The sequence below is a fragment of the Cygnus atratus genome, chromosome 13, assembly GCF_013377495.2.
Source record: "Cygnus atratus isolate AKBS03 ecotype Queensland, Australia chromosome 13, CAtr_DNAZoo_HiC_assembly, whole genome shotgun sequence".
NCBI classification, from domain to species: Eukaryota; Metazoa; Chordata; class Aves; order Anseriformes; family Anatidae; genus Cygnus; species Cygnus atratus.
The window spans coordinates 19,669,350-19,731,741 of NC_066374.1; the positions used below are offsets into that span (position 1 = coordinate 19,669,350).

At 41.9% G+C, this 62,392-nt stretch overlaps 1 protein-coding gene across 2 annotated transcripts; it reads left to right on the forward strand.

Moving 5' to 3' along the window:
* The first annotated feature begins 12,808 nt into the window (after positions 1–12,808).
* Positions 12,809–58,701, forward strand: LOC118245319 (fibronectin type-III domain-containing protein 3a-like). Of its 2 annotated transcripts, none has more exons than XM_035541375.1 (27): positions 12,809–13,029; positions 17,603–17,706; positions 30,792–30,927; positions 34,931–35,006; positions 36,232–36,308; positions 40,250–40,481; positions 41,781–42,053; positions 43,367–43,422; positions 44,572–44,726; positions 44,990–45,049; positions 46,435–46,573; positions 47,614–47,667; positions 48,348–48,469; positions 48,553–48,727; positions 48,961–49,047; positions 49,270–49,408; positions 49,937–50,005; positions 50,251–50,369; positions 50,469–50,574; positions 51,207–51,382; positions 51,967–52,080; positions 52,657–52,806; positions 53,160–53,440; positions 54,133–54,345; positions 54,686–54,852; positions 55,055–55,176; positions 56,097–58,701. In XM_035541375.1, exons 3-27 carry the CDS (start codon positions 30,832–30,834, stop codon positions 56,412–56,414), a joined length of 3,576 nt encoding a protein of 1,191 aa, XP_035397268.1. In that variant the 5' UTR covers positions 12,809–13,029; positions 17,603–17,706; positions 30,792–30,831; the 3' UTR covers positions 56,415–58,701. The 2 variants fall into 2 exon arrangements, with proteins under 2 accessions (XP_035397268.1, XP_035397267.1); XM_035541374.1 differs by having other exon boundaries at positions 12,815–13,029; positions 30,789–30,927.
* The last annotated feature ends 3,691 nt before the right edge of the window (positions 58,702–62,392 follow it).

Here is a 62,392-nt window from a genome sequence, read left to right on the forward strand (position 1 = left end):
ATTTGGGGGGGGAGGAGGGAAGGAGGTAGCAAAAATACCCTCTTTTGATCATTAATGAAAACTCTCCTTCCAGGAATGCTGTTGCGTGTCCCTGCGAGGGATGCTGAAGACTAAACAGAGCTTGTTTTCGGTTTAGCCCACTGGAATCTCTTTCATTTGTGCGGAGCACATCTCTGTGATGCTCCGCATGGGTTTTTGGCCTAAACACCTTTAACCTCAAGACGGCTCCACACAGCCGTCCAGATAAAGCCTTGTGAGATCAAGAGCAAAGGGCACAGAGTTTCGGGATGGCTCTTGGTGCAAGGCAGCATATTTTGTCTAGCAGTGCTGTGCATGCCGCAAGCAGCTCATTCTGCTTGTACTAACCAGCACTCAGTACAAAATGTGAGCTCAGGGCCTGGGTCTGCTTGCCTGGCTCTGCCTGCACGGGGGAGGAAAACCCCGCAGAGCCTCTTGGCATCTCCTGGCCAGGGCCAGATCCTGCCACCATGCATGGAAGCCCACTGAGAGCCATCTTACGCCCTTGTCACTGGGTTCAGAATGGGGAGGATGTGTGGTACGGCACGCAGACGTGCTTAGGTTTCAGCAGACCAGACCAGATGTGGCAGCAGCCCCTTGGAAATGCCAAAAAGTGGTTCCTTGGTCAGCAGAGGTCTCCTGAGGGGGTGGGCTGGGCCTGGCACCATGCCTGAAAAGGGACCAGGATCGATTCGTGCTCCCTGCTCTTGCATTTAAGTCTCAACCAGTTTAATAGTATGCCTCATGCACGAATTGCACATATCCCAGGAGTCAGCCTGGGTTCTATTTCCTTTCTGAGTAACTCTCTGAAATGAGGCAGTCCCCGTTTTCTGACCTTTTCTCTCTCCATGTTACTCACAACAGGAAGCCTCTGGAATGGTGAGCACATACTGCTTACGTGAGTGAGGGCTGAGAAATGTTACAGCCCTTTTACCATCATTTTTCAAGAAAAATGGAATGGAAAGCTCCCCATAATTGGCCTTGTGCCTCTGCCTGCTGTCAGCAGCACCTCCCGCCGCCTCCATGTCCTTCACCACCCTGACTTACTATGTCAGGGGTTCCCAGGCCTCCTGAGCAGGTTCACATTCCTCCTCTCCCTTTTCTGGGTGCTCAGGTGGGACAGGCATCCCTGCAGCTCCTGACTGTGTCAGCAGCATCCTTGCCTGTGCGGGAGAGCTCATGGTCCCCAGCTGCCCTGCGCCAAGGAGAGCCACGAGCCTCTGAGCATCCCAGAGGGGTTGGCAGGGCAGAGCTCGTGCTGACGGGAGGACGGTGGGTCCCGTTTTTTAGACCTGGCCCCGACCTGCCATGAAGAAGTGCTGCAATCCATGCATGGAGTCTGCCTGCGCTCACCTGCGCTGTGCAGGATTGGAGGGGGCAGCAGCCTTGCACTGAATTCAGGTGGTTTTCTGCTTTGGGTGCAGCACGATGACTCCTCTTAGGGTTAATCATATCCTGTGGTAGGAAAAACAGACCTCGGGGACGTGAACTAATAAAGCAGAGGCACTGCAGGATGGCTGCCAAGGCCCTGGGGGACTTCTGCACGTCCTGACGTCCTGGGGACTTTCATCTCCTAGCCTACCTGGAACCTCTTCAGATCTGAATTGCACTGCTAATACCAAGCTGATCTAGCTGAGCGAGGGTTTGATGTCATTGCAATTAAAACTAAAATGAAACTCTATGAGCTGGGGGTTTTCCAAGGTCCAGCAAATGCCCCAGGGTTTTTGGGGCATCTCTGTCCGTAGCAGAGGAGATTGTAGTGGGTCAGCGTTGTGCAGGGGAAGGAGCAGCAACAGAAAGTGGCACTGATGGCTCAGCGATAGCACCCTTCCAAATCAAATTTCGAAGTACAGTAACTCTCCTGTGGTGGGAAGTCCTTCTGATGAAATAACCCCTGCTCCTTGCACATTTTCAGTGTTACACTGAGCTGACATAAATATAAAGGCACTGATCTCACCGCCTTCTGCAGCTTCTAGCAAGAGGTGCCTGGTCTTGTGGCCCCTGCCACAGCGGCCGGACCTGCAGTATGTTATGTATTTTGGTTTTGTGCTGTGTGTTGCTACTGGATATTCTTCTAAAACAATGAGCAGTGCTGTAGAGACACATGCCGGTTACACTTCATGGTCGTGCAGGGCACGTTTTTTGGTGAAGTGACTCTTAGAGTGAGTTTTGAGAGTTAACATCGTTGCAAGGGAAAAATCATAGAAATATAAGATATTAGGCATCAAGGCTGGGACAAGTTTCTCTGTAAGATTGCTCCTGCACCAAGGCAGACGTCAAGGAGCAAAACATCATAGCTGTTGCCACTCTGTGTGCAAGGAGCCTCCTGGGTCTGGCGCACGTATCTCTCTTGCTTTGTCTAACTGCAGTACTCCTTGGGCAGCAAGTAGGGGAAGCTGCTCAGCCCCTCCTCCATGCCACCCTCCCCAAAAAACAAGAACTGTGATAATAAAATGTTAAAGTTGAGAATTAATCAAGCACTCAGACCAGAGAAGCCCAACGGCTGAAGTTTCAATCCCAAATTTAATTTGATTATGCAAGAGGCATGGAAATGCTTCAACCCCTGGTTTCCCTGGAAAGTTGAGATCTGTGCAGGTTACCTGGTCTCTAATCCCAATTGCAAAGCTCGTGTCAATACAATCCTTCTGGGCCACAGCCCCTGGGCTTGCTAGGAGAGGGAGGAAATTTGGGGCTGTTTGAGAAAGTTGTAAATTGGGGGATTCGCTTGTTTCTTTTTAGTTTATGATAAACTTTGGGAGCTCTTCTTTATTTCTGTGTGAAAACTCTGCAGAACAGCGCTGCCTTTACAGTCCCGGCTGGCATAAACACAGCTTAGGTTCTGCCTAGATGAAGGGATCTATATTTAAATAATCGTGGCTTTTATGATTGTTTTTGCTACAGAACTCTCTCTATAAATACAAGCCTGCTTATCCGAGGAGGGTGCTGAAAAGGCAGCTACACAGCACGTGAACAGCGGGCAGCAATGCCGAAAAGCTGCTTTCTCCTCCTAAAGACACGTAAGGTTGGCGTGCATTGTCACAGCAGAGGGGCTGGCTCCTGCCCACAGACCCCGTGCAGAATGAGAGCCCCTTATTTGTCCTAAATTCACGCTCCGTGGTTTTGTTGTTAGCCAGGTGGCCGGAATAGGTGCTGAGGACATGTTCAGGCTGGGTCAGGATTCGGGATTCTGATACAGGTGGCCTTCCTTGGATGCCTGCCATACCAGGTTAGCCACAGGTACATATATTTAATTTTCGGAGGCTTCCCCTCAGCTGCATTTGAAATTATTAGGATAAACATGAGCAAAGATTGAACCGTCTTAGCATGGGTCCAGAGGAGGGTGATCCAAGGGCTGGAGCAGCTCTGATATGAGGAAATGCTGGGAGAGCAGGGGATGTTCAGCCTGGAGAAGAAAAGGCTCCGGGGAGAGCTCACCGTGCCCTCTCAGCATTTGAAAGAGGCTTATAGGAAAGATGGAGGGAGACTTTTTACAAGGGCATGTAGTGATAGGACAGGAGGCAATGGTTTTAAACTAAAAGAGGGTAGGTTTAAATTGCGTATAAGGAGGAAATTCTTCATTCTGAGGGCAGTGAGGCACTGGACTGGGCTGCCCAGAGGAGCTGTGGGTGCCCCATCCCTGGCAGCGCCCTAGGCCAAGGATGGGATTTGGACAGCTGGGGCTGGCGGGAGGTGCTGTGCTGGCAGGGGGTGGCTCTGGGTGGGCTCTGAGCTCCCTTCCAGCCCAAGCCATGCTGTGATCCTACACAAAAAGGCCACTGAGAACTTGCTGCTGGTAGCTCAGGCGGTGCCATGGTGCTGCCCCGGGCCCTGGCTGCGCTGCTCACCCGCGGCCCTTCAGCAGGCCCGTACCTCTGCCGCAGCAGGTCTGGCACAGCTCCTGGCAGCTTATCAGCCCCTCTCTTACCGCGCTAACAGAAAACCGTCCTCTGCTGCCGCTGGGGCTTATCTCACCCCCAATATCGCAAGAAAAGAGTAACCTCTAACGGGCCCAGGCCGCTCACTTCCCTGTCAGCAGGGAGCGACTGCTGTTCCCAGCGTGTGAACGAGGACGTGAAGCGGTGACACCCCAGGGCACCAGGCTGCTCCCAGCCGTGTCCATCCCCGCTGGCACCCTCACACTGCTCCTTAATAATCCCTTTATTTTGCCAAAGCATTGTTCAGGTGGCTTGTTTCTCAGGCAGGACACAAAGGTTGAAATGTTTCTCCAGAATCTGCGGGAGTGGACCTGCGGGCCGAGCACGCTGAGCACCACAGCGACTCCGTGCACGGCTGCAGCTTCGAGCTTTGCCTTCTCCCTTCTGCTTTTCCCACAGATGATGGGAAAACTCTTGGCTGGCATCTCAGTGGCAAACCCACACTGGGCTGCAGGAGATAACCTCAGTTCTCAGCTGCTCGGGGCCTTGCTTACAGCCTGCAGAGCCATGTGGGCAGCCCTTGCCAGAGCACCAAATGTACAGGGAACTAAGCAAAGCCAGCACTTCACATTTGTGCAGAGAAGCTTTCATAAGGGCTATAACAGTCCGCACCTCCAGCAGGCTCCATTACAAGGCACTCACAATAGCTGCAGTGAGAAAGGCAGCTCAGATTTTTTTCATAGCAAGAGGAGATGGGAAAGGTGGGAACAAGCCAATTTTTTTTTCTTCTTTCTCATGCACAAAAGGGTCCTTATTCATTTTAATAGCAGGTTCTCTCACACAGCAATCAGCTCTTCCAGCCAGACAAGGGGAGAAGGGCTCCTTCTGCAGCCACCTCCTGCAGATGACTGCCACATAGACCTTCCCTGAGGATGGGAAAGCAGATCCATGACAATCTTAAAATGGAGAGCATTAGCCCTGAACAAATAAGTAGATTGTAATAATGGATACAATATGGAGGGTTCCTAGAGGAGCCAATATTTGTATTCTTCACAGCTGCATCTTTTTCTTTTTCTGTTTTTTCTTTTTTTTTTTTTTTTTCCTTTTTAGCCTGAAGTGCTCCCAAATGCTTCGTGCCATGTGGCTGCTTCTTATTTGCATCAAAGACCTGATTCATTGCTGCTCTGCACTTTGATAGATTACGTCTGCTCCTGCAAAGCAGATATACAATGCTCGTCGGAGAGCATGGCGAGCCTCTCCTGCGATGGCACACAGCACGAGCCGATGCACGGGGGACAGCGCTCCAGCTCCGAGGTGTTGGCTGAGTGCTGAGGCTGAACGTGGAGCACCCAGCACCGAGCTGGGGCCCCCAGGCCTCGATCAAGCGAAAGAACAAAAAAAGGGAATGGAAACAATAATGAGGAATGGGGTTATTGTAGGAGAGAGCAAGTAAAAGAGGTTGCTTGGGGACAGTGAGGAAAGTGCCAGATAGGAAAGCAATAGTGCTCTGAAGAAAGACAATGGAGAAAGGAGAACTAGAGTGAAACAATTGAAAGCCCATGTTAAAACGGAGCAGAAGGAGCTCTGATCACAGGCAAGCTGTTTTCACAAAGGTGCTGCAGCTTTGTTCATTTCCAGCTTCATGCACATTTACGGGATGCAAATAAAACTCTTTTCCCCTGCACACGGAATTCTCTTTTCCCCTGCACACGCAATTAAGCTGAAACTTTGGTGCTAACATTATGCCACAAGGGAGACAGGCTTTTGCTCCCTAAAAGTGAAGGGAGGGGGAGATAGAAATGGGAGGCAGCCAGAAAATTAAGGGAACCTGAGCCACCTGATGGAACGAAGGAAACCTGCACCAAATACACAGCAGGAAACAAGAAAACAAAGCAAGCAAAGCAAGAGCGTCACATTATACTTGACAGTAAAATATTTTCGGATTGCATCAGTTCTTTCTTCCTGGTGTTTCACCTGCAGCTTGTCTAGATATGAGATTTAGCACAAGTTTAAAAAGAGGCCAATATTGCAACAATGAAACTCTCGGCCTTTTGTCTGATGGAAAAAATCAATTCCAAATGTTGAATTTTCAATACAGACTATAATTTTGTTACATTCGGATTTATTCTGCTTGCTTGCTTTCCTTTTAGTCTTCTCCCTCCTCTCTGTTCTTCCGAAATTGGCTCTGATGCAACCTTCTCGCTCTCCAAAGCCCCTTTGCAGCTGTGGTTCATGCAGCAGGAAATGAGCCTCTGCCCTGCCTGGCCCACGGAGCAAACCTGCCCTTTCAAAATCCCACAAAACGGGACAAAAATGCAGGACCCTTACTGTATTCAGCATCTTGCAAATTTTATCTTAATGCAAAGCAGCAATAACGCATGTTTCTGAGTTGTCTTAAAACATTTTCCAGTCTAGTTTATAAAAATTGGTGCTGAATTCATTTTGGCTTGCTCTTTTTCTCGCTAGCGCATGGACAAGCATCCTCCAGCTCTAACATGTTTAAATTATGGGTGTTTTGAGCATTTCTGAGGATCCAGCTACTCGGATTTCTTAGAAATATGACCACATTCATGTCGGGCCAGGCAAGCAGACCTGATTTAGCTTCACTGGCGCTGCTACCAGGTCAGCTGCAGAACTGCCTGCGTATTTACCCCGGGAGCAATGACTCCGGTCCAGCTCCTCGGGCCTGACTCTTCCCATCCCCGCAGCGCCCGGTGCGTCCCCTGCGTGCCCGCTGCCACTGGGCTGCAAGGCTGGCACCGGCTCCCTCCCACATGGAGAAGCTGGATTTGTTCAGCTGTGTGCTTTTGCACCGAAGCACAAGGTAAAAGTGCCACGTTAGGTGCACTTACCCCTGTATTTGCTTGGGCCTGCCTGTTGCCAGTGCTTTGTTGCAGCACGGCGCTCTTCAGCCTCCCTGTTTTGTTTTTTTTTTTCGGTTTGGCTCTTGACTTGGGGGAAGATTTATAAAATTAGGGGTAAACACAACTAGTGTTTGGAATTAGACTGAATCAGGATATTTGATTCCTATCTGGGCCCTGGCTGAACAATCAGAGGAGGAACTAAGCAGAGAGAGCCTACAGAAGGTGGGGAAGGTGCGGGTGAGGCCGGGCAGGTGTCCGCGTCCAGCTCCTCGCCTAGCAGTGCTGTGAAGCAGCAGCATCCCCACCGGGGACAAAGAAGCAAGCGAGAGCCACCCGCTGCAGGCTTCCCGTGAGGACAGCATCCGTGCCATGGCAGTGCTCGGGGCTGGCACCCCAAAGCCCAAGGTTCCCTCGGCCAGGCAGCTCCTGTGCTTGCAAGCGCTGCTCCGAGGCTCTGCAGGGCCAGCGGGACCGGCTGCTCTGAGCCTGCTCACAAATGGTGTTTTTCCCCTGGGTCCTCCTGGCTCCCTGCAGCAAAGAGCAGGAGCGAATGCGTTAATTACAGGGGCTGAGTTCAGCGAGGAGTCAGAGCTGCTGCTAAATATACGCAGCCAGCCATTTGGCTGAACACGGCCGGGCAGCCAGACGCGCCCGACTTTCACAAACAAACACCGTGCTGCACCTTCAGCCTCCGGGGACTCGGTCGGCTTTGAAGAGGCCCTTTCAGCTGCTTTCCCCCATCATTTCAAAAGCTGCTGGGGCACAATTAGTTGGCCACGGCTGACCGGCAGCCTGTGTCGAGCTTCAGAGGAGTCGTGCTGCCTTTCTGCACTCCCAGGCATCGCTGGCATTATTCACAGCCATCCCCGCTCCCCAAGTCCCAGCAGATTGCGAGGGTGGCGAGGGTGAGCGTGGCTTCTCCTCCCCGCATGCGGAGAGGTCAGCAGCAGGGCTGCAGCAAGGAGCCAGGGTTTAACTCACTTCTCCTAGCAGGCCCTGCTTGGTTTCCAAGGAACTCGGTCAAATCTGAAGACTGGGACGAATGAAGATGCAGGGTGTAGCCTGGGGCCAGGACACACAGTGTTTACACACAGTCTGCTCCATATAATAAGTGAGAGAAAGAATCATAAAACAGATGTTCTGTGCAAAGTGCAAATTACCCAGGCGCTGAACTTCATTCCTTTCCACTTAAAACACCCATAAATGCATGGTATGTTTATTGTGGGTTGCAAAGGGGTTTGCTTTTTGTTTTGCACCTTTATCTTTGACTTTGTAACAATAGCAATGTTGATATAAAAATAATATTCTAGGACTTCATGTGTGAGTTTTCTGGAGAACTTCTCTGCAAGATGTTTCTGGTCTGCAGTGGTGGGGAAGGGACCATGAGGGAGTTTCTATGTTCTGCTTGGAGAAAGAAGCACAAACAGCAAAATACAGAGTCCATCTGCATCACCTGCCAGACTTTTCTGCCAATTGATCCTGGCCAGTCCGTACTGATAACAAGAACCTGTCTTTTCCTTTCTTCACATGCCTTCTTTTTTTTTTTTTTTTCTATAAGGAGACCACTGGTTCCAGCTCTACCAGGCATGCACATCACTGTGCCCGCTGAAATGGCAGGAAGTACAGCAAACAGTACTGGACTGAAAAAATAAATAAATAAATATATAAAACCTCCAAGCTCAGCTTGATTTCTTCACTCAAAATGGCATTATTTGGTAATGATAGAGTGGACGTACGTACAGAGCATGGAGTGGAGTGCTGGAATAATTCAGAGCCTCTGATGGTATCTCCTATTTGTTTAGATCACGTCAGTTAATGTTAAATCACCTCTGCTGGTGATGACTTGCTTCTGGGGTTCTATGGCAAAGAAATGGCAAATTCTCTGGAAGAGAGATGCCTGCACCTGTGCATGCAGAACAGGAGGCATGTTTCATCTACCTGTAAGGGAAACTCCTGCTCCCAGTGCCCTACAGGCTTTTCCCATTGTGCTTTTTTCCACATATACAGCACAGAGTGCTGTTTTGCTCTTGATGGACCAGATCCTCAGCTGGAGAAAACACTCCTAATTGCATTGGGGTGGATGGAGCCATGCCAACACACACTGGCTGGAAACCTGCTCCATTATACACTGTTTACTTTTGAGGATCTAAGCACACACGCTTCCAACAAAGTTCTGTTTGATAAAAGTTTGTTTGCCAGGTTGCCTTGCCTTGGTCCCTCCTGAAAGTGTACACAACAGTATTTTGTATATAATAAGAGAAAATGAAGTGAATGTGTTCCAAGACCTTGTTTGCAGGTCCTAACGAACTCAAGAGATGGGCGGCTTTGCTAGACACTAGCTAAAATAACCGCAGTCATAATTATTATTACCATGCAAGTATGGAAAAAAGAAGTTTTTATTATGGGCTGGAACTAGAAACCCAGAGCAGCTGCTAATCATCATGATAAGTGAGTTGTTGGCTTGGAGTTGTTTTTTTTTGTGTTTGTGTGTGTGTGTGTGTGTGTGTGTGTATCCGGGTATTTACTGTACCCGACTGCAAGCAGAGTTTTTTGTTACCCAGGCCTCTTGGTAACCTCTCAACAGGCCCCCCAAACCTTCCTGATGTGCAGTACGGAATACATTGTAATTGTAAGATTCCTCTTACCTACCTTTTCTCCCCTTTCTTGTTGAAGGCTTCCCTTTTCCATTTCTTTACTTTCTTCCCCCACTTTTTTTGTTTGTTTGTTTCTTAGCTCACCTACAGCAACCGAATTAGCAAAGAAAAAATAAATTACAATTCCAAATTTTCTAATGGAAGAATGGGCATGTTCTTGGCACTGCTTCTCACCATTGTTTTGTTAAGACCGACTCTAACTCTCCTTTTCCATTCCAGAGACTGCCCTTCCTTTATAAGCCCAGATTTCTTCCCATTTGTGCTCTCTTCCCTCCCTCCTGACTCATTTCCACTTCTCATTCTGGCTGTTTCTTTTCTCTTTCCTTTTTCTTCCTCCGAATGTTTTCTGATCTTCTGATATTCTGATGATTCTGCTATTTTTAATTCCTTCTTCCCAGGCCCGGATCTACCCCAGACCCAGCAGCATTAGTGTCTGTGCCTCTCTACCTTCTTCTCTAGACAGAAAGGACTGCCTGGGCAATCATTTCCTCAAATTCCAGCTTTTTCTAATCCCCTAGTGACTCGAGATGAGCACTGGTTGCCTTTGTGTGTGAAAGGTGGCATCGCCACTGTCCTTGCACAGTTCTTATGGCTCTCCAGGAATTTCAAAATATAGTTCAATCTCCCTCCCCTTGACTCGATCCATTCTGTCCTGTAATTTTTGACCCATCTAACCATGGCCTTCTTTCCAGGCAGTTTGGTCACTCTCCTACCCATGCCAAATATTTCTTCTGTACAGCTTTGCCATCTGGAACAGCCTGCATGCCTTCAGCCTCGCCGACTGGCCATATAGTTTCTAGTTTCAGCTGAAAAGAATTTTCCTTTACTGTCATCCCATAGCAATCTGAATGTCGGATGTAGGCAGCAAACATTCAGTCATTTATTTTCTGCGGTGTGGGAATAGTTCTCGTACTTGAAGCAATTTCAGTTTTAAAGGAGCCCTGGAGCTTGTGGAATGTGGGCAGTTTTTAGATCTTTCATCCTAAGTCTCACTAGCAACTGGCTACGGTTTCTGTATGCTTTTCCACCAGACATCCTATTTGCTGGAATTGCCAGTGAATACCTTGCTATTACAAAAAATATATTTAGAAGGGAAAATTAAGGGAGAAAAATGATTTTAATGAAAGGCAGGAAGGAAGGGAAAAGGATTTTTCTGAGTGCTTAAATACTGCATTATTACCTACAAAGGAATTCTTGTAATAATCAAAGCTGGGAGGTCCAATAGCCTTCAGTGCAAAGAATGCTCAGCATTCACCCCCAAAAACCTTCTTTATTCTGGATATCAGACATAGTATGCTCGTGATGGGGAATCAGACCTCCGTATATCACACAACACCAGTAGTCATAACTTCTAAGGTTTAGCTGGCAACGAATAAATACTGAGCCTGCAAATTCAAAATAGTCCTTGAATTACTGCCTCGAATTCGAACTTCCAAATCACATCCTGATGGGTCTCTTTCAGAGATCTCCCCAAAGTACAAATATTTCACTTCAGAAATGAAATCCCCGGGGCACTAGATACGCTTCACTGCAGATTAGCTAGAGCCTGTGGAGTTATAAGATTCCTGAGATGGAGTGCTGAAGATTCCAGGAATTCTCTCAAAGGTGAAATGATTAACCAACCTTTCTTTTGTTCCCAGAGCACAACAATGCAGAAAGCAGGTCTGTATTCACTGACTCCTGTGCTAGACTTATCTTCTACCATATCTGAAGTGTTCACAAGCCTTAAAACTGAGTTGGAATTAAAGAATCTCATTTCAGAATTATTTGTGAAATCAAGCTGAATATTAGTGATGAAAGTAAGACATGACTTAGAGCAGCAGCTTATTTTTCCGCTGAATCTTTTTCTGGAGATTTCAATCTATTTAATGGGCATAAATAATTATAAATGTATCTTTGACCACAATAAATCTTGCGATGTGCTGATCCACACTATTCCACAGGGCAAAAGCACTGCTCCTTTTCTGTACCAGAATCAGGCCAGTGGTCACATGTGAGCATTAAAACTTTTGGAAGCAGTAGAAAGAAGAAGAAAATTCAGGGCATAGACCATGACAGAGCTTTTGCCAATTATCTTGTCAGGAGGAAAAGGTTGCCCCTCTTCTCCACCTGGAATTGGCCATTGACCCAGCTACCAAATTTTGCTTTTCAGACCAAAAAGGATAGTGCAATGAGCTGCTCAGATAAAGAAGCTCTCATATATCTTCTGAGCTCAAATAAACAGGGGTGAGGGCACAGACCGCAATGAAAAGGTAACGGGCTCCTTGCAAGAGGCATCTTTTAATGTGCCCACAGAGTTACTCTGCAAGATACCTGCTTTCAGTGCTGCTTACAGCACAATTGACCCCTCTTCTCCCCCAAATGAATGTAAAGGAGCTTCATTCAAAACCTTTAGTGAAGTTTTACTGAAGATCAAATGCAACAGAAGAGAAGGGATAACACTGCAGCAAGTGTCCACCACACGACACAACCTGATGATGATTTGATCTGTACTTTGCTTGCTTTATTTGCAGAGAACATACTCACTATTTTCAGTAGAATTAATTGTGAAGTTATGTTGTTTTGTGGCATTTATTTAACAATACAAGTTATTAGTTATCTGGAAAATGAGCAGAAGCCACCACCTCCGGCCTCCCTTAACACTGCTTGCTTATTTACAAGATGGATAGGAGTTTATTTTGGTCCTGTTCAGCACGGGCTGTCCAGTATGTCACATTAACCACTTCCACTAGTCTCAAGAGAGAAATTCTCTGGCATAAAGGAACAATTTCTTCGATTCATTACAAAACTTCCTATACTCATTAAAAACGTATCTAAGATCCACCCAGGGGTAAGTACGTGGCAGCTCATTTTGAAAGGCGTTTTTTTGTCTGTTATATAATTTGCATCTAAGCCTTGAGCTTAACTTTTCTTCAAAGCTGGCATGACTGGTGGTTTACTTGGGGCTCTTGTAAGAACCTGGCCAACAAATTTATTTAGCACCCGCGCAGACACCGAGCCCAGGCTGCGCCCAAGTGTTCCTTGACCTTTGGTTCGGCTTTAAAACGCCAAAGGGGATTAAAACGCTGCAGGTCGAGGCTTCGGTGCTGCATGTGGCCCGTCCGCTTTGCAGCACGGGGGGTGTGAGGTGTGAAGCCCCATCCCCAACCCCATCCCCATCCCCAACCCTATCGAATCCCCAACCCCATCCCCATCCCATCTCCATTCCCCAACCCCTTCCCCACCCCCAACCCCTTCCCCATCCCTAACCCCATCCCGATCCCTGTCCCAACCCCATCCCCACCCAGGCTCCCCTCCCGGGGGCAGCCCGCTCCCCTCCTGTCCCCCCGCAGGCCTCGCCCTCCCCCCCCCCCCCCCTCGCTGAGGGCCGCGGCCACCTGCGCGCAGCCGCCGCCGCCCCCCCGCGCCGCTTTTGGGAGGCAGCGGGCGGCCGCGGACCTCCGCTCGGCCGGGCCGTGGGTTGCCGCGCCCGCCCGCCCCGCTCCGCTGCCGCTCCCGCCCCTGCCCTGTCCGGCCGGCCGGCGGCGCAGGCGCAGCGGCCGCATTCCATCATGGCGGAGCGCTCCGTTGGCGGGCGGCAGCGGCGCGCCTGAGGCGGGGGCAGCGGCGCCGCGCACGGTCAGTGCTGCCGCGGGGCCCGCGGCTCCGGGGCTCCTGGCTGGGCTCCGGGCCGGCGGCTGCCTGGGCGGGGGCGGCGGGGCTGGGACGGGACGGGACGGAACGGGATGGGATGGGGGAGAGTGGCGGCGGCGGCGGCGGCTCCCCGCCCGGGGCGGCTGCGGTGCGGGGCAGCGGGAGCCTGGGGGCCGGGATGGGGCCGGGGCTGGGCTGCGGGGGGCTCCGGAGTGGCGGTGGCGCTGTTCCCTGGCAGCCCCGGTGCCCCCCGGGTGGGGCGCGGTGTGTTGGGGTGGGCTCCCGGCTCCCCGCGCTCTCCCTTCCCTCCTCGCTCAGCGCCCCCGGCCCGCAGCCCCCCCCCCCCCCTCCCGCCCCGCCCCATCGCGCCCCCTCCCCGTGTGCCCCGGGTCCTTCCCGGGGGCTGAGGGGGCCGCGAGCCGAGGCCGTTTCCCCCCCCCCCCCCCCCCCCGCCGCCCCCCCGCCGTTCTCCCCGCTCGGCCGCCGGAGCCGCTGCCTGCGAATGCCACGTCGCCTTCTGCCTGCGCTGCCTGTTCCCCTTGAGCGAGCCGGCTCCAGACGCCTCCCCCCAGCTCCTGCCGGGCTCGGGCAGGGGGAGGTCAGCGCGGCCTGGGGGGGCCCGGCTGCCCCCCGACCCTCCTTGGGGCACGGTGGAGCTGGGGGACCCCGCTGCGGCTGCTTCTCAGCTCGCCCCATTTACTGCCTCCTGCACGGGGCTCCTGGCTGCGGCCCTACACGGTCGCCTTCTGACTGGGGGAGTCTCTAGGGGTTTGCAGCCCCCAGCCCTAGCAGCCCCTCTCCATGAGCAGCACGCCGTGAAATCTCATTTTGCCGAGCCCTAACGCCTCGCTGGCAGGTGGATTTGCTTCCTTCCCCAGCTGATCCCTCGCTTTTGTGCCTTGTGTTTAAAACTTGCTGCTCAGACCTCTTGTTGGAGCGATGGAAGTTTTCTGCAGGGCTAACGTACGTACGTACTTTGGTAGCTGGGGCTATATTAAGTTTCAGTTTCTATCTATTTTTGGAATAATTTGTCTCTGCTCTGTCCCGTGGCGGTGAGGTTTTCAGCGTTGTCAGTCATCCCGTGCTTCACCTGGTGCCTAGTTGTGAGCATGGACGCAGTGCCACTGCAGCCAAGTTCTTGGATGGTCCGCTGTGCCTGCTGGCGTGCCGATAGCTACGCGCCTATCACCTGTGATTCCTACTGCATCTTTAATTTATTTATCACTACAAAACCTGGTCTGATAGGGAAATACTATCTCAGTCACAGATGGAAAGACTGAGGCACAGAAATATTTATGGCCCAAGGTCACACAGGAAGTATGTGGTGAGGCAGGGAATTGAATCTAGATTTCCTGAGACTCAGATTAGTATTTTAACCAAGGAAGCATCCTCTCTGTATTTTAAGCCAGTAAATTGTCCTTGGAGTTAATAGCCAGCATGAAAGGGAGTACTCTGTGTCTTGTGCGGTATCTTTGTGAGCAAAAAGCAAAATCCGGGTGGCTTCCCACGCTTGCATTCCTTTTTCCTGTTTTATGTAATTTGTACGTGAAAAAGGATAAGGTGGTAGAATAGGAAAGATGTTGACTTCTCAAGACTGTGTGTAATCATGCGTGCTGAAAACCAGCCAGCTATTACGCCGTCCTCTCGTTTAGGTCTTGGTACCTTACCGTGTTCCAAATCCCTGAAAGTTTTGGAATGCTGTTGTTGTCTGGGAATAATTTATTGTTAGCTAGAATCAAATCTCATATTCCGTACAGCTGAGTTGAAAGCAATCTACCGTTCATTGGATCGGAGCTTGTGATTTTTAACGCAGCAGCCCCTGAATAAACAGAAATTGTGTTGACTGTCTTAGACGTCTCCTGGAGCAAGCTATTACAAGTCGTTCGTTCACTTGTAGGCTCGGTGCTGCTGCACCGGGTTGTTGAAAAACTTGGCCTTAACTGTAATTATTCCATTTCGTTGTCAGAGCGCTGCTTAATTTCAACTTCTCGGGTTCTTTATCTGCACAGATACATACTACGAGCTGTTTTCATTCCCGTTATGTAAGGATCGCTTATTTGTGTTTGTGAAGTTCCCTAGTTAATTTCACTGGAGTGTTTTAGATGCCAACAGTTTTGAAGAATCGAATGGTTTAAACCCGTAATTCCTGGCGTGTTCACCTTTAGAGAGAATAAAGATAACTTTGCCTACACAAATCTGTTTCCTGCCACAGCCCTTGATCACAAACTGCATCTTTCTTTGATGTTGTACAGAAACCAAATTTGCAACAAAGTTGAATATAAATGCTCTATATAACACTTTTAACGGTCTTTTGTTTGGGTGTTTTTCGGAGGCTAGCATTTGCATCGAGTTGACAGTGTGGGCTGTCACACCCATACCAGCGCTCTTTCATCTTTTATATTTATTTTTAGAAAAGGTTTGGTGGGTCCTTAAAAAGAGGATTTCATGTGTACTGTGCAGACAGTAAAAATTCTAGTGCTGTGCTCGCGAGAGCGCCTGACCTTGGCACCCCCCGGAGTCTGGTACGCTGGGGCTGTGTAGGTATTTGAAGACCCATTTGTACACCCACTATTAAAAATGGTTTGGAATCCCTTCGGATGAACTTCACGCAAATTTAAATGCGCATTCAAGGTTGGAAGACTGAAGCCAGGGCTTTTATTTGATGACCTGCCATTTCTCCCGCTTTGAAGACTTCTCGTCAAACCGTAGAAGTGCACTTGTGGCTTTTAAGAAAATACACAGCTGGGAAGGCATTCCTACAATATTTCACGACTTTGATGCAGAGTACTGTAAGAATGCTTTCCTTAGTTATATATTGTCTTGTTTGCCTGTCATCATTTTATGTGGACAGAGAAGAATTTTAAATTTACCTCTGAAAGCAGATGAGAAAACCCCACCGTTAGCTGTACTGCAACGGTCAAGAGAGTAGAGGTAAAAAATAGTATTTCTCGCTTCTAACTTTGGTACGTCTCAAAATGATCCAGCCTGAACTATTGGTATTCAAAATTGTGGTTGCTCGCTGCTCCAGTTTCAAGGCTGGTGAATACCGGAGAAGTAACCTTTTCATTTTTTCACCTGTTTTTAGCAAGTTGTCATGAAGCTTACCAAGGTCAAGATGGTTAGTTTTCAGCTGTTATCTTTGCTGCAAGCCAGACCTTAACTGAAAAGTTTTGGATTCCTGAGTGAGGAGCGCACACTGAACCCTTTATTGCATTCTTGAAGAGCTTATTGTAAAAGCAGCGATAATTTATTCTTTCAGTGGTGCTAACACAATCCTTTCTGTGTATTGACCAGCAAAGACAGACCACTGGCTCAGCGCCCTTAGTCCGTTTCAATCTTAATGTAAATCTGCTATTGTTCCGAATATCTTGATTGATGTGCAAAAATGCCTCCGTTTGCGCAGGATTCACTTTCCAGCACCGGGGCCCGATGCTTTATATCTTTTCGTCCATGTCTCGTTAAAAGTAGTTCAGGAGGACACGATGAGGCTGCGACTTGGGCAACATCTGCGGCTTCGCGACAGTATCACCTTTCTGGTGGGAGCGACAATGGATCTGCTGTGTTTGCAGGAGGAAGCTGCGGGAGCCGTGGCTGGCTCGGTGCAAAGTTAGCCAGCGTAGTCTGAACTACTTCAATGAGCTCCGGGGGCACTGATTTCTTACTGAAGTCTGGTAAAGCTGCAGGACACACAGGCCTGTGCCACAGCTTTAGAAAAAACATACCGTGAACTGACAAATATTTGTCAGACTCACTAAATTTGGAGACCCAAAACGGTGCAATTCACGTTCCTCAGTGGGCAAACGGTTTAGGAACTGGAGTTTGGTACTCAACCCAGTGCCACGAGAGAGCTGATGATTTTTACACCATTAAGTGTAAAATCTTGAATGGCGTTGGTGACTGCTGAAGCCATCCAGTCATTACCTGCTCCTGGTGGCGCAACTTTAGTGGAACGGTTTCTAGAATAAAGCCGTGCTGCACCGTAACAGTAAACTGTGACCGTATTTTCCGGATTGTACAATTAATCAGTTTTCAGTGTACCCTATCAGAGGGTAAATATGTTCCTGGTAATTTCAATTTGGACAAATCTGCATACTGTTTGGAAATTGACTCTCTCCCCCGCCCCCATTATTGTCATATAGAGGAACAGAGCATTGAGCAAACACCTAAGTAAATACACTCACTGGCCACAGAACGCGCTTCATACGGGAAGCATCATCGTTGCATTCAAGTTCCTTCTCACGGATTAGATCATAGTGTAAGCAGTGGAGTGTCTTTGGCTAATATGGCATTAAATGTATGTGCAATATGTTTACACAGTTGTCAGGTTTTGCATTCTGTACACAGAAAGGCTGTGAAAGGTCTTTTGGTTCTTTCACAGCGGAGTCTTCCTTGAGTTTTATTTGCAGAATATAGTGGAGTTGATCATTGGCTGTTCGCTGATAGCTTTTGCTCTTTTGTTCAACCTTGTTTTCTGCATGGTTTTCTTTTCTCTCCTTAAGACTTTGTGCTTGCCAGTTGCTAAAAAGAAAATTACTATTACATTTTTTCTTGTCTACAGAAAGAAGACTGAAGGACAGTACAGCACCTTGTTCATACTACAGCAGGCACTGACCGTGTACCATTCATCAGCAGGAGCGATTTCAAGACAGGAGAGTGACAACGGTAATTAGACATCATTTACTATTCTCCCAGATTTTATGAGGCATTTTTTTTTTCCTGTAAGTCATTTTAAGGTGAAACAATGTACAAGTATTGGATAGACTTTTAGGCTTAGGGGCTGAGGACTTTTTTTTTCCTTCTTTGGTTCCCCCCCCCCCCCCCCCTTTTCTTTTTTTTATAGAAATTACTGGGTAACATTATCAAAGAAAAAATGAGTTAGGGAAGGAAGAACTGATAGAGTTCTTGAGGTAAGAAGAGGCTCAGTATTTCCACATAAGCGTTATTGATTTTATAATGTAGCAACCTTATCTTTATTTTGGCATTAATCTCACACTCCTTCCCCCAGATGGAATTTTTGTCTTAATGAGACTTGCATAATTGGCCTTTGTATAAAGAAAGTAAATTCTGTTTTTAGCAAAAGGCATTTCCTGTATAGAAAACAGTTCAAATGAGTGGTTCTTACTGATAAGTGACCAACTGGATGGCATTACTTAGATACATTGAGTTTAGTTGGAGCTCATGAAATTGAGCTGTTTGGTCATGGAATAGATCAAGTCATGGAATTGATCTGTCTGTTAAAAAAAAAAAAAAAAGGCAGAAAACTGCCATCAGTACGATGTGCATGTTTTTTTATTGAGACCAAGAACTCCACAACTTGCTTATTTTTTTAATGAAGGTTCCTGTGAATTATATTCTCTCTTACAAAACAGTAAGGCCCTTACTAAACCATGGCAATTGCTTTCTTAAAAAAAAAAAAAAAAAAAAGCCAGAAGTAAAGACAAGTTTTCGAAGCTGTTGGCTAAACAGTGTATTTTATGTGGAAAGAGAATAAGCAGCTCCTGTATAAAATACTTATGGGGGGGGGAAAAAAATCACCTTTTTAATGTAAAGATGCAAAGCAGTTTTTTAATTTTGTAAAGAATTGAAGTATGTCCTGAAGGCCATAATCACGTTTTTCTAAAAAGAACTTCTGCTTATAATGCAAAAGTGCCTGTTGCAAGGGTGGAGGTCTGATCTTTAAGTCATGTATGTGAATTCATGTATCACTATTTGCAAGTTAGAAGAGCGCATTTGTTAATATTTATCAGAATGGCTATCCATCCATCCTGCACAACCATCACGTAGTCATTAATTAGCCCTATCCTTTGAAAAACTTTTGATTGCGTTTGTGATGTTGGCTGCCATGTAGCTTACAACAGGGTGAAATTGCATTTTTGTGTTGAGTCAAATCAACGTAGAATAGTGTGTGATAGCAAATACATCATTAAATACAAAACAAATCTTTGGTGAAAAGTTAAGTGCCTTGTGAGCAAATGGATTTTTTTCACAAGATGTGATAAAATAGCGTGGTCACTTTTTTAATATTACTTTATAGTCTTCTGGAGTTGAATGTGTATTTTGGGAGAAAACAGTCTAACCAGTGAAATACATGCTTCATCTCAATTTATAAGCATTTTTCTCAACTGTTTAAAATCTTCTAGTAAATATCTTCAACATTGATACCTCTTTAATGGGGATCAGTTGGTCTCAGTTCTGCTTTGTGAGGTCTTAGTCTTCCAAATGAGGGGCAGTGTCGTGTGCCCTTAATATATAACTTCAATTAGGATGATCATACCACAGTTAGTTGAAGGAATAAAGACAGCCTTTTAATATTCCCATAGATTTGCAAATATCTATATAAAAAAAAATCAGTATTTGATTGCACCTCCAAACTTGTTGCAGCTCAACCAATAAATCCAGGTACAGAAGCAGATGACTTTAGTGTATTGCCATGCATCAGGTGAACTGTGTTAGATCATTTTATGCATGCTCCTGGCCTGTCACGAATGCTGGGTGAAGTGTTGTTTAAGACTTGCTTATGATCTCATACTTGCATTTTGTCTTGCATTTTCTGTGAGCTAAAAAAAATGCACACATTCTGTTACCATGAGACTGCTCAGATGTGGTAATTTAAGTAATTTATTGGTGTGTTTTTAGCCCTTGGTTTAAGTATAATCTGTTTTAACAGATTACACTAACATCTGTTAACATTATTAACATCTGTTTTATTTTATTATTTATTATTTATTTATATTAACACCTGTTTTAATTTGATCTGCTGGGCAGCTAAAGCATTACATCCTGAGCCTCTTCTCATATTGTGCAAGTAAGCCTTCAGTTGTGCAAGTAGGCCTTCAGTTTGTGTATCAAAAAACTTTTTCTTTGCTTGAAGGTTGCATAATCTTAAAATTGTAAAAATGCTTTGTTTTCACTGTATCATTGTTCTTGGGTTTGAAGACATATTTTGTAAGAGTTCTTAAATTCAAAAAGCTTGTTTGTATCAATCCATCGATAGGTTGCGTCAAGAACATTTCTGATTTCCAGAAGCAGATTGAATCAGAGCTAGTGGAAAACCAGCCTATGCTCTCCTTAGTGCCTACAGAAACCTGCTTGTTATTACTTTTGTGAAGTCCTGATTTTCCTTCACTTCTGTTGGATTAGACAACAGCTGACCGATCTGACCGGTCTCGTGGTAGAGAGCCTTTCCTGGAAATGGGGTTGTTGCTGTTGTTTTTAATAATCTGAATGATTGCTTCCTCTCAGTCAAGTTTTAAAAAAAAAGTTCAAGGTTTGGATTGTGTTTGTATTGCGCCGGCCGTAGCAGCTTTGTGTGTCTGCCATCCCACGCTGTTCCCTAGGTTAGTTCAGGATGGGTATTACGTGGGTCAGGCACTGGAAGGGCCTGAGCTTTGGTGCTGTAACCGAAGGAGGTTTCGTTGGCTCGGGACGCTGACTTCCCTGTCTGCATGCAGCACGGCGTGGCGTGTTTGATGTCTGGAAATGTGTTGTATGGGACCAAGTAGGTCAGCCGTGCTCAGGGTGCGCTTCGCTAGCTGGTCCTCCGCCAGCCCTCATTTGAAGATTAAAGAAAAGCTTTTAGAAGTACCTGGGTATTTATTCCTCGCTGTGAGTTAGGGATTCCTCCCTGAACAGAGGAGGCTTAGGTGAGCAAGGTGCTGTGCAATATTTATGTTCCTCTTGTGGCAGAGCTGTCTGTACGTACAATAGCTATTGCTTTGGATTTTTTCTGTTCTTTGAAACAACGCTTCTTCCCCTGAAAATAAAGAAGATTGATAAATATAATGTTTCTTCTGGAGGGGAAAACGTTACTGTAAAAAGGGATTCAACTTCACGTTCCACTTCAAGACCGAATATGTCCCACGAGGAAGAACCGCACTTGGTTATCCAGGTACTTAACCTGAATTTCAGAATCTCAGCATATGCAGCTCCTGTAGAAACTTGCATTTCCCATCTCGTAAATCTTGGCACCATTTTAAACATTTTGCTTCATCTGTTCAGTTCTGCAGTTACTTAAAGCTGTAAACACAGCTACCTTGGGGGGGACTGATGGTTTCTCTGTGGCTCTTACTGCTTATCATCAAGGTGTGGAACAGTTTCTCCTGTTTTCAGGTACATAATAGGGCCTGTGCTTTTAAGAGTGTACTGTTGTCTTTCTACAGCTGTGTGTATTTTTTTTCAGAGAAGTGCCATATTAATTTTCCAGCTGTTCTTTACCACTGGTAACATTATGACCGCACCGTGAGTCCTGTACGGATGCTGTCATTACTTTTGTTCCCTTTTTAGGGTTTTCATTTCTCATGGTGTTTTTTTAATCAAATTTTCATTTCAAAGACATGCTCTACTTCTTGTGACTCTGATCAGAAGTTTTCCTGGCTCATGCATTTGTTTTTCAGTGGACCATGTTGTATGCTACTTCCATAACTCTAAAGTCACTTAGACGTTTGGGTATAGCGTTTCAGTGGTCGGTTGTTAATAGGTAAATAAACTGGTTTGCATCAGGGCCTGAACAACCTGACCAATGTTTTGAAATTGAGGGGACACAGTTTCACATTTAGAAAATTATGTTATTATGTTGCAGTTATTAGAGGCTTTTTCACATAAGCCTGAAAATGTCATGCTTTGTTCAGCTTCGGGGCGTTAAAACGAGCAGCTTAGCTTCTGCCAGAACATCTCATCTTCCCGGCCAGTGGAAAGCAGCAGTCAGTTTTGCTTCTGACTTCAGTTGTTTGTTGTTTTTTTTAACTGCACAGATACAGCTGAAAAATATCTGAATCCCGTTCCTTTCTTGAAGTTGGAATAAGAATGAAATGCTTTACGGGCTCTGTCCTTGAGCACTTCTGGGAGCAGGAGTGGGACCTTTCAGGAACTCCTGGCTTTCGTTTGACGGGGCTGGCCACTTCGGAAGCAGCACAAAAGTGCTTAGGATATGAGCCTGCTTTGCTGGCGATAAGATAGAAAATGTAAACCAACTAAAACAGTAAAGGAAAATACCTAAAAGCAGTGCAGTGTTTGCCTCATAGAAACTGTAAACGCAAACTCGATAGGCCTCAAAAATCAATAATTAGGAAAATTATAGCATGATCAATGAGCATATTGTTAAATAACAGTCAAATCAAGTCAAATCTAATACATTGTGAGTGTCGGCAGGTACTTTCTCCTGTGGTGGCAGTTCGTAATGGTGGGGTTTGTCTCCTGGAGAGCAGCTGGGGGCTCTGCCCGCAGTGGGACGGGGCTGTGGCCCTGTAGGGTGAGCGCTGCCCTTCAGGTGCTTTTGCTTTCTTTCCTTCATGGAACAGGGGGCTCTGAAATCTTAAGACATGAAGATCAGGATATAAAGCAGTCGGTTGTATAGTTTTTATTAGAGGGTGGAGGGAAGCATTTTTTTTTTTATTGCTTTCCTGGCACTGTTGCATCAGGAACCTGATCCGGATTGTTAAGGGAGGATGAAAATTGATCCTGTCACTCGTGGCAGAGTTCCCATGTGTCTTGGTCTGCTGTATCTGCTGTTTCTCTGGTTTTAGGGAGGGTTTTTTTTTGGTGGCTGTGACATGAGGACTCCCCATATAATATTAATATGATCTTAATATTCCTTCAGTGATGATTTCTGTGGGCAGTCAGGTCTTAGAGTACCCTGAGAGGTGGGCATTAATACTTAACTTAATTATTGTTAGCAAAAAAAAAAGTGTCCCCTAATTTGCTGATTGCCTTTTCTCCCCTGCTCTCATACAGAGCATTTACACCTTGAGCTTCCCCCCTCCATGGGTCCTTCTTGTCAGTGGTCGCAGGAGCCAGCTGGCTTTCTGCAGCTTTTGGGATGCTGCTCGCGGTCCTTCTGGCAACCGGCCTCGTGTGTCTGATCCTCAGATGGCTTGGTGAGGGCTGGAGGACTAGCCGGGCTGGTACAAGGTTTATAGTCACTTCTATGTTTTACCATGGAAACCATTAGCACTGCTTGGGAATAAGCATTTAAGGAACAGTGAAAGTTTCTGGGAAACACAGGGAAATGTTTGGGTCTCTGTAGAGCTACCTCTACCTATCTGTGGCCTCTTCAGGTAGTCCCGGCCCTGCCTTTGAAAGCTCTCCAGCGACACAATTTTTACAGTTGTCACTTTGGATGTGGACCTAAGCAGAAACACTTCTTGGGTGATGGCAGTGAAATGCTGAGGTTAGGGGATTCGCATCTTTTTCCACATGTAAAGCAAGTAGTTCCCTACCAGGGCATCCGCAGCAGTTTAGGTGTTGTCACTTTTTCAGGCATCAACGTAAAAAAAGATTTGAAGAGTTTCCAGAAGAAAACATTTGATGCAGCGTGCTGAAACCACGTACTGTGGAGCTGGGTGGGTGATTTGTTGGCATTCTTATTGTTTTATGATATAAAAGCCTTACCTAGGTCAAAATTGCTCGTACCTAGGTCAAAATTACATCGTTTTTTTCACTGCCCTAAGTATTAAAAATGTCTGAGCGAGCACGTTTGTAGGGTAAGTCATGAAGAGTTTTCAGTATCAAAGTTGTGGTGCCCTCCTGGATGGAAGCCAGACTTCACGCAGGATGGTGCAGACAAATTCACTGGGGTGTCGTTATAAATTATTCCCAACATTTTAATCAAAACATATATTTAGTTTTGAACAGATGACTGTTATGGAGTGATGGTGGTCTCTTCAGAGCTAAAATTGTAACTGAGCTTCTGTTAAGCCTGATTCTGTTAGGTCTCTCACTCCCTTAATCTTGCTGAAAGTAAACCGATCCACCTAGAATGTCTCATGTGTGGTCCTGTGGCAGAGGAGAACTATTTTAGGATTGGGATGATATCTTAAACACCTTGTTAGTACTGTTTATTTGAAAAACTTGGGTGGGAGAAGGTAGCTTGTATCTTTTTTTTTTTCCTAAATGTTTCCTACCTCAAATTTGCATGGGGCATACATTTCAGATCTGGAGGGGTTAGTTTTAAAATTCATAAATCAGGTTTGATCTTTTTGACGAGGTTATTCCTTAGCCTGAGGTTGGGGACTTTGTTTGTTTGTGTATTTTGTTCTTTTTAACAGCCTTTAGAGATCATGGATGCAAACTTTGACAGGCTGGAGAGTATTTAAAACATCCGTAACTCTTAGTTTGCAAGAGTCTGGAGTGTGAGGCATGGAAGTATCTCAGCATTTGCTTTGTATCAGAGTGCATGAACTTCATATATGTGTGTCCGCAGATCTAGTTCTATACGATACTATTTTCCAAATGTAAAAGTAATTAACAAAATATGTTGCTTGTAAAGAGGATTTTTCCCCCACTTAGTGGAAATAAATATACACTACGTAACATATAAAAGTATAATAATATATATAAAACAATGATTATTAATTACATTAATACAGAAAATATAATTAAGGCTTTTGGTTTTGATACAATAGTGTTTTAAATAAATAGCAGTATAATAGTAGTTTACTTCCTGCAATGACACAAACTTTTGCTCAGACTAGAAGGTTGCATGAGGCAGCGAACCTAGAAATCAGGAAGTCTGAGCTAAATTTCTTGCTGACCGTCAGACTTCCTCTTTGGTCTCGGATACATTGTTCTTTCTACTTCAGGCTTACTGTATTTAAAAAAAAAAGCTCCATTTAATTAATAAGGTCCTTGAAATAGGAAACTTTCTCATATTAAATCCACCACTTACTCTGATAAAAATACAGTCTTTGTGATATCTTATGTGTGGGCTTATAAACTTTCTTACTATTTATGAAATCTGTTCAGTTTCTTCTCTGGAAAGCGGAATGAAGCTGACCCATTTCTTCCCACAGTGTTCTCTTCCTGCATTTAGTATACGTTAGTGTATGTATGAGGCCTTTCTGGAGAGAAATTTTTAAAATACTAGGATAATATTTTAACGTGAAATAACAGGATTTCTAAGACTTTATAAGTATATAACACTGCTACACATTTGCACAATAAATCTCATTCTATGAGTGTGATTAAAGCATATAATTCCAATAAAAATATTTTTCAATATGTGAAGTTTTTATTTTGTGCAGAGTTCTAAAAAACATTTAATAAATATACAACCTTTTCTTCATTTTTATGAACCCTGTACATAACTGCAAATTCATTGTTACTGCTTTAAAAAAAAAAAAGCCTGTAAAATTGTTGATGTGCTGTTGGTGTTTCCTGGTAACTGTTCCAAAATTTGTGATGAGATGGAAGTGGTGCCTTTGTAGAGAAAAATGTTTCCACTTGCTGTTCCAGTTTTGAAGTTTTCTGTTGCATCGTTCAGATGGAGGTGACGGCGTGAGTTGGAGGTGGCACCTCATTCCAAGCTGCACACTGGCAAATGGCTAAATGAGCATTTGTAAACCTAATATGCAGTAAGCATTATTTCTGTTAGGTTTAGTAAGCTTTTGTTAATTGCCACCTCTGTATACATAAGCTGTTGTTAATAGCTACCCCAATATACTGGAATTGCATATTTCTTTCACGTTCTGATTTGAAACTATTTGAAATTTAATTTTCAAAATGTCTCGTGAAAATCCCTGATGTTTCCCAGACTTAAGGAATGAATATCGCATATCCTAAAGACCAGTTAGCTACCTGTGCTTTGCTGTGTGGCAAGCACAATAGTTATTTTTATGTAAATAAGGGCCCTGCTTTATCACAGAGGCGGTGACTTCAGATGGGAGTAGGCAGGAATCAATGAACACAGTTCAGTGTGGATCCTCAGCAGCTGGACGGGCTCCAGGATGATTGCAGCACTGGTGGAGAAGAATTTGGGCTGGAGAAAAGGGAAGGCCAATGTTTCAGTCTTGCAGAGCCTCTGCGTTTTTACTATGTCAGGAAGTGAGGTCAGGCACAGCCGCTGTATACTGTAATTGTTTTCTGGAAGGCTAGTCATTAAGATTTTCTGTTTTTCTTAGAAGCCTTTGTAGTGCAAGGCTGTCAGTGGAAAATACTGCATTTTTTTTTAATATGGTTAACATGATTAACCATATTACATTAACACAGTGTTGAATTACTCAGTGCTTCTCAGAGTATACTTCTAAAATATGAGCTGGTTTTATTTGTTTTAAAAAGCCTTAATATTCTATTTTGTCATACCCAGATATAGCAAAAGTCTGTTAGTATTAAGTAATTTGAAATCCATCTTTCAAGACTTTCATATGAACTAATATTCCTGGAAGTCTGGTAAATGATATTTGTAGGTATTAGAACAAAGTAACATTCATCTTAGGATCACAGAATGGCAGGAGTTGGAAGGGACCTCAAAGCCCACCCAGTGCCACCCCCTGCCATGGGCAAAACACTTCCCAAGAGCCCAGAGGGCCACCACTTGTCACCAGCTTCCACCTTGACATAGAGCAATCGTCCGCAACTCTGGCTGAGGCCATCCAGCCAAATCCAATTAATACAGAAACAAATGTGAGTCTTCAGTGTAACAAATTGATTACATTTATTCAACTATATGTCAATGATTACTACAGAGTATTGAAGCAAATTCAATTGCTAATGCACACTTTTCCATCTTTTCACTTATTTGTATTCCAAACTGAGATATTAGAATGAATTCAGGCAAGTTGCTGAATGTACACCCTGCTGTATGTTAAATTTTAATATATATTCTATTAGCTTTGTAAGATTAAAATATTTCAGAATTTTAGATGTTTTTTTTCTTGAGCTACCTTTCTTGAAGGGGTGTTTCTGAGATGGTTGGTCCTGATGCTGCTTTTTAATGACCACCGTGCTATATGGGCTTTAATCCATCCTCCAGGCCAAACAAGGGTGGGGAATGACCTTTAGCTGATGCATACTAGAAACCCCTGTAAAGAAATGAATCAGGCAAGAAGTACCCTTACAAAACATAACCTTTCTAAAAATTAATCTATTTAACTCCATGCTGACTCAAAAAAGATGCAAGGCATGATGACAGAGTTCCAGAAGATGCATCTCTAAATTCCGTTCTTGATTCTTATATAATGATTCACTATTAGTATATTCTTTGAAATGTGGAAAATGACAAAATTTGTCTAGTTCCTGATACTTCCAGAAAGGATTTTTGTTTTTTTAATCCATAACTTTAGATTCTGCATATTAGTTTATTTTTAGTATAAACACTGAATTTTTAGTGCAGATGCTTTTGTTTATTTGGTTTTTTCCTCACTGCCCACTTGGATAGCTCGTAGTGATGATAAACTTAAAATGTCTCACTGCCAAGAACAGACCCTGGAAAATAGCTGTCTGAGCATTTCTTACCAAGATAGAAGTGACCAGCCCTCAGAGGTGGCCAGAGATGGTTTTTGGTTCAGTTCTACCTGCAGGCAATTCTTCCTCCTTTGGGCCACACTCGGCTCACTAGCTGGATTTGTCTGTCCAAGCTGACTTGTCTTGGGTTCTGGGTAAAACCAAGAGCCCAGAGAATGCCTGGGGACAGTGGCAGAGTTGGAGGGGAACTGTGAGTATTGATTTGGTAGCACATTGGCCATGGGAGTTGTGGCTGGAGATCAGTTTGTGATTCTCAGATCTGCCCTTGTGCCCATGCAGTGCTTGTCCTCCACCTGCATCACTTGTCCTCCACCCTTCACAGCAGCCATGCAGCGTTACTTACCCTCCTGCTACTTTTGTGTTAAGTGTTGTGGGGCTGAGCTAGTCACAGAATAACCCAAGTTGGAAGGGACCTGCAAGGACCGTTGGCTCCACACAGCACCACCCAAAAATCAGACTCTATGTTTGAGAGCACTGTCCAAACGCTTCTTGAACTCCAGCAGCTCGATGCCGTGACTGCTGCCCTGGGGAGCCTGTCCCAGTGCCCGACCACCTCTGGGTGCAGAACCTTTTCCTAACACCCAGCCTGACCCTCCCCTGTCCCAGCTCCATGCCGTTCCCTCAGGTCCCGTCGCTGTCCCCAGAGAGCAGAGCTCAGCGCCTGCCCCTCCGCTCCCCTCGCGAGGGAGCTGCAGGCCGCCATGAGGCCTCCCCTCGGCCTGCTCTGCTCTGGGCTGAACAAACCCAGGGACCTCAGCCACTCCTCACACACCTTCCCCTCCAGACCCTTCACCATCTTCATAGCCCTCCTCTGGACACTCCCTTCTTTTACTGTGGAGGACAGCAGGGCTGGATGCCTTGCTGCTAAGTTAGCAGCAGAGGAGGTGTGGGTAACGGCTTTTCAAGATGCATTTCTACTTCTTTGGTTTGTTTTTCAGGAAATTGTGCTGACTATGTAATAACTTCTCAGGGATTCTCTTTTACCCAAATGCCACCTGCTTCCTTGGATGAAATGGAGACTTTTGGGAGGTTAACCTGTTGATATCATGTTTGGGTGTGCTTTAATTCCATCGAAAAGTTTTAGCTGTTAAACATGCTGGGGTTGAGTCCCGTTCCCTTTAAACAGCAGAAGCAGTGCCTTTGAGAGCAGCTGTGTGTTTTGTTGCTCCTTTATCAGTATTCTCAAGGAATGAAGCTGTGCTCTTAAAAAAGAAAACAAAACAAGAAAAAAACGAGGGACTTTGCAAATAAAAATGATAATAAAAAGCTGTATGCAGTGGGATGTGCCTCTTTGCTGTTCATGTGCTGTCACTTGCAGCCATCTGAGCCCAGCTGTACAGTAAGGTGTTGGCTTTCTGAGTCAGCTGAAACTGCCCAAGGGTTATTGAAACGGTTTCATTTACGCTAGTACTTCCATTTTCTCTTAACGTATGGAGATTGCTACTTGCCATGAAATAGTATTCACTGTTTTTGGAGATTGTCAGTAACCATATGAAAACATTTGTTTCGAGTATTTCAAGAGGAAGTTCTTGGTGTGAAACATCCGAAGTTACAGCATGAAGCAAGTAGGAGGTGTGTGTGTGTAGGTGAAAATGTGCCTGCTACCTGTGGAGTCGGGATGCTGAAAGGCACGTGGGTGTTGTAGGAGCTGCGCTGCACGGCTCGCCAGGGCGGACGGAGCCTCAGAGAATTGCCCTGAGCCAAGTGGGAGACATGGGCAGAAACGGAACGGTTATTTAAAGCTGCAGGTGGCATTAGGGCTTGTTTCAGAACACGTTTTTCGACAGCTGGTTGTTTTGGTTAGCTGAACATCTGAATGCAGATTTAGTTGCTTTTTGATGAAGGGTTTTCCCCTTTATATTAAGTGCTGATTTCTGTCGTCTTTGAGGTTTTTAAATGAAAGAAATTGATACTGTGCACACACACACACATGTATTTTATATATTTAACGTACATAAAATAAAACAACGTATTTTCAACCAGCTTGTGTATACTGAATTCCTATTATGGAAGCAATTTCTCTTGAGACTTAACTATAAACCTCTAAAAATAGAAGAGCTGTAGAAGAAGAAACTACGGCCGTAATTTTAGCATACTGACTGGCAGCGTTACTGTACAGATATTTTTAAGTGAAATAGTTGCATATAATCAGATGAGCCTGTTTCCTTGGCAGTGGTAATTCAAAATCTGGCAAATAAGGCAGAAGATTATTCTATTCAGGAAGTAAATAACATGCTAAGGTAGTTAGGTATATTTAGGACAAACCTGATACAAATTTAAACTTTGGAAGTCACATCGAGCCCTTGCATCTGTCTCTTTGGTCTCTTAAAATTGTGTTACTGGAGCAGACCCGGAAAACAGTTGGTATGCAGAATTAAGCTAGGTTCCTTGGCAGCGGTGGGTATTTTATTATGCTGTCTTTTGTGGCTGTGCAATTGTATCAGTTATTTTGAGATGCTCTTGCAAACAAGGAAGAATGTGTTTTTGCTATTGCATGCTACCAGCCTCTTTACCTTGCAGTGCTAATACAGGAGAAATCTTGAAATGCAACCTTTATTACAGACCCTTTCTGGATAATATGAGTTAACACCAGCAGAAATTATGAAAGTCCAGCTGTATTTTTCCCACTGTTGCTAGTCTGCTGAAGATACAGACCACAAGTACAGAATTAATCAGTTTTGTTTTGTTTTGTTTTTTTCCAAATACTTTCATTTCCATACCGGCTATAGAGAACTGAACAAGGATGTAGCAGTAGTATATAGACTGACTTGGTTCATGCACAGGTGGGATGGTGTTTTTCTGTTTTGTTCTTATGTTTTGCTTTTTAATTCAATTGGAGTATCCTAAATGCATTTTGGTCTTCTGTCTGGGTTATAGGAGGTAATGGGAAGGAAGAAGGAAATGTTAGTATTTCCTGTAGTCTGTTATCTTGTGTTTTTTTATGGATGCTGAATTAACTATACACCAAAAATCAATTAACAGTTGCATTATATTTTGCCTTATTGCAATTATGGATTATTCACTAGAAGCCCAAAACTGTGCAGCACTTTTCCATTTGCATTTCTCCATCACTTAAAGACTTTTGTACAAAGTACTCTACTCTCTCTTGTGTTACCTTAAGCTTTGCTTTCACCGTGTCAGAATTCTGTATTAACGACATGTTGCAACATTGGAGAAATTGCAGGTTTTTTAATCACCACAGGGACTGAAATATATGTGTAGTATGTGAATTATTTGGCCTAAAAATTGAGTTATAACCAGTTTGGAAATTGTAACTCCAAGTTTTAAGAATAAGGTGCTCCATAAGTGTAAACTATGCTTTTGTTGCATCACCTGTGTGCTGATTTCATCACTTGTGGCAGTGTTGAATGAGCTATGCATGATACGTATTTAAAGACTGCCTTTTTAGAAGAAAGATATGTATTTCTTAAACGCAGTATTTGAAAAGTACAATTATTTGGGAAAGGGGGAAGGTTTAAATCTAACATTGGCACTGTCTTTTGTTTTAGCAGGTGGTTAACGTGAGCAATTGTCAATGAATGGTTTTCAGACATGATGGCCGACCAGCCGCCTCCATTGGAAGCTACGCCTATATTGAATGAAGTGCCGCTTCTACCTCATATGGTTAATGGGGACAGCATACAACAGGCAAGTAAATCTGTTGCATTTTCATACAGCTCGTGTCATACTGTGCCTGCGGTGGTAGTAGGGAGGTTGACATTCAAACACATTGTAGAAAACAGAACAGATAGAAAAACAACTCTCTGTACAACTTGTATGATACTTGAAAGAAGAAGAGGCAAAATAAAACAACTGTGGTACTAATTTAGAAAGTTGCCCCCTCCCTGGAAGTGTTCAAGGCCATGTTGGGATGGGGCCTTGAGCAACCTGATCTAGTGGGAGATGTCCCTGCCCACGCAGGGGGGTTGGAACTGGATGGTCTTTAAGGTCCCTTCCAACCTGAACCATTCTAGGATTCTGTGAAAAGCATGTAGTTCTCAGCACTGATGTTGGCAATAAAATAGAAGTGCTAACTATGCAGAGGAAGAAAATCATTCAACGCTGCTGTAGTGGAAGTATGAAAAGATTGTGAATTGAAAGGAATGTTTTATACTCATGGAAGTGCTTTAAAATTAAACTAAAAAATAAAAAGAATAGACGGAAATCTATTATCTGGATTTAATATTTAAGAAAACTAAGGCTGTGAAGGCTCTTTTTAAAGCTCATGTAAAGTTATAAGTATTAGAAAGTGGCTGCAGTGCTCTAAACTGAGAAGTCTGTTATGGGGGAATGTAGAGGAGAGGAAAGAAGACCTCTGGTTTCCTGATACTAAGAACCTTCATTAATAATTACAGTGCACTGGAGAAACCTGAGTATACTTAGTTGAAACTTTAGAATTTTATTGGACACAAGCCTTCAGAAGTACCTGCTATGATTAGAAATACAGACAAATTGAAAGTAAAATTATTTGACTGAAGTACAAGCTTGTTCAAGTTGTTAGTAAACTTGAAGTGAATTTACTGCTTGGAGATAAAAGTTAATTGCCTTGTACTACAAGTGCTGAGTTGTCTTCCACTTCTTTGGAGGTAGATTTTCAGTGTGTGTTCAGAAATATTACAGACATCCTGATGTTTTAACACTGGATCTTGATTTAAGAAGCATCTTTCCCCAGCTCCAGCAGCTACAAACATTGTAGGAGAGAAGAGGGGGTTTTGTTTGTTTGTTTAAATAGCCGTCTGTCTATTTGTTGGCAGGAATAACAAAAGAAAACATAAATTTGAAGGCTTTATTTAGCTGGAGTTAAACAGTCAACTTGTCGAAGCAGGGGATGAAATTGCCCATTCCTTTATTCTGATCAATATATAACTTTAAGTATCTGGCAGTAATGACTGTGTCTTGAAATAAGTACAGCTATAAAATATCTAAACTAGTTCTGAAGTTCTAGCATTAGCAACGTGAAATTTTAGACACTGACCAGCTGTGAGATTATTCAGTAGCTAATGTTTCATGTTGCACAAGCAAAATAGGCAAGTAGGTCTAATTGGAGACCAGCTCCAGAGCTGTTTTTGTGTAGTATGTCTTTGCATAGATCAATGTGTAGAATAATAGCGTGCTGTGAGTGACCCAAAAGGGGACCCTCGTTGAAGTCTTGAGAACCTAGTGGAGGCTGTTTGCAGTTGGGTGCAGTTTTAAAAAATAAAATAAAAATTTGGGGATGCACAGGAAAATGATATTTGAAGAGTAGACTTGAAAACTGATAGTCTCCAAGACTTGTAATTGAGTTATTTTGAAAGTAATAAGTAAGTCTGTCAATTGAACATAGGTGCATCTGTCTCAGGGGTGGGAATGTCATTTCATTTAGTGTGCCAACGTTTCTAGCACATCTGCATATAAACAGCTACATCACGTTGCCATCCTTCAGTCACATAACAAATACGCTTGCTGCTCATTTGCTGCACTTCCTTGTAGAGGGGAGAGACTGCTGAGCCACAAACTTGCTTTCAAGTAGAGTATTAATTTATTAATGCAGATTTTTAATTACTTTTTGCCAGAGCCACAGAGGGTAGGCTAATTATAAAGTATTACACAGTGTTTTTCTCTTCAGAAATAAAATTTGTGCCATTCCACAAGTCACTTCAGTCAGATGCAGCATCCAGTTCATCAGTTTCGTTTCACATAAAGTTACTTGGAAATTTTCTGGAAGGAATTCTTGTTCTGAAAAAAAAAAACTTCAGCAGTGGAAGGTGTGTGAAAAATAGCTAAAAGCAAAACCCTGACCAGTGCTTTGAAAGAGCTTTCAAACTGTGTTGATCCCATTAGTTCTGAAATGGGTATGTGGGACACCTGAGGGTGTTGACATTACTGGGACTGCTAGCACTACTCTGGCCTCCAGCTTCGCTTAGGCCGGCTATAGAAACACTCGAGCTTCCTGGAAATTTTCCTTGATGGAAGGTAGATGGAACTCCTTTTGCTTCATTAATTAGAGTGAGTCATTCCTCCAAGACACTGCCCTATGCATTCCTGAAATTCCAGTCTCTGAACTGCTCCGCAGTCCTGTGATTACACCACTTGTGATTCTTTTCACTGAGTTCAGTTAATAGCTTCCTGAACTTCAGTTCGTTGAACTTCTTCCGAAGCTCTGACCTGTGCAGAGGCTCTGAATTTCTGAAAGGATTCCTTTCCTGCCTCTGAATTTTCCTGTCCATGGAGATGAGACTGGCTGTGAGGTTTAATACGTGCCTGGGGAGTCCTGTCCCCTACTAGTGTGTCCCTCCCCAGCAGCTGTACTTTAATGCAGACCTTGTTTTTCCTTCTTCTTTGTGCTCTGGCAAATTCCCAGCCCTTTATTGCCAGTTTTGTTTAAAAAAAAAAAAAGAAGTAACATTGCATCTCTTTCTTTACTTCTAGAATTTTAGTAAAGTTACGTAGTTACTAGTACACTGAAATGACAGAGCTGCATTTCAGTGTTTCGGTTATGGCTTTTAAAAAAATATTACCTTCTTCTGTCCTCCTTGTGGAGCCATAATAAATATAACTGTCCAGAAGCAAGCTACCTACCCAGAGTAGAATTATTTCTCATACCACGAACTCACCGGAGTGGGGTTGGTGTTCTTTTGTATTCTAAAATACATTTACAAATGTATTTTATTTCAATTTTTAGATCGAATGTCTTTGTGCTGACCATCACCAGGGTGGAATTTTGACTGTGTAACTTTGCTGTTTTTACGCGGCCAACCCCCCTGTTGTACTAAAGAATTAGACCTGCAATACGGTGGAATCTCACTGTAAAGTTCTTACAGTGAAGTTATCAATGTGACGGTAAAACTGAAGCGTGGTTGCCAAAATTTTACAATAAGTCTTATGCACGTGCTGTGGTAGAATGAGGTGATAGTTTGTCTGGACCAGCACAAGTGAATTGATAATCTGGACTGCCAGAGGAATAATTCTGGCAGATGTCCACCCTGATTTATGCGACAGTGAATATGCTCTTGTTCAAATTGACTCGGTGACCCTCGCTGTTAGTTGCGTTTCGTTAGCTGCAGGATCACACAGACATGAGAAAATACATCTGATCTTTCAGGAGCTGTAGAGTGGAGGTGGTAGGCATGATCTGCTTTACCACCTCATCCACTCTTCTTTCACTCCCAAAGAACCTTATGCTTCCGTTAAATTAGCTGATAACATGAGGAAATACGTTGTCAAAATACATACCAATATGCCATCAATGAGAAAACGTGGCTGCTTTTTTCACAAAACATCTTTTTCTTTTTGTGTAGTCCTGATTTGTGCCAGTTTAGCTCTGGGACTGAAGTATTCTCGTAGGCAAAACTCAGAAAGCAAAGTGAATAACAGGTCATTTATTGATTCAGAAAAAAGAATATACAGCAGCGTGGAAAATAGAGAAAATAAATACTTGATTATTTCAGGTGTATCAGTGGAAGCACTGCTGGTAGTAATTTATATCAAAGTAGGAGGAAATTTCATTCTGCCTCAATTTGTCTTTTAATCTCTTAAGGCTGTCAGAACCTCTTTCATTCTAATCAAACATGTAGGTATAAATAAAATGGTTGCATTTTTCCTCTAATTAATCTTTAAAATTAAAAAAATAAATAAACAAAAACCCAACTGCTTTATATTTTGCTTTTTACAGGTTATTCTTGTGCAGGTAAACCCAGGTGAAACATTTACAATTACAACTGAAGATGGACACATTCAGTGTATTCAAGGTAAAGGAAACACTGAAGTACTCAATACAAATATTCTTACTCTTTGCAAATGTCTTAAAATTACTACTAGAATTTTTCTGTAATGTCAGATTTGTTTTTATGTGTTCCACAATGTAATAAATCAGATTTTTTCGGTTTGTACTTAAAGCACAAATAAGACAGCACTGAGAAATTGCCAGGTTTCCTTGCATCTCTGCAGACCTTGCTAATAACTCTGAAAAGGTTGCCATTTCAACAGCTCTTTTAATGACTGAATATCTATAGGATATAGATAAGATCCTGTAATGATCCTTCTTAGGCTCTGAACACGTGAATTTGTGAGATTTAATCCAGACTACTCTAAACAAATTTAATATGTGCCGTGTGATCTCACTTCAAGGTAAGGTAGCAGCATTAGCAGTTTGTTAATACTGAGGGAAGCATCGCTACTGCCTGTGCGTGGCCTCAAACTGCTTTTTAGCTGGTGGGTAAGTGACAGGACTGCAAATCTGAGGCTGGTTCAAAATATCTCCTGTAAGTCAAGTTGAATTTATCAGTACTTCCATTTTAGGGATACTCTTCACCATTTCAAATGATATTATGTAGAATGTGTCTATTCTGCTTTGATCAAATCCCAGAGAGGAATAAAATCTTTCAGCTTGAAGTGAAAAATGACATATCTTTATGTTAAAAAAAAAAAAAAAGTTGACTAGCTGTCAACTTTACTGTAGTAATAATGTTACAATATGAAAACCAAAATTTATCTTTGCTCATCATTGCCCAGTTACAGAAATACTGTTGGCTGTACAAGCGTGGTAATTGGAATATGTCTAATCTGTGCTTTTTGTAAAAATGAATGCACAGCCACACTTACACACTCAAATTTTGGATGCTTCCAGAAAGTTATTAAATCCTACTTATTTTCACATTCGAAATAGGCATTAAGTTATCCTTGATGAGACACATTGTATTATTTTTCTTGATGAAAAGTTGGTGCAGGTTTTTTTGGTTTTCTTTTTTTTTTTCCTTAATGCTCAGTCTTGTTAGTTAAGTCTCTCTCCTGATTGATTTTTTACTGGATTGTTGAAGCCTTGCTTCTGAACCTGCCTGTCTGAAAGAAGTTCCATAACTGTGGAGCTGGGTCTGGTTGCTGGCTTTTGAGACACCATCCACCACTTTCGAAAGCAGGTGTCTTGAGCCTGTAAAAGCCTTGTTTGTTTAAAAGTGGCTCCTTATTACTTCTCAGGTCCAGCACATGTTCCTATGATGTCACCAAATGGTTCTATGCCGCCTATTTTTGTGCCTCCCGGTTACGTATCTCAGGTAAATGTTAATTTATTCTCATATTTAAGTATGTTTGTGGGTGTGGCTTCTTAACAATAAAGCTATTGATTATTTTATCTATAACAGCTGGTAAAAGCAGCTCTCATTTTTTCCATTGAACTTATCAAATATTTAACTTTGTTGTACGCGCTCTCACCTTGATCTAGTTTTCTTTATTTTATTATTATTTCACCATTACTAGGCCATAAAGGTTACTTCCAGTAAGGCAGTAGGTGGCTCTGAATTGGCTGGCTGTTGAGTTCCATTAGCAGGATGCACATCCTGAGTTGCCTTCAGCCCTGTTTTCAGGGTGACAGTAAGCGCTTAGGGCGTGTGAGCAATGACTGTGGATTGCAGGCTGCAAAGTACCAGGGGACTGGTGAGTACAGATCGTGCTTGGCTGTGCTAGAAGCAGCCTGGTGAGAACATAGCTGGTGGCAGCAGTTGAACTTGCCTTGTTCATGCTATGGATATGAGATGTAGGTTTCTTAGACTGAGGTTATACGGATCTCATACCAGTACCATTCTCTCTTTCATCCCTCAGGTCTTTTTGTTCGTTTTTTTTTTCCAGACTGCATAAGTTATTTCTTTTTAATATCTTCTGATAATTCACATTTTTCTATTCAAATATAACTCTTATTTATTGAAGTTTCCCCTTCCTCTACCAGTGCTGATCTCCCTAACAATCAGTAAAATCTCTGCCATTGCAGCAGAAGTGTGAACAGGAGTGTTAATGCTAGTGACATGTGCCTGTGGAAACAGCAGGACTCTGGGCTTCTCTCCTAGCTTTACTTTTCCATTCTCACTGATTTTCCACTCTCCTGCGTTGTTAAGTCGAGGCAGTTCAGAGCAGTGTGTGGTATTTGAACTATTATCAAGCATATTTGAAGTTCAGTTTGATTGATTTTTCAATTATTGAATTTTTAGAGGAGAGTAAATTAAAACTTCTTTTTCTCAACAGGGTAGAACAGGTTTCTTGATTTCTAGTAATGTTCAAAATTTGCAGATTCTGAGCAGGCTTGAGAGATTGGTTAACCCCATGTTCTTGTGTTCCCCAGGCCATTGTCTTTCTGCAGACGGCTGCCACTGCAGTTTGTGCTTCTGCTATTATAAATAGGCATTTTCATGCAGATCCTGAAGAAAGATCCCCCCAGATAATTTATGCTTCAATACGAAATTGGGTCTTCAGTGTAAACAGTCTGCAGAGCACTGGCGAATGCTGAAGTGTACAAACTGAAAAATACATTTGTTCTGTGTTAGCTGTCATGTGAAACTAAGGTCTTTTTTTGTTTTTTGTTTTTTGTTTCTTTTTTGTTGTTTTAATTCCCTTGGTCATTATGACAGTGATAGACAAGTTTGAAACCCAGTTTAAATCAGTTATTTGTAACATTCTTGTCAGCAAATGAGACTTCAGCTTTCTGTTCCAGAAACTGTTAGAAGAAACCCAGAAGTAGTTATTTTGGTTTCTTCCAAAGTGGAATGAAGAGATTCAGTAGTGGGTAACGGAGATGTAGCAGGTTCAGACTGTAAAATCATGTACAAGCCTTAGTACAGTAATGTGTCCCTTCTGCCAGAAAGTGGGCCTAATGAGCTTGCTTGTTTACTATATACACAGAGCAGAGTTAATATAACTGTCAAAATTTGCTATGAGCTTTGGCTTACATATATTAAAGCGTGTGTTATAGTATTATGCGCAGTAATATGCTTGAAATGGTGTATTTAGTTCTGTTGATAAACCAAAAAGCCCCCCACGTTGCTCCAAGAGCAAATTGTATTCAGTGTAGCAGAAACTTGGTCTTCAGTGACTTCTTACAATGGTTTTTTTTCTCCTTTTTCAAGTCTGTTAAGAATTGCTAGCAATACAGCTGGCTCTGAGGTCATATTACAGCTGAACTTTGTCATAGCAGTTTGTGAGTGGACGCATTCTGTTTCCTTTACGAAGAATACTTTCTGGTTAGTTTGCTCTATCTTCTGCTGAGGAGCTTTTTAAAATGTACTTTTGGCATAAGCAATATTTCAACATCCGTAATGCCTTCTTTGCCAACTAGGAAATGCTGGAGTGATTTCTTATAGCCAAACTAAACATACTTTAAGAGAGGATCTTGAAGGAACTAAAAGGATAAAACGTATGGTCTACTTTCATAAAAGTGCTTTAATTAAATGCCTGAAAATGTAAGTTTTGTATTTTTTTTAGTAACAGATAGCTGTGTAAATAACTTGAGATCTTCTAGGAGCAGATTTTATTTTGTGTGATTTACCTTACAGATTTCATAAGAAAAAAATTAGTTTTGCATCTCAGTTTTGCTTGCCAGCCTGCATCTGGAATGCCCCTCCTACTTGCATCCGCAGGCAGCAATTTGGGCTATGTGGTCCCTCGCTGTATTAATACCAAAACATCGTTAGGCCTTTCCTAATAGCATCTGTGATTTTTATTTTTAAGTGCAACTTGGAGGAGAAGGCAGATGTAGAGGGAAGGAAGCATAAAGCTGCAGACTAATTTTAAAACCAATTAAGAAAAATGCCTTGATTAATTTTGGAGTGTCAATTTGCCTTTAATATTGAATATTTTTCTATTATTGACTTTTTTTTCCAAATTACATTGTTCATACCTGATTAATTATTTTTTGTGCGAGGGAGAATAGACTAGGAAGTGCTTGACTTGTTGCCTGCCTGTAATAGGAGTTAATCCAATCTAGCTTGCTTCTGAGTCAGACTTCCTCGTTAGTTACAGTGTGAATGTTGTGCCAGCGCACTTCTGTATGGTGACAGAAGCAAACTGAAATACAGCCAGGTAATTTCTCTGATGGACAGAGGCCTTTGACCACATCAGAAGTGTAGCTGCTAAAAACCTAATCCCTCAGATAGCAAAAATGGATAATAACCACAGAATCTGAATGTATTCACCTCTGGGTGACAACAAAGCAGCATAGATGGAAACAGCTATGAATGCTAGCTGTAGAAAGGACCCTGTAAACTTCACCCTCTGGCTGTCTTTTCCAGATGTCTTTTTGATGAGGCTAAACTGGGCAGCATAGTTTTACTCTCATCATTGTTTGATATTTCTCTCTGTGAATCCTGCTCTGGTGTTAGTGCTTGACTTTGTCTTCTAAAACCTGAGTTCTGTCTGAAGTCCTTCCTCAGTTTAAGATTTCGAGGAGAGTTATTGTATAAAATTTAATGTATTTCAAGTTTACTGTAAGAAAAGGAATCCATTGAGATAGCTATTAATATATATAACTCTGGCTGAGTTAGACTCTGAAAGGAGCCTGTGTGTTGCCTGTTGAGGACGTGCTCAGAAGTGTGTGTTTGTGTGTGTGCAGACGTGCACAGAGCAGTTTTTCCACACGTTAGAGCATTAGCAGCTTTTTATCCTAGAGTTCAGACACGCAGACAGGTTCCTTGTCTGAATTCTCTTAGCCTATGGCAAACATGAAATATTTTGACATTTGAGTTGGGTTTGATTGTAGTGCAAGACAGCAGAGCTGACTTGTAATACTTTGTACTTGCCACAGGCTAGGAACATGTATGCAGACATGTACCACAAATCGGGTGACGTGCAGCAACTTGTACGTGTGATAGTGCTGTCAGTCTGGATCTGGTGCAAAGCAGGTCTTCTGGCTGTAACTGCAAGGAGAATAGGCATTGCACCCTGATCAATTCACTTTACTTGTTTAAAAGAACGTATATATTATTCAAATTACAGATTGCTTAGCACTTTGATGTGTGAGGCTCAGCTTCTTAAAACTGACTGCCTTAAACTTCAGTTTCTTCCGGTGATATATGCTGGGTATATAAAAAAAACACTGGGGTTCATTTCTGTTTGTATATCCTCGACTGCCAGATGGCAGGTGCAAACTTAGGCACGGAGATTCTTGATTAAATGTGCAAGATTTACAAGGTTGTTTCTGTACTGAGTTTTCATTTCTTATGTTGCTTGACAGGTGGTGGAAGAAAATGGAGTTCGGAAAGTGGTGGTGTTGCCACACTCGGCTGAATTCCATCCTTCCATGCATCCTCCTCCTCCTCCTCCCCACGTGCCGCATTACATGCACCACCACCATGCTCTGCTTCCCCACCCACCTCACCCGGTGTACCCTCCGGTTCCTGGCACAGGAGAGCTGCCGCCACAGTTCATTCACCAGCATCCACCACCGCATGTTTTTCAAGAACAAGGTGAGAGTGCAGGTGATGTTTAAATACATGAGAAGTGTTTTCACTTTTTTTTCTGGATTGAGGCACCAAGTTCTGTTGGTAGCTCCTTCACACATTTCCTGTGATGTTGGTGCTAGTTATCAGCCTCCCTGAACCTTACGCCTGTCCATGAGGTGCCTTAAGGTACTCCTGTTTATAAAGGAACTTGGAGCCTGGTCTGAAGGCACTCTGCATGTGCAAAGTATCATTGTATAAAGTTTAAACTTTCTGCTGTTCTGTTTAAGGATTTAGTGCAAAAGGATAGCTTAGAAACGTTACGATAGTCTATATATTTTTAAATGGCTCCCTTTGTTACTGTAAATGCCCCAAGGATTGTTTCTACCTTCCTCTAAAATTGCGCTCTCCAAAACCACCGTGCTTTTCACAGCCTTGGCATGCAGTTTTTTGAAAATTCATCTAATTTTGATCTGTGAATGTATTTTTTTTTTTACTCGACAGAGTCCAAATTTGACTGGAAATAAAATAAAAAGCAATAACATACATAGACCAAATATCATAGTCATCCATGTTGGAGAATGAAATGCAAGTTCACAATGGATCTAAAAATTGAATGAAACAATATTTCACTGGAGGATTGGGATCACTGCTGACTTGAAACAGGCTATAAGCCTAATTATATAAACAAGCATATAAACAGAAAGAAATTAGACTGGGAAAGATCATTCTCTCTCTATTGAGCTTAAATCATTAATTAAGCTATTTCAGCTAATGTCTAGGGTAAAATAGTAGCACCTAAGCTACATTTTAAAATGTTTGGGTCCTAAACTTGCTTATGCTTTTTTGAAAGTATGAATATGTGGCTGTGTCAGGGGAAGAAAGGCAACTCTGAGGGCTAATCTAGAGCAACTAACAAAAGATAGTTGTCTGAAGAATTGAATTGGAAACAACAACAAGAAAAAAAAATCTAAACTCAATTTGTGATCAAAAATATTAATAAAGAATAAATTCAATAATTTGTATCTGGGTTAAATAGAAGAAAGGGAAATCTTCCTGCAGATATTTTTGTGTTTTTTATTGTAGCATTTAATGAACATGACATTTCAAGACAAGAACTTCCAGCTGCTATTCTTCTCCTCCTACCTGATCTTCATACTCATATGCTAATTTGAGTGCAGTCTAGAAACTTGCATCAGTCCAGTCAAGTTGCATGTTTTTTCAGGTTCCAGTTGTACTGTAGTTATTCTTCTGATTTGTAGAGCCTTTCTCAGTTGTCAAATGAATTGTACAGAACAATGAAATAAGTTCTCCTTTGCTTTGTAGAACCTCGTTCTCACGGAAGGACAAACTTTATTCAGCGAGATGAAAGGAGTCTCAAAATGCAAGAACACCTGAAGAAAAGACTAAAAGACAGACAAGCTAGTGGTCACACTAACAATAAACTTAACAGTCCTCCATCTTCACCACATAAAGTTAATAATTCTTCCAATGCAGCAATTCAGAATGGAAATGGAAAGGGACAGCCAGGGACAGGAGGACCACTAAAGCAGAAGCAGATAGGAAAAACAAAGGGCAGTCCAGATGCAGAGATGGGAGGTAAGTTGTAATGAAAGGGCTTAAAAATAAGTTTACTGCAAAATGGTTTCTGTAAAAATTGAATTTGTATGTTTCTTTCTCTGCTTCGGATTAGAGAAAGCCTGATATACTTTTTGTTATGTTAGGATTATTTTTTCCTCAAGACATTACAGTAATGTCAAGTTTTATCATTTGAGATTTATCAAATAAGGTCTTTTAATTCTAAACTTCTTAGGGCTCTGCCTTTTCTGACCTGGAACTCTGATCAATATTCCAAGTGAAATGAACTGTTGGTACTTACATACCTTACAGTGACCTTTGGTGTTACTCTTTGTCATAATGTTTTGGATAACTAAGAGTTACTTAAAACTTGGAGAAATATGAAGGTTTGAGCAACTGTCTTCCCAGGTTGCTTTTTAAGCAGTTGTAATTTCAGTTCATTATTCTTGCTGAAATAAATGTTTGAGCTTTTTAATAGCTTATGGCTATTTACTTGCATATACCAAAATGCCTTGTGTAAATGTCTTTCATTTTGGTTTGAAACTTTTTCCCCAATGTGCAAATGGTTTCTTATCATGATTCCGTAAATAATTTGTGCATCTCTTAGTGGTGTGTGTGTGTGTCTTAAAGTAAATGGTCTTTTTAGGCTGTAAGGTACAGTCCTCATCTCTGTCACTATTGTATTTAACTCTTCAGTTGTAGAGATAAAACAAATATCTGACTTTGTGTCAGGGGAAGTAAACAGAGGTGAAAGCTTTTATCCAACTTGTTTCAGAAACTAAAGATGTTCTTGATTAAAGATTTGTCTCAATACAAACTTACTTTGAAAAAAATCCTGAATTGTTCAACATGGACAATTTGAAGATAGTATTCAGTTTACAGGTGTAAACCTTTTGATACCTGTAGGTATTTTTAATAAGCGGTTTTGATCAGGCTTCTTCCAAGTTATACCCAGAGCAAGTGGTTTGCAATGGAAATTCAGGGAACAGCACATACAATAGTGAGATAAGATCTTATTGTCATTTTTAAACACCTTTCGTTTTTAGAGGAATGTGTTTGCGTTATCAAAGAAAATCCACTAATGCTCGGATTAGGAAAATATACCCTTTGTGCAGGATGTACTAAAAGGGTTTTTGTAACACTGTTAGTTTTGGATAGTTCATGTTTCTAACCATCCTGCAGCCAAAACAAACAGAGGAAACTAACTCTTTGCACAATAAGTACTATTGTTAAGCTCTTAATGAAGCGAACTCCATCTTGTGGTGGCATTTTTGTAACAGACTGTTTTTTACTCTTGAGGTTTTCTCTAATCTGTTTTGTATTTGAAATTTCAGAATCTGACACAGAATCCAAGAAATACGATACTCACTTAAGCATTGGCAAGCCAGTAGTAAGTATTATCCTTTAACACCATTATTTTTGTGGATATACTTTCTATTAAACGACATGTATCTTTCTCATTGATCACTTTTTCTTTAATGGTTTATTTTCTTAATAGAAACAATGTCTAGTTGTGAGAGTTTGTATCTGGGAAAGGTCATCATATAGAAACCTACTTTTTCTCAGCTTTCTGAAACAGTCCGTCTTGCTCATTTTCCCAGTCTGTAAGCCAAGGCAATATCTACTGCTGATGTTGTCTTGTGTATATATAAGGACTGTAGTACCTGGCAGGCAAAGGGCCCACTGAAGTAATGGAAGCCTATTCGCTCTTTGAACCATTCTTCATTCAGCATAGATGATTTCAGATACTGGGAATACAGTTTATGAAAACAGCTCATCTTTTTATGTTATGTTTAGAAATCGGAGCAAATATTTGAGTGTTTACAGACTATTTAGGTCATTGGAATCTGGTGACAGACATTTAAATGTCTAAAGGCTAAAACAGCACCAATTTTTGATCTCAAGCATGTTTAATGAAACTCTTCTTTGAGTTATCTATATGTTGAGCATGGATTTTTTTTAATTATTATTTTTTTTTTATTTTTCTCTAGCCTTTCAGGCATTCTTATGGTCATATTTTTTCACTGCTGCCTCTGACATCTGTACTTAATGCCATCAGAAGGCTATGTTCATTTTTTCAGAGAAACTTGCTTAGACCAAATCTTGTTATCATCCAGATTAGTGGTTACGTGTTAAGGTCGACTGATGGAATTGTAATAGGGTTAAGAAAGTTATGTCATCTGACTGTGCCTAAAGGTACATCTGGTGCCAGTGTTGAAGACTCCAGATCTGAAAATTTGCTCCAAATGAATGATGTGAACAGTGCAGGTGAAATGCAAATTTTCTCTTTGTACATTGAGACAACATAACGTGTCTATAAATAAGGTTATATAGTGTCTGAAGGGAAATCCGTTAGTGTGATAATTGAAGTGAAAACAGAATAATGTAAACTCAAATAATTACTCAGTATTTCCATTACAAAGGTAAAGAATTCCTCCAGTGAGGAACTTCATGGGCAAGCTAGCAACACCATGTTATTGACTAATTGACCTTTTATTACAGAAAGCAAACTTACTTGCATTATTTATGCTTTTAATAGGTTTCTGATATACAAGCAAGATCAGCCGTTCTGTCCTGGAATCTCCCAGTTAGTTCACAGAATGGAGAGAGCCATAGTCATAGTCCAGCAGCATTTACATTTGAAGTAGCAATATCCAACAGTGGTAAAAATGGAAAATTTAAATCTGTCTATGTGTAAGTTTAGTTTCTTCATTTAAGCACAATACCGATGTTTAAAAACATTAACCAATCAGCAATCTCTTTATCAGGAGCTGTTTGTTGACTTGCAGACCTACGTACTTCACATGAAATAAATTTTAAGTAATGTCAGTATGAGTTACGTGGACAATGGAAAACTTGAAAATTAAATGTGCGCTAGATGGTTTTGCTTTTCAATAAGCTTTTATCCTTTAATGTATAAGAAAGAGCTGTAACTTTTTTTTTCTCCCTTTCCATAGTGGAGAAGAATTAACAATTACACTTCCTGATCTCAGACCAGCAACGGATTACCATGTCAGGTATGTTGCTGGAAATGGAATGCTTAATGTTGTTTTTCAGATGTTAATTACAAAATCATTCTAGCTTCATGAAAAGGGTGTGGTCACAGACTATTTGAGGAATATTGTGCATAAAATAACAGCTGCGGACATTACTGTTGCTATCTAATTCCTTCTTTACTTCTAACTCCATGAAAGTGTCTCCTCACTTTCTTCAGCTTTCTTTCCTACTGTCTTCTCTCTTTTCTTGTTTCTCCAAAATACAAACATCAAGTTATCCTCTGCGGCATCTTTTCTAGAATGACAAGTTTGCACTCAGTGAAAGAGAATGATGTGAGCTGAAGGCAGTAGCAAATAACATAAACTTTAACGTGGGCTTGGAAGTTTGACGTGTCAGCTTGATTTGTAAAGTTGCTTCTCTGAACCGCAAGCTTCTGTAGCCGTGCAAGAAGAGTTGAAACTAGTTGAAATGGGGAGATAGTAGATGCTGCGTTACAAGGGAACAAGATGTTCCCTTGGAAATGGAGCAGAGCTCCATTTGCACAGCGTAGGGTACTGGAAGATGGACAGTGTTTCTCACCTTTCTGAAAAATTAGGCAATCCATTGCTCTTGAAAAACAAACATGAGTGAGTAAAACTGTCCCAGAGATCCTGTCCCATTTGAACAATTACACTGAAATGTTGTGGTAAGTGTAGTCCACATTCGATCTCAAGGTTTTTCAGTGAAAAGGTTCATTTCAAGTCAGGTATTCTGTTACCATTTGGTAACACTTGCTGTAGTTTTCATCATGCCTCCCATGTGTATTTCATCACTAAAATATCTCCACTGTGACAGAGTAAAATGCAGTCTGCCCTCTCACTGTGATGATGAGAAAAGAACGCTTGTGTGAATGATCTTGGTCATGTTTCTAGGAGGCCAGAGGCCTACAGACGTCTAAATAGACTTGTTTTTTTGTCAAGAGACGTGCAGATTGGCACATTGTTTCTGTCAAAATACGAACAATAGAAAGGATTCTTCACTAGTTACTAGTTCAAAATAACTGTAAATTAAGGATAAATTAAGGCTCCGTGTGGTAAGTGTCCACATGCGAGCTCCATGACACTGTTCTGTCAGTATATACCTGTGTCCCTGTATGGTCAGTAGCATTTCTGATGGGAGCATCAGTTCCTGGAACCTGGAGTAAGATCATAAACTCAGACTTGGCTTTTTCATTCTTGACTGACAAGGCATGATATTATTGTCTTTTGGAATCAGTGTCTTTGGGTACTTTTTTCCAATAGCATGGGCATTCTGGTTTTGTTGCTGTAACCACAATATGCAATTAAGTAAATTTCTCAAGCCGACAAGTTTTTCCTCAAATTTTCAGTTGCTAATGCAGTAACGTAATTAATTGTTCTTTGTTCAGAGTTTCAGCAACCAGCAGTTCGATAAAAGAATCCGTTTCAGAATTAGTGAGCTTCACTACAGAAAGTTGTGAGCCAGATTGTCCAGCTGCCCCAAAGCTAATTAACAGAACCAAAAACAGCCTGAGTTTGCAGTGGAAGGTAAGTAGACTAATGTATTCATATATGGCATGTTTACATTAGCTCTGTCAATAATTGTGGATTTTAGGTGTTGGCTTTTCAGTTGCTTGGTTAAGACTGAAGGCTGAAATCATGATCACTTCTTCCTATTTCCTTTACTGCTTCCTTATTTTTTTGCATATCACTTTAGTATGATAGAATTTGTAGCAGGTCTCTCTAAGTATGAACGGTTGTTCAATACAAAAGTTTTATTCTTAGATGGCAACATAAGAAAGGATAGAGAATTGACATTTTTGCATGGAGTTCCTGGATAGATATGACAACAGAATTCGGGAATTATAATGTTAGTTACTCAAACCAACTCATAGTGAATATCTTTGTCTAGTTTGTACCTTAACTTTTGAATCTAATTTTTTGAATATATACATTATAATCTGTGAAGATTTGGTAACTATATTTTATTGTCATTTCATGTTTTTCTTATGACTATGCTTATACCTGGAAAGAATGGTTTATAACTGAATAACATCAGTTAAATTATTTGTACCTATACTCAGGAAGGATAGAAAGTTCCCATTTGTGTGTCATAGAAAACAAAAATGTGCTTGTCTGAATGCTTACGTTGCTCAAACAGGCAGTTGGCAAACACACAGCATGAGGATGTAACGAAAAACTTTAAGACTATCTTCATTGTTCAGAAAATGCTTATAAGTTCATATTATAAACTATCAAAATTAACATAGTTAGTGTAGCAGTTTGGACGGCCGCCAGGAACAAGGAATTGAAATAGCTGCTAGTGCTTACCCTGTCTAGCTCACTTTACTGAATATGTGTGTCTGTGCCCACAACAGAGTTCCAGGTTATCAGAAGTATCTTTGTGGAAAAAGAGGGCTATATGCCTATTGCAGATTCCTTTCAGCTGTACACTAAACAGTTATGTTTTAAAAGGCAGTTGGAATATATATGTTCAATTATTAAAATGCTTTGTTTTAGCATGCAATATATATGTGTAAAGTTCCATCATTTGATTTTAACTTTTTCCATTGTTTCTTTATTTTCAGTCCTCAAATGACAATGGTTCCAAAATAACTAATTTTCTTTTAGAATGGGATGAGGTAAGCCCTTTTCTAGTGGAAAAAAAAAGTCATAATGACATCTCTAGGCCAATTATACCTAAAAATACTTTCTGTTTAGGTACATCCACTATTTTGGTGCAACTGTCGAGACAGTTTTAAAGTGACTAGCCAATTAAAAAGCTTAAATCAAATTACCAGTATTGCAGCAATTCAAGTAGATAATCCTTTCAGATCCTCTGAGAGGGTAGTGCGAAGCTTCCTCATTTGGTTCTTGTCATTCAGAGTATTAATTCCTATGCTTTGTTTAAATGGCTGAGTGTTTGGCTTGTATCTTCAGTAGCTGTCATAAATACCACTCAAATTTTGAACTTATTACAGAAATGTATTCCAAAGTGATTAAAAAATTCAAAAGTGTGTTTTGTTTTCAATTGCAGTTTTATTTATGACCATTTTGGCACAACTCCAGCACTAAAAAATCATCACATCTCAATCAACACGTTGTTTTATTATCTGGAATACTCAGGATTGCTATCAGGCATACTCAGTATGACCCTGGTGACATTAGTTTTTTACATTTTAAAGGCTTCCAATTTTTTTTAATCGTTATTAAATTTGTGAAACAAAATTTAGGAAAAGTTAGAGGTGAAGAAACTGACCTTAGCAGAGAGCATACAGTCTCAGTGCAAAAAGTTGCTCAGGTTGTTCTCACTTTTTTAAAGGGGAAGAATGGACCCTTCAAAGAATGCTACTACGGGCATCTGAAGCAGTATAAACTTACCAAACTCTCTCCTTCTACAAAATACTCACTTAGACTAGCTGCTAAAAACGATATTGGAATGAGGTAATGAACGCAATTTATAATATCATTCATTTTCTCTGCAGCTACATCTGCCGTCATTAACTTTCTAAAAAATATTTTTCCAGTGGGTTTAGCGAGACAGTGACATACTACACAGCAGGAATTGTCCCACCACCCCCAGCACCCCCAGTGCTCGTTGAAGCAGGAGTGACCTGGCTGTCATTGAAGTGGAGCCCACCTAGTGGGGTGTCTTCAGATGACTCTCTCACTTACAGTTTAGACATGGAGGAAGAAGGTTCCGTAAGTGCTGGTTTTTAGTACGTCAGTAAAAGCTTGATATGCAGTAGTGCATAAATAAAAATTTAACCCTATATGTTACTTCTAAATAAAATGATGCAAAATAGTGCAACAGTTGGCAAGTACTGCATGTATTTATGAAACAAAGATGAAGTTCCAGCTAAAAAAAAAGTCTAATTTTTTTTTCTCATGGAAAATTAGTGTCTGCATTTGTTCATTTTTTTCCTCCTTTACAGGGTTATGGTTTCCAACCACAGTACAATGGAGATGAACTGTCATGCACTTTAAGAAATCTTAGGAGAAGTACATCCTATAAGTTTAGGGTTTGTACTATATTTTATTTCTAATTTAATTATGACTGCATGCGTTTCAGGGGGTTTAGCATTTCTGTGTAGCTAAGATACTTTTTGTGGAGCCCGGAGAAATTAACCTGCAATTCTCGTGTGTTTGGTTTTGTTTGCGTGGAAGAATTTTGTAAATCAGCTAGCTGTGTATTACCTGTTATAAAATCAATTGCTTATATGTTCTCTTCATTCCTGAAACAGCTCTTTGCCTACAACAGTGAAGGAAAAAGTAGTCCTAGTGAGGTAGTAGAACACAGCACCAATCCTGACAAACCTGGACCACCGAGTAAACCAACTGTAAAGGGAAAGATCCATTCGCACAGTGTGAAAGTTGCATGGGGTAGGTTACCTTTTGTTAGTGCTGTATTTGAGTGCTTCGCATACATTTGTGTACGTGCAGTCACTCAATAACACAGATCAAAAAACAGAGGCAAGCTCATAGGCTAATTATTTGTCTCTGTAGAGAATGTTATTGAAGGAGAAATATATAGCATTAAAAAAATGCACCTTGCTCTGGTTTTGGGGCTGTAATCAGCAGCATTCATTTTAGACACACTTTAATAGCATGTTCACCAATTTACTGTGATGCTTAAATAATTTTAACATACTCTTAAAAGTTTACCTCTGAAATTCGCAGTATTTTCTTGGTTACATTTCTTCCTCACATAATCATGATTAATAATAGAAAAGTTATTGTTCTGGAAAATGTATTGTGAGAGTGTGTGTTCACGTTTTCTGTTTGAATTGAGTTTTCTACGTGAATGAATTCTGTAACAGATGAAAATGTTCTCTGAAAACAGATGATAGCAAATTAATGCATTGTCTTTAAATCTTCAGTAATTTATTTTAAGATGCTGTTTTCTTTCAGAACCACCCAAAGATAATGGAGGATCAGACATTTCTAAATACTTTTTGGAAATCTCAGAAGCATTAATTGGTAAGCCATTATCATTAAGTACTAATTCAACTTGGGTTACTAATTCAGCTTGTGATTCACTACTCCTTGCTCTTGTAATTACTGTTCTTTTTTTATGTCTGTTTTTGTTGTATGTGTTCTTCGTGTAACTGATACTTCAAATTGGATTTTGTGGCTTGATTATCTTCATAAGTAATTGTATGAGAATTTTCAAGGTTGATTTTTGCAAAAACTTTGAAGTATAAAATATTTTCTTTTTACCCCAGGGAGTAAATGGGATACCATATACAGTGGTTCCCAGAGAGAGCACACATGTGATCATCTCAAGCCTGGTACTTCATACAGATTGAGAGTTTATTGTGTCAGTAAAGGTGGCGAAAGCCAGGTGAGAAAAATTAGAAAAAATTTGGTTCTGAAAGTCATTTAATTCTGTTTAGTGAAATGTTTTGTGTTTTCATGCTAAAACCATATGTATTACTGCTAGGTTTCTGATGTTATGACTGTTACAACATCAGCTGTTCCTCCTGGACCGTGTCATGCTCCGTGCCTGGCAGGCAAAGCTAAGCCCAAGGAAATCACTTTACAGTGGGGTAAGCTCCAGCGTTTCCGAGCAAAATATTTTTCTCATTTCTAAATGTCAGGACAAACATTAAAAATCTGTAGAACTCTTTAAAATGTATACTTATATGTTTAAGTATTTTAATATAAAAAGAATGTAAATTATATAGCCCATGTTACTATTTTCATTTAAAAAAATGAAACAAAGCATGCTAACCAGATAAGATTTGGTGATACATATATGTGTAATGATATGGAGAAAGTTAAACAGAAACAAAGGTCTTGAGGAAAGCTTGCTGACTGAGTACCTCGTTACTGATGTGTTATGGGCAATTTAAGAATCACCCCTCTTTTTTTTTTTAATTTTTATCTTAGTGAAGGAAATAAACAGTAATGAAGATACATTGTTTTTTGAAGGAAATGCATGAAAAATATATGAAAGAACCTGATAAAGGCTATCTTAAAATAATATAACAGTATCGGGGAGGGAGGGGGGGAGCATCATGAAGTGTTTCTGCTCAGATATGATAAATGCCTGCACTGGGATTGTGTGATTTTTAGAATTCATCTGGCTTGACGTGCAGCTTGAGAAGGCTAATTATAAACAAGCTAAAGGAAAAGGTGGTTTGTGAAATGAATAGAAAAATCCCTTTTTATTTTGTAGGCCCACCATCTGTCGATGGAGGTTCCGACATAACAGAATACATTGTAGAGATGGCAAACTCAGAACAAGATGAGCGCAGACAAGTGTATCAGGGTCCAGCATCGGAATACGCAGTGAACAATCTACTTCCTGGGAGAACATACTGCTTCTGGATACGAGCAGCAAACAAAGTTGGGGTAACCACTCTGCTAATGAGAGCGGATATTTTTATGCAAGGGATAGTGATGGTACTATCGTGTTAGGAGCCTGATCATATTTTGTGGCTTGTTATATTTTCATTGAAGGAGCAGGATTTCTCATGCGGATTCACTGAGATAGGGCTGAAGGAGGGACAGTTAGTGTCGACTTTTGCAGATTGGTGGTGTGAGAATAGCATTGTGTAGAGAGGTGCGGTCAAACAATGCCACGTTTGAATAAGGTTAGGTTAGGAAAAATGTTGGTTGCATAAAAGTCTTTCTGAAGCATTACCATTGCTTGTGGAAGCAAAATCCTGACTACAGGGAAAGGAGGAGCTACAAGACTATAGGAGAGTGTGAGTTAGTGGGAGGATCACAGAAATCCTGTAGGCATGGGGCCAGTTCATAGAGTAAACTCCCTGAAAGGAATTTCAAATGGTGCTAGGAGACTAAGCATTGAAATCTTCTGTTTGCTTCCTTATCAAGTTAAAAATAAGTTGTTTTCTTTGGCTTGTGCACTTGCACATCAGTTTTTGCTTTACTACTGTTGCTAAATTCATGCAGTTGTTGTTTCTTTTTTTCAGTTTGGTCCTCACTCGGACAAAGCAGAAATCTCTACCGCTCCCGGGCCTCCTGATCAATGCTGCAAACCCGTAATAACTTGTAAAAATGCAACTTCTGTTATAGTTTCATGGGAGGTAAGTTTTAATGTTTTTCAGTAATACACAAATTAATATTTGGCTTTTAGAATCATAGTAACACAAGTGTAACATACAAAAATGGAAGAAATGACAAAGGTACGGGTGTAATATTTTAAACATCTCTCTATAGAGCCATACGTTGTTTGTGTAGATTTTGTCCATTACCAGTTTCCATCTTAAATGAATAAATGGAGTGCCATTTAAATTCTCCTCATGGTATGGTAACTAGTGTTATGCTGTTAATACATGGAAACCTTTTAAAAAGTCAACCTTAAAGTCATTTTGTTGAATATTGCTGAAAGTTTGAGTTTAAATTTCCAGTGTGGTTGTAAGAAATCGTGCAGTAGGCTACAGCAATAGCAGCTTCAGGCGTATGGGTACGTTGTACTGGCATTGGTTTTAATGGTAGCAAAGAGCCCGAGTATCATATCTGAGAAGTAAGTTTGTTCTCTAAAAAGAACTGTTTTTCAACCCCAGTGCTTCAGTTTTGATGTCTTTGTGTGGTGTAATGAGAGATCTTGTATGTTGAACATGTATGTGTGTGCAATAGTTAAGATAATTTGTCACTTTCAGAGTCCCGCATGCAATGGTGCAGAAATCAGTGAATACAGACTGGACTGGGGTCAGGTGGAAGGATCAATGCATGTCATTTACACTGGCCCTTGCCAGAGCTATGAAGTAAAGGGTCTCACACCTGCAACCACATATTACTGCAGAGTACAGGTATGAAAAGCCTTTTATTATGTGTCACTAAACAAATGAGGAAGCACATATAGTTTGCAGAAAAAAAATCAGAGATGACAACTACATGCTGTCACTTACTAAGACAATATTGCTTTAAAAAATCACTCTCCCTTTCCCTTCTCCCCAAGTCCCTCCTAACTGCATGTATCTAAAAATGAGGTTTAGGTCAAGTGTTTTATTAAATAGCAGACATTTTGCCATGTTTACGTGTTGCTTGGGAAATTTCCCATGCTCTTCCAAGTTCCTTTTAATGACATGCAAAAGAAAGCATGATAGATATGGCTGATTAGAAAAAAGTGGATTCAGTAAACAACACGTAGTCTCTCTTTCAGGCTGTGAATATCTCTGGAGTTGGGTTGTTTGGTGAGACTGGTGTGGTGACAACCCCTGCATCAGTGCCTGCAGCAGTGTCAGTACTGCATTTACTTGAGGAAGATCAAATGGAAATTTCTCTTCCTTTATCAACGTGCCTTGCAATTCAATGGGAAGAACCGTGTTGTCATGGGTCAGAGATCACTGGATATAATATAGAGTATGGGGAGAAGCAGCTTGTAACTGTTGGAAGAAATACAAGCCATGTTCTTGAGAATCTGCTGCCTGATACTCTGTACAGGTAATAATTATTTTATTCTGAAACTGCGTTTGCAGAACCTGCAGTCACTAGCTTTGAAGGTAGTGTTTTTAAACTTTATAGCAATTTCATTCAGCTTACAGAATATTTGCTTGATTCACTCTACAACTCTGAAAAAATAAAATTGGCATATCCTGATCTAAACCATGAAGTTCAGCAGCAGGAGTTGAGATTGCTGCGTTAAGATTCATTCCATCTCAAAGCAAAGGCTTTATTCTAAATTTTCTGGGTTTATAACTTTTTATTTAGAAGCAGTGCATACAGTGGTATGATCAGTATCTCACAAAAAAGAGGATGTGTGTGTGGATAATAGTAGAGTAGTTGTTCTTATATTGCATGCTTGGGTTTGACTAAAGCTGAGTTCAGATTATGGATCTTCGGTGTCAGCAGGAGGCAAACGGTACAAGTAAATGGGATCTTAGAGCACCTGGGCGCTTGCTCACTGCGCAGAATAAACCTGAACAATTCTGAGAAACACTGAAGTTTCATTGTGCTGAAAACAATGTAATTATTTTGACCTGTTTTGAAATAGATAATTTGTATAGTTAATTTTTGACTGCATTTTAATTGCTTTATTGTTTGCAGTCATGTTCTTTACAAACTTTAACTCTTGCCTCATTAGTATTTTTCATGGCCTCAGTAAATTAACCATATCGCTCTTCTCCCACTTCTAGAATTAGAATACAGGCCATAAACAGCTTTGGAGTTGGTCCTTTCAGTCATTCCATTAAAGCCAAAACGAAACCACTACCTCCTGACCCTCCTCATCTTGAATGTGTGGTCTTCAGCTACCAGAGCCTTAAACTGAAATGGGGTGAAGGTCCTAGCAGAGCTTTAATTACCAACCCTACACAATTCAACTTGCAGATGGAGGACAGGTTTGGCAGGTGAGATAATCAGAACACCAAAGATGCTACACTTGCATTAAAACTTCATGTTAAGACCGTTTTAAGCATTCTCACCTCTGTTTGCACCAGTAAGTTATTTGGGCATCCCAAAGTTTGCCACTTAGTGTGCGTTTTTGCATCCCATCGTTCAACCAGAAGTGCTGTTAATAGCTGTTACACTAGTATTTACTTGTGAATAGTAGATACAATATTTTCACTGCTTTTTTACTAAAGTTAGATAGAAAAATATTCACCAACCTCACTTATGATATCGATGTACAAATTTGTAGTTACTGAGTAATTCTAATTTGTATATATTCTGTTTTGTTTTGTTTTCCAGGTTTGTTACTGTTTATAGCGGTCCTTGTCATACATACAAGGTGCAGAGACTCAGTGAATCCACTACGTACTATTTTAAAATCCAGGCATATAATGATGCCGGAGAGGGAGAGTTTTCTGAAGTTTACGCTTTCACTACAACTAAGTCTCCACCCGCATCTCTTAAAGGTGAGCTTACCCTGCTCTAGAAACCTCTGCAAGCCATGTTTGTAGTAAGTAGAATGCTAAAACCTGACTCTTCTCCCAGTGAGACCTCTCCGTGGCCATTGTGGGACTGAACAGAAGCTGGCGATCTTACGTAGAGATTTTCTACGTTGGTAGAGACCATTATTCTCTTTGTCTAAAATAACAAGAAATCACTTTTTTCTAGCACCCAAAGCAAATCAGCTGGAAGAAAACACTTACGAAATCACATGGGAACCTTTACAGCCGATGAAAGGAGATTCCATTGTTTACATCCTTCAGCTTGCTGCTGGGAGAGAGTTCGATCAGGTACCTTTTATTTAACAAAATGAACTTGAGGCATTTTACTTAAGGAAAAAAAATTCCTCTAAGGATTGTTTTGATTTTTTTCTTAACCAAATGTAAATAAGTTATTCCCAAGTACATTGCAGATACTGTCTCCTTTGTTTAGCTCACTTCGGAGATGTGTTCAAAGGACAGCTTTTGCCTGTCTTCATGCTAGTTGTGCATTTTTAATCACACCCACAGGAGGATGTCACTACAGACTGTAAGTTCAGGCAAATACAGGTGGGCAGCCTTTTCAGAGTGTTGTTCTTAAGACTAACTTAGTTTACACAATTGTATGTTTTCTTCAGTTTGTCCTTTTCATTAGCAGGCAAATTTCTGCTGCTTCTACTCTTTCTTTCAAGTAGAAGCACTTAATTGGAAATAATCTATAAGGCACACATCATAATGTTTCAGTTTTGTTTTGGCCCTTTGGCTTGTACTGTAGAAGAAAATGACTACAAAGGCAGGCTTGAGAGTCATTGGGAGAGTTGCTTGGGGGTTTAACACTGTTTTACCCAATTTTCTCGGCACTTCCCTTGGCTCTTTGGATTCTTAAACCATACAGTCTGTGGCATCACTGTCTTTGTTAGTAGTGGACATCGCTTGCCCCACATTTGCGGGGGAATTATACAGACCTATAGTTCTGCAGAACTATATGTATATTTTTTTCTGAGTTTTGAAATCCAGGTCTGTCAGTGTGGAGCACTGTAAGAAGCTTTGGAAAATGGATCTTAAATTCTTCAGAAATAAAAGCTGAGATTTCATTAAGTTGGCTTGGGGAGAAAGACTTCAGGCCACATCCAGTGTCGCCTGTGTTTGTAAAGCAGAATGGGAAGTATAACTTAATGTTTGTGAGATGAATCCCATTTAAAGTGGTTTCTTTTTCTTCTTCTTCTGCCTAGGTATACAAGGGACCAGAGACTTCCTTCCGTCTCACAAGCCTGCAGACAAACTGTGAATATCGGATCAGAGTCTGCGCTGGCCGTCAGTCCCAAGACTCTACTGGATCCCAAGAACTGTATGGACCTTACAGTCCCAGTACAGTATTCTCATCTCAGAAACAGGAGCTGGTTCCGCAGTGTGCTGATTTGACAACAGAGCTGGCAGAGAGTAAGAAGACGTTGCGTGAAGAGCGCTTCATTGCTATCGTTCTTCTTTGTGGGTTTGCAGTGGTTGCTATTTTATTTGCTGTTGTTATTCAGTACTTTGTAATCAAGTAGACGAGAGCTTATTCAGTACTCAGCTTTTTGTACAGAAGCTATTTCGGGTATTTATGGTTAGTTCTAATTAAAATCCTAGGTGGGGATGTATAGATACATGCATTTCCACTTTTGCTGCTGGCTAACAGTGAGGCTGGGTTGGCAGATCCTTTCCAAATACTGAACACAGATTTCTTGTAGAAAGGGTAATCCTGGGTCCTCTGTAATCAGGGTTAGCTGTTAATAAAACAGCAAAAACTGCCTTATCATGCACACGGGTGCGTGTGCACATTCTTCCTCTCTCCGAATTCAAGCGGGGCCTTTGGCCAGTTAGAGAGAGAAGGCGTTACTAGAGCAAGTCCTTTTCAAGTACAACTAGACCAGTGGTAGTCGATCAGCAATGTTTAATCAGGTATCGTTGTAGTTTGGTATACATGAAATACAGCAGCACAAATGCTTAAGCTTAGAGCAGTACTGTATTGCAAGACATTACTAGAGCATACCACATTTAATATACTGTAGAAGGAAAGCAGAATATTGACTTTGACTTAGCGATATTACTACTTTACAGTTATTTTAATGTTTTGGATTCAGTAATAATCATTTCAAGCGTTAAAGTAGAGGGTGCCAGCATTTTTAGAATTTTAATCAAAATGCTAGACAAAATGTTAGCAGGATGTAATGTACATACTGCAATTGCATTCGTATGTAACGTTGCAGAAAAGGCCCCTTTTGTATTGTACATTTCTGAATGAAATGCTTTCTGCTGTTGGTGAGCAGTTGTTGGCCCAATCCACATTTCACTCTCAGTGCCTGAGAGAAAAGTAATTTCCTGTGCTTCTGATTAAATCTTTGCAGTGTTTTCAGAAAAGCACAGGTATTGTCTTTAAGGAGAAAGAGTGCATTTATGATAAATGTTACACTATTTGGCTCAAACTGAGCAAATGTTTTTGTACTATTATTAACCTAAAAATAAAAGTTCAAACTGCTTTTGGATGCCCTTCTATCTTAATCTGAATTATCAAATTGTACATGAAAGAACTCTTTTTAGATAACATTTGTACAATGTTTTAAATGACTTGCTATCCCAGTGGTAGCAGCTTCACATTCCATTGTTTTCTAGATGGGAATGTTCAGCCTGCTATGAACTTTTCTGAAACGCGTCATGTTTGTCTGGGGGGTATTTTTTTGTGGACACTGTGCACTACATATGACTGTTCTTGTTAAATCTGCTTACGAGTATCTAAAGGCGAGCCTGACGGCTCTCTTCTTTTTATCAAAGATTTTGAAAGCTGGAACTCGCAAGTTTAGAAAAAGTTTCAGAATGGGTCTTCCTGATAGCATTGAAATATGCCCTAGAAAGGCAGATTTAGAGTTATTTTTGCAAAGACTACAGCTACACTATATACATCAGAGCGATGCACCTGTACGTGGAATGTTGGATGTGCTAGTGCTACAGGCTAAGTATTTCCAGTAATTAATCACTTTAAGGGTCTTTCTCCTATGGCAGTTGATGAATAATGTTGCGTTATAGTTTGAGGCATTGTGTTGTATTTCAGATGTGGAAAACCTAAATTATGACATAGTATCGCTTAATACTCTTAAAAGTAGATTTATGGTGCAATCTGAAATTAATCTTTTCAAAATGTACTCTTCATTTTGTACTCTATTTATTTGATTAAAAGTCCTGGAAAATGTATGTTTGAATGTATTGTTCTACTTGTAGCAGAACTTTAAGTTAATCATTTATTATATCATAGAAATCTCTCCCTCCACTGTTCGAAAGAGTTTTATACAGATATTAGTGTCTTTAGTTTGCAGAAGGGTTTACAATCTGTCTTTCTCTTCATAGTCTACTTTTAGTAAATAAGACTGCCTTCAGCAAATCTCTATTGCCAAAGGGTTACTTCTTTAACTCTTAGAACGAAGTTTGTAGAGATTTATTTGGCAATACTTTTTCTGATAATTTTAAAAGATAAATTAGAATTGCAAAGTAAATACTAACAAGTCATGACTCCTAAAAAGTAAAATAAAGTTCCTCTGTAATTGCCACAAAATATGTATGTTTCCAGGAAATATACTGGGAAGCCTGCCGTAATACCGATTTTACATCAGCTATTATCCATTCCAGAACGATATACCCTAGTGGCATTAATGTATTAGGTATCTTCATTTTTCTTGTATTGTAATTTTGAGGTATCTCAAACTTATGTTAAAGTTGCCATGCATTGTATTACTAAATTGTAACTATCAAATAGATAATATATTTAATACAGCCAATAAATAATACAAATGTATTCAAATTTGACTACCGGGTCGCATGTTTTTGTGGATTTTAACTTTATTCAGGACCAGTCATTTGTATAGCGTGTAATTTAAGCTGAAGAAACGTGTTTAGCGTGGTTACTGAGTATCACGAAGAGCTGTCTTTAAAGCAATAATTCTGGATGAAAAGTTGTTTGAAGTGCACAACTTAAACCTGTCTGGTTGCCTGTGTTTTCGTCTGTGGATGCGGAAGGTGTGCCAGGCAGGTGTCCCAGAGGGTTTTGACGACTTGAAAATCAGGGAAAGATGCACACCCCTACCACCCGTGCCCCCAGTCTGCTGCACCTCTGGGGAGGAAAACTGGCTGCTATTTCTCAAACCATTACTTTTTTTCTTTTTTTTCCTCTTTACATTGGACGAGGAAGAGGACACCAGGTGCCAGCCAGGCAGGCATTTTCATGCAGAGCAGGAACATGCAGATTTGCTTCTTTTGTCCAACTATTTTTGTCCAAACTGCAGTGGATTTATCACTGCTTAGATTTCGTCACATGCCATGAAGGGTGCATAGACACCTGTTCCTTAAAGAATAGCTTTATCCTGCCTTCAGGACTCGGCAAGAGAGGGTGCAGCGGTGTTTGCTGAGTGCAGAACCGGGCCTCTCAATGACGTGATTGCAGCCGGTGGTGCTGCCCTGCTTCTGTGAGCCTGCGGCACTAAATCCTGTCCAAATGATCAGTTCAGTCCCTTGCAGGCTGTTCTTCCTCTGCGGTCGGTGCGGGGACGCTGACCGGAGGCCATGCTGAGCAGCAGGTGGTTGAAAACAGGCTGAGATTCAGCACTTCCAGTGGGTAACAGGAGCTCTCTGCCTTTGTAAGAAAACGACTTTCCCAGCAGGCTGTCAGCATTTTCCACCCGAGTCAGCACAAAGAGGTTTTACTCCCCTTTAGAATGAAGGGGGAAGAATAGGAAATAGTGTGAAGTCCATCTCTGCAGTTGTTTAAAAGCAGGTCAGGCAAACATCATCAGGTGTAGCACAGGAGTAGTTGATCAGCGGACTGGCAGGGAGGGGGCTTGCATTTCCTGCTGTTCCTTGCCCAGCTTTCCTGCATGGTCCTTCATTGCCAGCTCCGCTGCTGGTCTGTGGGCATGGCCTGCACGCACAGTCTGGCCTCTGCTACAGAGGCAATTTCTGATGAGGCTCTGCAAGGTAGGTTTTTTAGCACAATGCTGTCCTCTTGTTTCTAGGAGATGTCTGGGCACCAAACTGCCATTTCTTGAGCCCTTTTTTGTGAGGTCAGGCAGGGCTTGGGACAGCCCCTGGTGATCTAGACTCTGTGTTTGCCTGCTTTACAAACAAGGGAGAAGGGGAATGCCTTCTATCCGCTGCTTCCTGCCCTTGCAGTCTCCCAAATCTCCTAAAATATTACAAACATTTCTCAGAAAATGTGTGGTGAGAAGCCAAAAGGATAGCCTTATAGCCTTCCAGTCACCATGTCCAGCATCTACCCAGATTTTAACCCACAACACAGGTGGCAGAATGCTTAGGTTGCTAGAATTAAGCCAGTATGGGTTCTGCCAGAGCTCCCTGTCATGCAGCACAGTTTCTGAGGACATCAGTTGGAGCTGTTTGATTTCTTGTGGCTGTTTCCCGTGCTGCCTGTCATGCTGTAATCCATCTTCGTCCGTCTACACACCGACCGCTAAGGATGCTGCGTGAAATATGCACCCTTCGCTCCGCTTTTCTCCTTAACCTGCAAGAAGGTGCCTGCACTTACCAGGTGGGTTAAAACTGTTCTTTGATAGGGGAAATTTAATCAGCCCATTTGGGCCAGTTCCACAACTTTCTGTGTTTACTTAGGGCCCTTCCCACTTGAGCTCCGCCTCAGCAGATGCCACAGAGTGAGAAATTACTGACTGCTGTGATGAGCTTATTAAGTTAGGATGGGAAAGCCTTTATTTGAGAACACGTCTTCAAAATGAGACAATCTGACATTTAGCCCTAATTTACTTTCCACTTCAGAAGAGATCAGAGATTACGAGCTGGAAGCACCAGTGTGGGGGAGGCAAGGGGAAATGGGGCCAGTGCTAGAGAAAACAAGGGAAGACTCCGGGAAGCTGGAGGTTATCTGCTTGTGGCAGGAGAGAGCAGCGATGCTCAGCATCAGAGACACTGCAGTCATTGCTTGGTTTGACAGCAGGATGTGTCCTGCCACGCTCCTCGGAAATTCCTCCATAGCTCAGGAACTTGGCTGCTGGATGAAGTGAGTGGGGTACCCAGTACAAAATAAGCCTCTTCTCTTCCATCCTCCTTGGACTTCTACTCTTTGCAGTCTTTCTTGTCTGAAGAACTATTCAAAAGCCAGCATATTGCGGAGCCAAATACTGTGGGATTTGAGCTTAAAAGGTCAGTGCTGAACACAGTCACTGCATTATGTTGACAGAGCTTTGGTTTTAATGTTAGCAGGATTTCTGCTGCCATTTCCAAGAGGCAGTAGCACTGGCTGGTTTTTTTTTGTTTTGTTTTGTTTTTTTCCAAGACATTTAGACACCCCAATAGCTAAAAAATAAATAAGTAAAGCTGTCTGTGTGCAAAGGCTGTGCTTTGCTGCACCTTAAACACCTCTAGAAAAATCTGTCGAGAAATCCCACCACCTGACTGTTGGTGGGGATTTAAACAGCACACCCTGGGCAGAGCTATGGGCAGTGCATGGGCTGAACAATGTGTGGCTGTCGGCCCTATTTATTCCAGCAGATCGCTCCCAGCTGGGAGACAGTCACCTCGGATGAATGTCCCCAGTTCAGCGGTGACAGACGGAGGAGCCAGCGCTCGGCCTGGCCACACCGTGACCCAGTTTCCTGTTTTGTAATGCTGAAAGAAACCTCAGTGTCTGGGCAGAGATGAACGGTGACTGCTCTTTTATTCGGCCAGCATGTGGAGCGCCCACAGCGAGCTGAACACAGGCATTCATAGCAGTGCCGGGGCCTGCGTGCCCCAGAGGACTGGTGGTGAGGAGGAAGCGTTCGTGGCCAAGCAGCCCCAGTCCAGCTCAGCAGCAGATCTGTTGCAGGTAGTGGCTGCTCGGCTGCCCACACAGAAGGTATTTGTGGCTTCAGGGACAAATGTCTCCCTTGGGGAATCCTGCTCTCTGCATCTTCTCCTGGCCACAGCTTTCCGCGCTGCGAGTAGCCACAGCTCTCGATCGTGCTGCTCGGCCTGAAAAGTTGCCTCTTGTCGTAGGGCTGGCTGGGGAGCGCGGTGACAGCTGGGAGGGGAGCCCCTTGGGTCCAGAAGGGCCTCGGGCTGCTCTCTGAGGTGAACCCAGAACACATCAGCAATACGAAGTACCTTGCTTTTCTAATGCATTGGGAATAAATGGCAGGGACAGCAGATGGCCTGATGATGCCGAGTTTTAACTTAATCCACAGCCTGTGTCTTGTCTGTGGTGGAAAAGCTCCCCTCCCCCTCTTTCCTAAAATGAGGGGAAAAAGTGGGTTTTGTTTGTTGTCTAAGGTCAGTGTCTGGAATTCATCCTTCGTTCCCTCCTAGCAGGATGTTTTTGTGTAATACACTATGACTCATGAAAGTCAAATGACTTGGACTACAACGCTACAGTACTTCCAGCCAAAGAGCTGCAGCAGCATTCTGGCCGTTTGCACGTCCAGCACTGGCGCTGGCACGTGCTAGATGCGGGTTTACAGCTCCTCGAGCCACCACGGCTGCTGTGGGGCTGCCT

What these genes read in the sequence shown, in the direction of transcription:
- LOC118245319 (XM_035541375.1), top strand. Translation starts at nt 30,832, where the DNA reads ATGATGGCCGACCAGCCGCCTCCATTGGAAGCTACGCCTATATTGAAT. An exon ending in CTGTTATAGTTTCATGGGAG is followed by an intron (nt 52,081 to 52,656) that starts GTAAGTTTTAAT and finishes TGTCACTTTCAG; the next exon opens with AGTCCCGCATGCAATGGTGC. An exon ending in ATGGAGGACAGGTTTGGCAG is followed by an intron (nt 54,346 to 54,685) that starts GTGAGATAATCA and finishes TTTGTTTTCCAG; the next exon opens with GTTTGTTACTGTTTATAGCG.